Below are 62559 nucleotides of genomic sequence, written 5' to 3'. Positions count from 1 at the left end.
TGACATGACTATTTTATAAATCCTGATTTTTCCTTTAAATGGAATTTGCTAAAAGTAGCATACACCAGCTGTGAAGAAGGCTCCCTACTTTTTTTTTCAATTTGTGTGTAACTTTATTCAAATTTTAAATTGCACTTTAAAAGCACCAGTTTTGTCTAGCTGGGCATGTGCTGCCTTGCTCAGGTCTTGGCCTAGAGGAGGTGAAACGAGACACTCTCTCCAGAATTATAACCAGGACATCCAGGTAGAGCTCCAAGGAGAAACAGCAGGCTGCTACATGAAGAATGGAGGCTTTCTGTGCAGTCTGAAGGAGTTCACAGTAATGCAAGAAACCATAGACCGGGCTGGGGATGTGGCTCAAGCGGTAGCGCGCTCGCCTGGCATGCATGCGGCCCGGGTTCGATCCTCAGCACCACATACCAACAAAGATGTTGTGTCCGCCGAGAACTAAGAAATAAATATTAAAAATTCTCTCTCTCTCTCTCTCTCTCTCTCTCTCTCTCTCTCTCTCTCTCTCTCTCCTCTCTCACTCTCTCTTTAAAAAAAAAAAAAAAAAGAAACCATAGACCAATGCCTTTTTCCTCAACGTGTTGGTCAGCTTTGCATCACTGTGACCAAAAGACCTGATGAGGACAATGTAGAGAAGGAAAAATTTACTTTAGCTCAGTATTTCAGAGGTTCAGTCCATGTAGACTGTAGGGCTGAAGTGTGGGAAGGGAGTAATAGAGGAAAGCTGCTCAGGACATGGCACCAAGAGGGGGAGAGTGAGGATCCCTACTGGAAGAAAAATGAAGACTCCTGGATGATGCCCCAACCCTGCCCTTCTTGCAGTTACCACTGTTGCTATCAAGTGGCTTGGGGGCTGCAGACTACGTCTTGGCTTTAGAATGCACTGACTCTTTGCTGCTGGACTCCACACAGAGCCAAGCTGCATGGGGGGGGGGGAGGGCGGGGGCACACCCAAGGTATGGGTGTGTGCAGATAATAGGCAGTGCTTGCTGGCCTTTCGGAGCGCTTGCCCAGTGTCCACGTTCTCCACTCAGGGTCCCTCAAGCTGATGTGAAGACCATCACTGCCTAACCCCCAGATTATACCTAAGGAACTCACCCAGACACTCCACAGGGAGGGCAGGCCCAGGACTCACCCAGGCACTGCCAGAAGCACTTCTTGCCCACCGCCACTCTAGAGAGTCTGGTCATCTCCCTTGGAGTACACTAGGGCCAGAGGAAATGCTGGCTGTTTCCATGCTCAGTGATTTTGAGCTGTTTCAGAACACGGTGGTCTTGGCTTTCCTTTATGCCCTGTTATGCCCAAAAGCTCAAAAACAGAGCAAAAGAGTGGGCTAATTTGGGTCCATGTCCCTGTGTGTTCGTCCTGGACAATGACATTCTGCTAACCCCATGTATAAGCATTATTCAGTGGTGCCTGTCCACTCCATGGGGGAGGGGGGCCCTCTTGGGACAGCCCTGCCAGGTGAGGAATGGCTCTCCCTGCACAGTACCCTCCTCAGGGCCACATTCAGGAGAAGTAAGCTGCCCACAGGTGCCATGTGGTCCTTCAGGAGCTGGAGCATAAGAACCAGAACCTGAGGCTCTGGGCCTAGGGGCTGAAGTCCTGGCCTAGGAGGGCCCAAGCTCCAGTGGGGAAGGCCAGAAAGGGATGTCCTGGACTTTGGGGCAGCAAGAGGCACCACCTAGTGTCTGTGAATTGTCTGTTTTGAAGGTGTACGTGCAGCGTGATTATTTTGAAGGATAATAACAACAACTAATATTTACTGTTCCTGAACAGACAAGGTAATATTAAACCATGAATTTCTGATGCGTCATTAGTTCCTGTGGCTGTGTGTTACTCAGTGGGTACAGGGCCTGGTACTGCAGAGGCACAAACAACCTGTCATGGAGGAATACTTATCTTAAATGAGGCTTGGGACCCAACTCCCACCTGGTGGGGGTCTCTAAGCCCCACTGAGAGACACTGAGAAACACAAAGGGGTGCTGGAGGAAAGACCAAGAAGCAGGACATTAAAACATGTTGCCATTCAAGTCAAATGGCCAACAGTTCCCTTCTTTTAAGACTCTTAAATTCCAATTACTAAAAAAAAAAAAAAAAAAAATTCCAATTACTCCGCCCCTGAAGACCAGTGGAGAATAACCCCAACTAGAGGGAATTAATTTCCTTAGGAATTTCACTAGTACAAGATTAATGGAGCCCCCCTGCAGAGAACGAGCAAAGCTGTAAGTACCGCAGATTTGCACCTGAAGGATACATATTTTAATTTCAGTTCTCAAGCTTCGATAACATCTTCTGAGCTACTATAAAAGCATAAATGAGCCCCAGCACGTCTGCTGAGAACCTGTTCACACAGAGCTCCCTGGGGGAGCCTCAGCCCACCTGGCCCAGCGGGAGACTGATCCCCCATGCTGCCAGCTTGGGCTTGGGTCATATAGGCGCTGAAGATGCAGTGGCCATGGCCTGGGCACAGGACTGGGAAAGGCCAAAGCAAATGTGCCTCCCCACAAAGCCCCTGACCTGCCTAGATCAGGCTGACCCAGTCTAGAGCGGAATCCCTGGATGGGATTCTCCTAAGTTGGCCACTGTCCCAGGTCACAGCCCTACTACTTACCTGGCATGACCGACACCAGTCCCCTGCCCCAGACAACTACCTGGACCCACAATGGGGGAACCCAGACATGGATGGTTCCCTCACCTTCCCCTTGTCACCAGAGTCCTACAGGGAATTTTACCCCTCAGCTTCTCTGGCCCCAAGGAATGGCTCTCCTGGCACAGCACCCTCCAAAGGATGGGACTTGGGAAGTATGTCTCACTAAACCATTCTGAGATGACTGGACACTGGGTCAAATCAAGCAATCAGCCCCTTCCTTACCCTTGGCCCAAGGGCCACCTGGCAATAGGGTCCCTTCTCCTGTCATTCCGATAACCAAGGACCAACCTAAGGTGTGGAGGTGGGGTGGGCCACCATGCCTTCTCTCTTAACCCTTACAGTGGGGACAAGTCAGCCAATTTCCTGTACTCTCTTCCTTACCAGAAACTGTTTTTATTGGGAGAACCTGATGCATATGCTTGCTATAAAGGTTGTTTATTCTGTCATAGCTAGATTTTTATTGGTTGTATTTTTGCTGCACTTGCTTGAAAAATAATTATTTTCAAAGAAAAGAAGAATTACATATCCAGTAAACTAAATAAGACTCACTGTTTATTAGGGACCTCTGACAGCTCCTCAAACGTGAAAAAAGATTTCCAAGCAGTGAATGGACAATTTATGTGCAAGTTTATTTGTAAAACAGATTTCAAGACATACTTCATCTTGACTCTGCCAATAAAAATACATTCCATTTCTTTTCAGAAGTATGTGCTATCTGATGGTTTCACAGTAATCTGGTTTCCCCCTAAGAAGATCAGACCAGCTGCATCAGCATGTGCCCACTAACCTAATCTAGTTCCAGCTTTGGTTTCAACATCGTGGGACTGCTATACAAGAAAAAAACAAACAACAGCAACAACAACAAAAAAAATTGTGATCATGTCCCATAGAGTCCCATAAGGCACTCTCTAGAAGGAATACATTTGTGAGAAATGTTGTTCATAAATCTTAACCCAGTCACTGAAGTCTCCAAAAATTCTTCAGTAAAAATAATTTTAAACAAGTTTTTAATTGTTTACAATTTATCTAGGGGGAAAAAAACCTCATCTTGGTAGTTGACCACCCATTTTCTCTTCCCTATGTAAATTCTCATCACCTCTCCCCCATCAAGGACCAGCCCGGGAGCTGGTCACTGTTGTAGGTTGTAGAGCAGCTTCCAGGCTGCAGGTGGCATCCGCTGCTGCCTCTCCAGGTTGGAGAAGGAGCTGCCTTTGTTGAGCGGTTTCTTTATTCACCCCAGAGAGACCACTGTTGAGAATTAACACACTGACTTTGGTCTGCTGTCTCTTTGGAGGCTCTGCTGAGCCACCCAGAGCACCTGCTTTTTCCCCTAACCCCCAAACTTTTAACACTTTCCCCACCCCTTTTTGTTCCAACCAGCTGTGTATTTGAGATCCTGTAAATGTCACTAGTCTGGACAGTGCCTGCAAAACCATGCTAGCATGGGGTAGACAGGATGGGGACGGAAGGAAGAACTCAGCACAGGGCTGTGCAGCGACCATTCCCACATGCATCCTGACTTCCCCAGGGCCGCCGCTGCGTGATCACCCAGACACACATTCCACTACAGTTCACAGCACCAAGCATGCAGAGCCTCCACATGTGTTTATATGCAGCTGTGTCCTCTTTTGAGTCAAAATGTTTTACAAATAAAGTGCTGTGTGTGTGCGTGCGTGTTTGTTCTCCAACACCATTGGTAGTCAATTTTCTCCTCTTGTTTTTAATTATTTCCTATCTAAGAAGGTAAGGACACAGATGAACTTGCTTTAGGTCACAAATAAGACCACTTGTAAAATCGGAAATAATCCCTTAGGGATCTAAGAAGTTTAGCCAGATACACTCAGGCTGCGTGGCTCCAACACTCCTTGGCCCTTCCAGACACAGGGTCCCACCCACGTTTCTTTCCCTGGGTACACAGGCCCCTCTTTCCCACTCACCCAAGTCCTCTTTTATACATAGCTTTGGTATGAAGATGCCCCCTCCCAGAGTACCTCTGGAGTGTCCAGCAGACACCAGGCACATTTGCCCCTCCTCCCTGCGGAAGGGATTCTGGGTAGAGGTCAGGAAAACACACCCCTTAGAGACAGCTCCTCTCTGACCAGAGGGTAGGGTAAGTAGCTGGTGCTGACACATGGCAGAGGCCAGCACAGCCTGGAAACCTAATCCACTGAAATGTAGTGAAATCAATGACCACCACAATCCTACCTGCCCAACTTCTTCCAACGTTTGCCCCATTATCTGATATATAAGAGGTTTTCCTCTGGGGGCAGGAAAAGGATCACCGATTATTATATTATTACTTATCATCTGAATTTATTTCTCATCTCTTCCAGAGTTGTCCAACTGGGGCTGTGTGAGTGTTGTCCCACTGTGAACGGACACGTGGAGCCCCGCAGGCGGGAGCCACAGGACTGGGTGCTCTCAGCACCCTCCCCATCCAGCCCTGGAATCCCCTGGCAGTGTGAGCAGCTGATCTAACCAAAGCTGGGGCAGATCAGAGAGGTGGGAAACAAGGAAACGCCCCTGGAAGATGTGAACACCTTTGGACTTGCTTCATACTCGAGGGACTCCCCAACAGAAGGGGCTTCAAACACATCCCTACTTGGTATTTAAATGGCAGGGATGCATTTTCTGTGAAACCATGGCTGGCTCTGTTTCTTCTTCTAAGGCAAAACAAAAAAGAAAGGAAAAGCAAGCCACTGAATGTCACGGGCCACATAGACCCCACGACCCTAGAATCTGTCTAAACGTATAAACCATTTATATGGTTGGTATTAATATTCCCCTGACAAAGTCACTAATTTGGTGAAACAGGGCTTATTTTCATCAGAAGAAATATTCACATATTTTGGTGGCAACATTACCTTTGGACTTTCCAGCTACAATATTGTTTTTTTTGTTTTTGTTTTTCAGTTCACACCAGTTGCAATGACTGAGAAATGAATAAGAGGAGATAATAATGGGGAGTCAGTCATCTTCCTGGGATGAGGCAGATGGGTTGGACCCCAAAACAGGTGTCCCTTTTCTCCATGGAGCTAAAAGACAAAGCCGTGCCCAGCCCTCTCTGGTTGAATCTGCAGAGACAGGACAGTGACAACTCTGCCAGCCAGAGCCCATCAGAAGTCTGGCTGTGAGCAGGTGGCAATCCTGGGGGCTGCTGGTAGGAGGCAAAGGGCTGCCTGCAGCCTCGGGGGTCTTCAGTGGCCTGCCAACCAGCCCAGCCCTCTGGGTGGGAGCCCCATTTTCTTAACCACTATTTTATTCCTATTGTCGCAAACTCTTCAGCCTTCTCTGAGACTGCTGGACACCAAAGTGAGGTTGTCATGAATGTGGTGGAGATCTTTATTTTCTAATTCCCATACACACTATATTATCGCATCATAGTGACACTAGAGGAGACCAGACTCCCTCTTGGGGGGAGATTCACAGATGTATTCCTGGCCACAGATTCTCTCTCCTCTTGAATCAGGTTATTATATCATTCCTTACCCAGAGCTGAGTTCTTATTGGCCATAACTGTATTTACCCTACAGAAACATGTCCTTTTATGACAGGTATAAATATTAAATAACAATGCTCTGGAATGAATACTTGGTCACTCAGAGAGCTGGATGAATTCCAAATGAATCCCAAGTCCTAATCTTTCCTTAAGTAAAATGTTCCATTTTAAAAGATGGCGATAAACATCTTGAGCACTATTTAGCAATCCCTTTGGAAGGGGCTGATCTCTTACTTACTGGAGGATGTGGTATGTGAGTTTGCCTGTCTTTGCTTTTGTTTTATAATTTCAAATAGTCAGGAAATATTGCATTCACTGGCAATCAATTTATTTTGATTGATAAAAAGGGGTTAATAAAAACTCCCTTAGAAATAAAAAGAAGGTGAATAGTAATATATCTTTCATGGTGCCTTCTTTCAGCTGTGCATAAAGAGAGCAAGCTTTTTACTTCTCCCCAATAAGTCTTCTCCTCTTATTTTCTATACCTAGTGAGTCATTTATAATCCTTATTATTTCCAACCCACACACTAATGCAGCATCAGTCATATTTCCACATGCTGGGTTTTTTCCTCCTTACTATGTTATGAAAGCTGAAAGGGAAAAACACCCTCTAATTTATATGAAAATGCATACCAAAAATGGATTACCAAACATAACCAATGTGACTTCAGACACTTGAAAATAAAGAAATTTAGGATGAAATATAAAACATCATGCTAAAGTTTCAATCTATTGTTAAAACAAAGTCTAACAGAAAGTACACTGCTGTGTGGCATTTAGCAAACATTACCAGGCTATTAGAAGAAGAAATAGATTAAAATGAGATACAATTAATGAGTTTCATTCGAATGTGAAGCTATTGATTTTGGAAGGCATATTTGCAGAGTATTAATGTTTTTATTCATCTACAGAACCTATGAAGAAAATGCAAAATGAGAGATTGTAAAATCCTTGCCTACTATATGTAGCAAGTGTTTACAGTTACTTTATAGGTTGGATGTAGGCACATACATTATATGATATCATATAAATCTCTAATTTGCACAAGTCACAAAGTCTTTCAATATTAAATTCCTGTTTTGGGTCATCCTTACAGAGTACACTTAAAAATCTTATTCCACAAAGGTATTTACGGAAGTCGAAAAACAGTAGGTTGTTATTTTATTATTATTTTTTCCTCAATAAAGCATGCGAGATTATTATAAGGCTTGCATGTAGAACAATCTGTACTGAGTCTTGCCATTAAAAAAAAAATACAGCCTAAGCTAAAATGACATTGGAACAAACCCTTGACCTTCACTAACACAAGCATGTGGCTGACCTAAGGAGAATATCCTTCTGATCTAATCCTCTTGGGACAGAAAAACCAGACTCTCCATAGTGAGAGAACAGTGCTAAAGCCCCCACAGAAGATGAGAGACAAGAGGCAGCAAAGCTTAGGACCCCTGGAGACAAGCCAACCAGCCATTCTTTGGCAATACTGACTTGCAAACATAAGAAACAATTATAAAGATGAGAAGTGGTCTGTGCACGGCTTTCGCATTCTCATTATGCTGTTTTTCCATTTAACATCCCATCCATGTTTGCTCCAACAGGGCCTCCTTAACCACTAACAGTCACAGAGTGGGCAGGAGGGCAGAGGTATCCTCTCCTGGAGGCCCTCCCAACACCATAGGCCACTCACTCACCAGCCTTGTGCTGAGCACCCACACTGGGCCCCTGTGCTTGGCACAGGACACAGGGCTAAACATTCAGCCCACTCAGCTCACCAGCAAGGCAGATGAGCAAGCAGCGGGCACCATGAAAGCCAGCAGATTCTGTGGAGCATCCAGTGCCAGGAGCAGTGAGAGGAACAAACCTGGAGCCTCCATGGCTCTTCCACGGAAAAGGCCTGGGGGAGAGATGAACATTGTCTGGATGTTGAGCAACAAGAATGGAGGGTGGGAGGAGAGGGCAGGGATGACTTGAAGTGAACACAGGAGGAGGAGAAGCCTGATGTGCCAAGGGCTCCTGGTTCTTAAAGGTACATGCCTGCTCCAGGAAGGTGAAGGCCAGGGAAGATGGAGGGAGGCCCTGACCTGCAGACCCTTAGGAAGGCAAAAGTCCTTAATTGCAGGTTGCTATGTGCAAGCCACTTCACACCCAAAGGCACACATCCACAAGAGCAGAGGCTGTCCACAGCAGAGATACACCGGAGAAAGCCACTCTCTGACCTGCATTCCCCAGGACAGCACCTGGAACTTCTGCCCTTGGGTAAAGGAGGGAGCTGTAGCTGCTTTTATTTTCACCTAAGCCACCTTGCCGCTTAGTAAGAAGTTATCCCACAGGAACTAGAAGCCATAGAACAGCAGGAAGGTAGGAAAGGAGACCGTGTGGTCTGCATTCAGGCAGGCTATTGGATCACTTTGCAGTCCTAACCAATGGGCAATATCTCTGTGACTCAGTCTTGTTTATCTGAACATGAAGATAGATCTGCAGTGTCATTGGAGGATTCCCTGAGATCAAAGAAGCCAAATTGACCAGCAAAGTCTCTAGTTTAGACAACTATTTAATGAGTGCCTACCATATGCCTGGCCCTGCACAGTGAACAAGCATTCTGGTATGTGGAGGATGCTAAAACTCAATCAGTCAAAAGAATATTAGTGCACAGCAGGGACTGCTGGAGACTGGGAGTAGGCACTTACAAGTGGAACACCAGTGGCTGCTTTAGATTAGGTGGTTGGATGGACAAAGCTCCTGTTGGGCAGGGACACTTCAGTTGAAAAATGAAAAACAGGAAGCAGACCAGGTGTAGCATAGGGGAGCATCCCAGACAAAAATGACAACCAGTATTATATCATAGCTAAAGAAACAGTACACTCAAAAAAAAAAAAAAAAAAAAAAAGAACCTTATACTAGTGCCCAGGAAGGGCTGGGAATTTCTTAGGAGGAAGAGAATAGGAAGGAACTCTACAGCACACCTACTGTAAGCCAGGATCTGCTCTATAGATTCTCCATATGCTGTCCTCTACTTCCCAACAGGATGAGCAGAGGTAGAAGTTCCTAAAGGAAGTCCTTGGGAGTTTGAAAGGGGGAAAAACAGAAGTAATGCCTTTGCAACAGCTGCATGAAAATGGTTACTGGAGGTGCCCACCAACTTCAGGAGTAAGTGTGGCCAGGGAGGAGGGAGGCGGAGACCCACCCTTAGGAAGGCGGAAGCCCTTAATTGTGGGTTGCTGTGCACAGGCCACTTCAAATACAAAGGCATGTGTCCAGAATGAAGAACCAATGCTGTCCACAGCAGAGATGCAGTTGAGGGCTTACCAAAGAGAGTGCTGGCTACTCCAGAGGGACCTCGCAGAGAGCAGAGAGCATCCCACTTTCATAAAGCAAAAAGGGGACAGTGATCTGGCAGTTAAAGCAGCATACTCAGGATTTTTGGAAATAGAGAAAAGGAGGACTGGGGCTCCAGCCACCTCCTTCCTGAGACACTTCCCATGAAGGTGGGTGCAAAAAGAGTTAATGATGCATGGAAAAGTTACTTCTATCTTAATAGTTAATGAATTTTCATTGTGGTAAATATGTATCACACCAAATTTGCCATTTTAATCATTATTAGGTGGGTGGTCAGTAGTGTTGAGTACATTCACAATGGTGGGCCACCACACCACCACCCATTTCTAGGACCACTTCTCTCACCAAACTAAAACTCCCTACTAAACGCCTGTCCCCATTCCCCTGGCCATAGCCCTGGTACTCACCCTTCTACTGTTTGCCCACAGTACCCAATGCAGTCGGACTCAAAGATCTTTTTATGGATAGCTTACTTCACTTAGTCGTCAATGTCCGTCCACATGCCAGCATTTCTTTCCTTTTAAACCCATTAAGTCCCAATTTCACAATTCTGCCAATATTTCAGTGAAACAGACATTAAAATAGGTTGGAAATCATAATCTAGAAACTATACACTATTTTTTCCATTTTATTGGTGCATCGTAGCCCATATGTTATTATACACTAACTTGAGCAATATTATGATTATTAGATGATTACATTCGAATCCTATATATTTGAAAGTTTGTATAGGAGTTCCACATCTGGGACGATGTGACAAAAGGGGGAAAGGCAGAATGGCATTACATCACTGCACGTACTGCACCTTGTGCCCTCACTCATCCACCAGTGGAGCTAGGGTTGCTTCCATCTTTTGGATAAGGTGGCAAATTCTGTGATGGACATGGGCGTTCCTGTGCTTTCAGTGATTTCTGTATATACATATGGCTTATATGGTGATTTTATATTTGAGGAAACAATTTCAGTAGCAGCTGTAGTGCCGCAAACTGCCCGGCCCCGGGCCGGCTGAGTCCCGCTCCTGCTGCCGAGCACTGCCTGCGGCACCCCTGCTGAGCGATCCCCTGCTGAGCTGTTAGTGCACACGGGCTTGCAATCTTGCAACCCGGTTGGGCACAAAAACACAAGCCAGTCAAACTGAGACAAAGTTTTATTTAGAGAGAGGCCGTGTGCGTCCCCTAACAGGTGGGTCCGCCACGTGTGTTCTACCTGAGCCGGGGGGGTTTCCCCTTCCCCCGGAACACCCTCCTACCATCCTTTCCCAACTAATGGGAACTCTCCCATTACAAGAGTGACATGAGTAACCTGAGTCTTGAAATGGGCCCAGCTGAACAGCATGAGTCCAATTACCATATGAATGTGAATTGCTGGCTGGCAGTCAATAAAATCCAAAGGTGCCTGTATCAATATTTTTGCTGTGGCTCCTAACATCTGCCCCCTACTGTTTAAATAAACAACAGGCAAATGTGGCTAGGGACCGTGCCTGTTAGGTATGTCCAATTCACATATGGTTCTTACCCGTCATGGGAAAACTGACCTTATTGCGTCAGTCTCCTGGCTTAGGTTGATACCACTGTAACCGAATCATACCCGTCACTGACTACCGGTCCAGTATATAGCCATACCTGTGTAATAGGCCTATGCACCAGTGGGGGGGTGAGGTTCTTGCCTCACCTCTGTTGGCCCCCAAAATCAGACCATCACTAGCAGAAGGGAGAAAGACGCAGAATTGCCACGACACCAAGCCAATTGACGGCTCCTTTGGAAACACTGGTGACACATCGGCTAAGATATTTAGCACTACCAGTTCGCTGTATCAACAAATAGAACACAATGTATACAGGTGATACATAGTCCAGACAAGTTGTGTAAGCAGTTCAAAGTGGAGGAGTCTATCAATATGTCCATTTCCTCCCAAGGTAAATTAAGTCCTTGATTGAGCAGTTCAAATTGGAGGAGTCTATCAATATGTCCATTTCCTCCCAAAGTAAATTAAGTCCTTGATTGAGCAGTCTTATTGAGTTATTTTGATTGATGTATCAATTTATACAGTTTATAGTGATAGCTATCATAAAAGTTGTAGTTTGGTCTTAGTCTTCACCGGCACTGGGATGGAGATGGGAATTATGGCCATGTTGCTAAAGAGACATTATCCTGAACAGAATTATGAAATATAATGAAAAGGAAAGGTGAAAGTAAACAAACATATCTGTTAACCACCTTTAAAAACAAAATTTAATAACAGCTGTTTACCTAAAGTAAATTAAACCATATAAGTCACGTGACTAAATTTTTTTTTTTGAATACTTGTATCTATATATACATGAGCGCTCCTTATAAATGAAATATGGACATACACACATACAGACATACAACACAAAACAGCATACATAACATAGAACATATAAGACAATAGTAAATAAAGGCCTTGTAGCTATAGCTAGGTGAAATCTCCATTGCAATGTTTAAAAACTTTACAGTTAAAAAAAAATAAATAAATAAAACACAGTCAAAAAGTAAAACTGATCAGAAAAACATTAACCTAGGTTTGTATGAGCTTAAAAAATAAGGTAAAATAAAATAAAATAAAATAAAATAAAATAGAACTTTATGATGTGGGAAAAATGCAAATAATAAAATAGATATTGAAAAAGGCACCGTGGTAAATCACTGTCGCAGATGCAAGAATAGCCAGGCTGGAACTCTGGATATCAGCTGTTATGGATTTGAGTCAAATCATCTTCTTTTTCTGTAGAAATTGTTTTAGTTAATCTCTCTGGAATCCAAATTGGTTGCTGTTCCTCCTGTGGAAAAACACAGACGGAGCCCCGACTCCAGACTATTACTGGGTCTGGACCTTTCCATTGTCCTGTTAGAATATCTTTCCAAAGTACCTTAGGCTTATGTACATTTTTCGGATACATATGTCTTTCCGCAGCACTAAGTCCTGATGAATCCAAATTTAGAAAGTTTAGAGTAAAAAGGGTTATTTTAAGTTTATCTTTGGGGGATATATACCCCTTACTAATTCCCTCCCTTTGCTTTAATAAGTACATTTTTATAGTTTGATGAGCTCTTTCAACTATGCCTTGTCCCTGTGGGTTGTATGGGATTCCTGTTATATGAGTAATGCCAAATGATGAGCAAAATTGTTTAAAAGACTTGGAGATGTAACCAGGACCGTTATCGGTTTTTAACTGTTTAGGAACACCCACAGTGGCAAAATTTTGTAAGCAATGAGCTATAACATCTTTAGTTTTTTCTCCGGGATGAAGGGAGCCCATCAAAAATCCAGAAGAAGTATCAACTGTAACATGTAAATATTTTAATTTTCCAAATTCTGGCAAGTGTGTGACGTCCATCTGCCAAATATGGTTAGGTATCAGTCCTCTAGGATTGACTCCAAGATTAACTTGTGGCAAAAATGTCACACAATTTTGACATTGTTTTATTATATGTCTGGCTTGTTCTTTAGTTATTTTAAAATGTTTTTGTAAAGTATTAGCATTGACATGGAACCTTTTATGAAAATTTATAGCTTCTTCTATTGTGGAGAAAATATGTATGTCATGTGTAGATTTATCTGCTAGTTCATTACCCAAACTAAGGGCTCCAGGCAATCCTGTATGTGCTCTGATATGTCCTATAAAGAATGGATCCTTTCTATCCCAGATTAGACTTTGTATAGCAGAGAACAAAGAGAAAACAGTAGAGGAAGGAGAAATCCTACCAGCATCTTCAAGAGATACGATAGCATTAACTACATACTGACTATCAGAAAATAAATGTAGAATCTTTGAACATCATAAAAGCTTGCAATACTGCATTGAGCTCTACCTTTTGAGCTGATTGTTTGGGTACTAAAAATGTAAAAGTTTGATCAGGAGTAACTACTGCTGCTGTACCATTATTTGACCCATCAGTGAATATATTTGGAGCATTTATGATAGGGGTTTTTCTTGTCATTTTTGGAAAAACTACAGGATGCTTAGACCAAAAGGACAACAAAGGATTAGATGGCAAGTGATTATCAAATGCAACACTAGATTTACACATGATTATTGCCCAAGTATTTAACTCATTAGCTAACTCATCAATTTGATCCATAGTATATGGAGTAATAATTTTATTGGGAGAAATCCCAAACACTCCTTTTGCTGCTTTTATTCCTTTGAGTATTAATTGCCCTACAGCCTCAGGATATCTAGTAAGAATAGTATTAGGAGAATAAGATAAATGTATCCATAATAATGGACCTTCTTGCCAAAATACCCCTGTAGGAATATTTTTTGTCGGTAATACAATAAATAATAAAGGCAAACTTATATCAATTCTATCCAAATGCATATTTTCCATATATGTTTCAATGATTTTTAATGCCTTTCTAGCTTCAGGCGTTAACATGCGGGGTGAATTTGGATCTGATGGACCTTTTAAAATATCAAATAAAGGTCCTAATTCTCCTGTTGGTATGCCTAGATAAGGCCTTATCCAATTTATATCTCCCAATAACTTTTGAAAGTCATTAAGTGATTTGAGTTGATCTACTCGTATTTGAATTTTTGGTGGACGGACCATGGTTGAGGATAATAGAACTCCTAAATAATTAATTGGAAGATTTAATTGTACTTTATCTATTGCTATCTCTAGATTATAATTTTTTAATAAGTTTGTAAGCGTGGCATAACATTCTAGCAATGTGTTTTTATCTTTATGTGCCATTAACACATCATCCATATAGTGAAATATCTGTAGTTCAGGGTTTTGAATTCTAAGTGGCTGGATTGCTTTATCAACATAAATTTGGCACAAAGTTGGGCTGTTAGCCATCCCTTGAGGGAGTACTTTCCATTCATATCTCTGATCAGGACCTTCATGATTCAGTGCAGGGATAGTAAATGCAAAATGTGGACTATCCTCGGGGTGAATTGGAATTGAGAAGAAACAATCTTTAATATCTATAGCTAGAACATGCCACGTTTTTGGTAAAGCAGACAGTTGGGGAATCCCTGATTGAGCAGGTCCCATAATAACCATCTCATTATTAATGGCTCTTAAATCTTGTAATAATCTCCATTTACCAGATTTCTTTTTAATAACAAAAATGGGAGTATTATGGGGAGATACGGAAGGTTGTATATGTCCTTCCGCTAATTGCTGTTTGACCAGATCATGGGCTACTTGTATCTTTTCTTTAGTTAGGGGCCACTGAGGAACCCACACTGGTCTTTCTGATTTCCAAGTAATTTTGATTGTCTCAGTGGCCCTTTTTGAAAACCCAATCCATGTTTATCTATCTCTTGATCTACTTGAATTGGTGCTGTTATATCTTGTTCTTGATCTCTTAATCTCTTTTCTTTTCTAAAGCCTTGTTTTGCCCTAGTAGTGGGCGCGTTAGGATTGACGTTATTTGTTAATGTCAATCCTAATTGATCTAGGACGTCTCGTCCCCATAAATTTATGGGGAGATGGTCCAATACATAGGGCTGTATAGTTCCTTCACATCCTTCAGGATCCCTCCAATCTAATACCATTGCACTTCTATGGGGATTAGTTGCCACTCCTAGGCCTCTAAGCGTTTGGGTCGCTTGCTGTAATGGCCAATGCTTAGGCCATTCCTGGCGAGATATGATGCTGAGGTCAGCGCCTGTGTCCAGCAGTCCATTAAAATCATGCCCTTGAATATTTAATTTTAGCATAGGGCGAGAATCTAAATTTAAAGATAGCATAGCCCAATCTACACCTGTGGAGCCTAATCCCTTGGAACCTCTTTCTACATTACAACTGGAAAATTTATCATGTAGGCTTGGTATTATTAATAACTGTGCTATTCTATCTCCTGATGAAATTACTGATATACCTCTTGGAGAACTAGCTATGATTTTTATTTCACCCTCATAATCGGGATCAATTACCCCAGGACTTATCATAAGTCCTTTAAGTGTAGAAGAACTGCGTCCTAATAATAAGCCTACTGTTCCCTGGGGAAGAGGTCCTTTTACTCCTGTGGGAATGATTTGAACTCCCATCTCTGGAGTTAATACTGCTCTGGCAGAGGCACAGATGTCCAACCCTGCGCTCCCTCTAGTCTGTCTGATGAGGGATCTGATGGATAATGCGTCCTGGGCACCACCTTGATGGTACTGCTGGGTTCCTCCATTGCCCCGTATATTTGTGGTTTTGGGCCCCGGGGCATTGGGCCCTCCAATTCGTTTTTTGACAACGGGGCCTGATGCCTTTCTCCACGATATCGTGGGTAGACACTTGGTCTTTGTCCATTTTTTGATAATGGAATACCCTCTATGGTGGTTTGAGAATGGCATTCATTAGCCCAATGTCTCCCTCTATGGCATCGTGGGCAAATACCCGGGATTCTACTCTTTTGATACCTAGCTTTGTTAAACCCTCCTCCTATGGGGCAATTTCTTTTAAAATGCCCTTCTTGATTGCAATTATAGCATGTTTTTGGCTTGGTACTTAAAGCCTGTTTTACTTCAGCTGCCATGACTTGTCCTTGTTCATTAATGTCTCTACATAATTTAATATATGTGTTTAAATCTTCCTGTTTCCACGGTCTAATGACCTCTTTGCAGCAACGATTTGCTTGATCGTAAGCCAGCTGTTTTATAAATGGCATTGCCTGTTCTGTATTTTCAAATGTCTCAGAGGCTGCTTCAATAAGTCTAGCTACAAAGTCAGCGTAGGGCTCATTAACTCCTTGTATTATCTTAGATAGTTGACCTTGAAAATCCCCTTGTCCCTTTAAAGTTTTCCATGCCTTAATTGCATTTATAGCGACTTGAGCGTATACGCCAGGATCATATCTGAGCTGTTGCATCTGTTCTTGAAACTCCTCTTTTCCCAGTAACATTTTCAGGCCTCGTTCAGGGTAACCTGCTTCTGCATTTTGCCTAGCTGTCTCCTTGCAAAATTCCTCATTGGCAATTTTCCATAATAAATACTGTCCTCTATTTAGCACAGAATTACACACGTTAGCCCAATCTGCTGGTGTTAAGTTCCAGCCGGTAATAGATTCGACCATACTGACTGTGAAGGGAGTGGCCGGGCCGTAGGCTGCTACAGCTTCCTTTAATTGTTTTATTATTTTGAAATCTAAGGCACGGTAAACTCGTTCTTTTTCTTCTCCCTGCTCAATTACAGGGCATGCTAGTTTTTGGGGTCCCGCCTCAGGATTCCGTTCATCATCTATGGAGGCAGGTAAAGCTGTTGGTTGAATTATGCCCTCTGGTGGTGGAACGGAGTTAGTAGCAGCCTCCCTATCTGACGACCGTTTTTTCCCTGAGCTTGCCTTGTTCAAATTTTCTTCTATCTGACTAGCTTGAGAGACCTTTTGTTTTGCTTGACCTAATATGTTTTCTGCCATGGCCTGGACCTCTAACAATTTACTTAACAGTTTTTCGGTTTGTTTTTTACTAGATTCTAATCTACTATAAAGGTAACGTAACCCAATAAGATAGGATAGAAGAAAGCCAAAACAGAATGAAACAGAAACGGAGAGGAGGAAAATGATTATGTCAATTTTCTCTCTCTCAGGGCCGAATAACTTCAAACCTTGAGTCAGCCATTTATCCCAACTCGTCTGGAAAAATTGTAAGGCTAGAGAGCCTGAAATAAGAGCAGAATAAATCAAAACAGAAATACCCATTCTGTCGCCTTTCCTTAGGGGCGAGTGATATTACTCACCTTTAAGTTTTGGGCATTCCCAGTACAGGGCCACCAAAATGCCGCAAACTGCCCGGCCCCGGGCCGGCTGAGTCCCGCTCCTGCTGCCGAGCACTGCCTGCGGCACCCCTGCTGAGCGATCCCCTGCTGAGCTGTCAGTGCACACGGGCTTGCAATCTTGCAACCCGGTTGGGCACAAAAACACAAGCCAGTCAAACTGAGACAAAGTTTTATTTAGAGAGAGGCCGTGTGCGTCCCCTAACAGGTGGGTCCACCACGTGTGTGTTCTACCTGAGCCGGGGGGGTTTCCCCTTCCCCCGGAACACCCTCCTACCATCCTTTCCCAACCAATGGGAACTCTCCCATTACAAGAGTGACATGAGTAACCTGAGTCTTGAAATGGGCCCAGCTGAACAGCATGAGTCCAATTACCATATGAATGTGAATTGCTGGCTGGCAGTCAATAAAATCCAAAGGTGCCTGTATCAATATTTTTGCTGTGGCTCCTAACACTGTAGCACTTCATATTCCTTTCAACACACAAGCATTCCTATTCATATCTGATCCAATACTTTGTTATTTTCATTTTCTTTTGATAGCCATCCTAATGGACATGAAGTGGTATGTCAAGATGGTTTTGATATGCATTTCCCTAATAACTGATGATGTTGATCATCTTTTCAGTGCTTACTGGCCATTTATATATCTTCTTTGGGGAAAAGCTATTCTAATTATTTTTTGTTACTGGTAATTTGTAGGTATTCTTTAAGTTCTGCACATTAACCCATCATGAGATACATAATTTACAAATATTTTCTTCATTTCATGGGTAACCTTTTCACCAAATATCATTTGATATACAAACATTTTTAAATCATTTATTTTTTTAGTTGTCAATGAATCTTTTGTTTTATTTATTTATATGAGGTGCTGAGGATTGAACCCAGGGCCTCACACATGCCAGGTAAGCGTTCTACCAATAATACCAATAAGCCATGACTCCAGCCCTTAAATTTTTTTTTTAATCAAACGTTTTAAATTCTGATGTAGTCCTATTTATCTATTTTTTCTTTTGTTCACTGTTGTTCTGGCATCATATGCAAGAATCCAATGTCATGAAGCTTTTCCTACATTTTCTTCAAATAGATTATATATTCACTTTAACATTTAAATAATGAGCATTTTAAACCATCATTTTATAAATGCTATGCACTATTTTTTATATTTTCAAAAATTTAAATGTTGAGAATTTAAATTAATATATAACAAACAACAAAGAGAGGTTTAACATACATACCCTTTGCAGTGAGCTCCCAAATGATTGATGTTGGTAAATTGTGTGCTAAGCTAAACTGCATTTCTTATTTTTTAGTGCTGGGGATCAAATTGGGTCCCTGTACAGTAAGGCAAGTGCTCCCTCATTGGACTACATCCCCAGACTAAGATGCATCCTTCTAAACATACCCACTGCTTTATTGGCTCATAGACTTGAGTTTCTTCCTCTCATTGCCTGGGAAATGGCTCTGAGGATGATTCAAACACCTGCTAGAGAAGAAAGGGTATTCCAATGGAGTGGCTCATTCGAATATTCCATGCTACCACAGAAACCTAAGTTGTTTACTGTAAAATCTGACCTAAGAGATTGGAGGAGAAAAAGCCAAATCCTATTAATCCAACAAGATTTCATTTGCACCCCTATAAGGAATCTTGAAATGAACCAATCTGCTATTTATGGTGCCTGATTTCCTCCACTTTTGTTGACCTGTAAAACTCACCCACTCTATCTATCTCATTGGCACCCCTTTCTATTTTGCAGACTAGATGCTGCCTAGTTCATGACTTCCTAGTAAGAACTAAAACTTTTTGAAATTTTGTTCTTTCACACATCTGTAAAGTAGCCATAAGGACAAAGGCTGGTAATACTGAAACTGGATAACAAAGCAAGTCATCCCACCTAAAGAGCAAGACAAAACATGTTTTGAAAGTAGAAGGAAGTAGTATAAGTCCACAACAATGCATTAAATCAACTCTGAAATGAAAATGTTCTGAAAATCATGAGGTTTTTTTTCCCCTCCCGTGTTTGGAGCAAGCCTGTGTGAACTGATGAGACTATAATCTTTATATATCACAGTCAGGATAAATATTTTGAACAGTCACACATTTTTGCTGTAGAAATGCTTGGTTGTAGGGCCCTAGCCCAGATCCCGTTGAAAGTTTTTATAAAATGCAGCATATATACCTCCCCCTTTAAAAAATTCAAACATTTCTGAATTCTAAAAACACATCTGGCCCCCAGGGTTTTTGATACTGGATTGTGAGCCAGCGGTGGCAGTACTGTTTAATAGAGCACTTGTGTCAGACATGCTTCTTGGTACTTTGTATGTAAAACGTCTCCCCTAGTCTTCACCGCTTCCTATCAGTCATCATCATCATCTCTTACAAGGGAGGGAACTGAGTTAAGTTAGCTCCTTAATTCGCTCAAGATCATGTAGCAAATAGCCTGAGTACGGCTTCATGCATTTCACCAAAACAGGGCTTTGTGACAAATGATGCCTTCCACTGAGCAGAACGGGAAGCTCACTGTGACCCAGACATGCCAATCTGGAGACGGGCAGTCAGGTGATTCGCAAGGCCCTGGGTGCTTTCCTACTTTCCACTGGGGTGGCCCCAGTGGCTCCCGTGGTGTGGCCAGGCTGCAGCAGCTCCGGAAGTTACACTGGGCAACAGCAGAGAAGGCAGATCCACACACCCACCTCCTCCTTTCACAGGAAGGACAGTCCTTCCCAACTCTGCTCGACTGACCTCCTACTTCTCATGGGCCAAAACCAGGTCACAGGTCCCCCGCCAGTGGCTGGCGAAGGAATGCCCCGCTATAATTCATCGACAGGGCCCTGGCTCTGGGCCCTACGGTGCGGAACCGCCGCGAGCTCGGCGGCGGAGCGGGAGGAAGCGGCGGGCCGGAGTCGGGGCAGCTGGTTACAGCAGGGGTCTGGAGCCTCAGGCGGGAGGACCTGGGCGCCGGAGCAGAGCGGCACCGCCTCTGGGCCTCGGCTTCCGAGTGCACAGCCCCAGGGTCCCGGCGCCTGCGCCCTCCGGTCTGTAGAAGTGTGGGGCGCTCCCAAACTTATCCACAAGGTGCCACCAAAAGCCGCAACCGCGCCCAGCGTAGCACCCGGCCACGACCTCGGTGGCTCCCAGGGTGCAGGCCAGAGTCCAACTCTGGGAGCCGAGGCGCGTCAACCGGACCACAACTCCCAGAAACCGCCCGAAATCTCCCAAGCGGATTGGCCCGCTGCCCCATCCATCAGTCGACCAACAGCAGGAAGAACTGCCGACGGTGCCCAACGACCAATCACAGGAGAGAGGAGGCGGGCGGCCCACCTGCCGATCCCGAGGCTGTGGCTCAAGTATGGCGGATACTAAACCCAGGGGCCTTCGGGGCCCCACCGCTGATTCTGTGACCCGGGAAGGTCAAGCCACCCCTCCCCTACGAAACAGCTGCGTTAGGGCAGACAGGCAAAGCCCCTCGAGCACCTGTCTCCGAAAAGACTGCGGCCTCCGCGACTCCGGCCTGCGGCCCCGGCCGGGTAGGGATTTCGCGCTCCTCGCGGGCCACGCCCCTCCGGCCTCCTCATAGGCTCCCCCGAACACTTGCGAAGGGACCTGGGCGTGGCGAGCCTGGGGCCCGGCCTCCGGGTGGGCCCGAGAGGCCGGCTGACTCGGGCCTGAGGCCGCATGGACAGCCTGGCGCTGGGTCAGTGGCGACGGCGGAAGCCGGAGGAGCTGCCGGTTCCGGGGGACGCGGTGAGCCCCGGGGCCTGGGTGTTAGGAATGGAAAGGCGCCTGCCCTTGGGCTGGCCCCCACCGCCCTCGGCTGCGGGCCTAGCACCCCCTGTCAGGCCGACTGGCCCTGCGGCCTGCGCCTCACCGGGGCGTGTCTGGGGGCGTGGCCACGCGCGGAACCGCGGCCTCGCTTCGCCTCCCCCCCCCCCCCCGCGCCTGCGCGGACTCGTGGAGCCTGGCCTCCGCAGACCCGCCAGCTCTCCGGGACCCGACGTCCGCTCCCTAAAATATGCACTGGGGACCCCTCCCCCGACCCCGGGTGTTCGGTGTCTAGACCAGATGGCCTCCCGCTTCCCGCACTCTGGACAGGTCCACGTGCCAGTGCTGCGCGGCTTCAGCCGGGAGAGCGCGGGCTTGTGTGTGAGAGTGCCGGACTGCAGGGAGCGGCCGGCCGCAGCCCCAGGAGGGCCGGAGAGCCCGGCTCTGTAGCCGGTGGTGAAGGATCCCGGAGGGATGGAGCCTCGTGCAGAGCTGCGTCTTCCCCTCCACTGGCAAAGGGGGCAGTTATTTTTTGACCTCACTTATTTTGTGGTCCCTTGCTAAGAGCAGCAAGAGCAGCCAAGATACCCAACATTTGCTCTTTTCCTTAGTTATTTCTTTGAGAGCTACAGACTTGATAAGTGCCAGGTCTGTTTTTTCAGATAATGCAGGCAACATTTTTTTTCAGACGTTTTTGTAGATTATCGAAATTGAGTATGGGGTTTGGGGTGTAGTTCCCTAGCCCCCGGCTCACTTCCCAGGCCCCCTTCACCTGAGTGACTAGGGGCGCAGGAGTGCTAAAGGGAGTGCTTAATATGTACAAGCCCTTGGGTTCAGTGACTAGCTTTCTACTTGCAGCATCTGTTCCCTCACTAGCCACTCACTACCTGATGTGGAACCAGTGCCACTTATGTTTCTGTCAGCAGCACCCCACCTCCAGGTGCCAGTTATTGTATTTCCAGGATACATCAGGCTGCGAGCCTCTATTGTGGGTGAAGACAACATGGAGTTCGGTTCTTCTGCACATAATAGTGTGGAGATGAGCCAGTCCACGGTGGTGAAAACCTGGTTCCCTGAATTTAGGTGTAAGGCAGATGGTACCCGATCCAAGGACATCCAGGTACCTCGAGTCCTTCTCTAACACCATCCCCTGCATGTCACTGTCACTGTCAGCTGGCTCATCACTGCAGTATTCACACTCCAGACAGTAGGGAAGCAAGTGGTGGAGTCTCAGGATGATAGGACACTTCAAGAGCTTACTGCCACTGCCCTGTGGGAAATGGAGGGTGGGGTCAGAGCAAGGGCTCTCTGCCTGGTGCATTAGACAGCCGGGTGGGGAGAGCAGCCTGCTGTAGTCTTGCTGACAGTGATGGGAGGGCAGTGGGAAGGGTGGAGTCCCCTCTCAGGGTGGCCTTGAGCACCTGGGAGGGCAGTGGTTCCTGTTCTGAGAGAAAGCTGGTGTGGTACTGGGAGAAAATGGAGTTCCTGTTAGGGCAGGCTGGGTTCTCTGTGACTCTGGGACATTTAGTGGTGATATGGCAAATACTGCTAGTCATTGAGCAGTCACCATGTGGATCATCTGGATTTCACAACAACATTTTATGGTTCCCATACTATAAATGAGAAAACCGAGGTGCGGAGAGGTTCATTAGCTGTCCTCCAGGCCCACAGCAAGCCAGAGTTGGAACTAGGATCTGTCTGTAGAGCTTCTCCTCCTAACCGCTGGGCTACACAGCTTTCTGTGTGGGGATCTTGGAGCTGAAACATGAGGGTTTCACAGTGTTGTCCTAAATTGGCCATCATAAAATGATGAGAAGTGTGATGCTGAGGGCTGTCAGGGACAGGGAGCCAGAGGTCATTATTGATCAGAAAGAACGGAGGAGACTTAATGGAAGAAACCTTGAATGATCTATCAGATTGGAATTGCTGAAATTGAGTGCCAAGGTTGCAACCGCAGTGCTTCCTGACTGTTACCAAAGAATAACGATTTGGGTATCTTAGAGCCATGGTGTGTACTGCTTCTTAATTTGATAAAGTTCTTGTTTATATTGTACTGTGTCCTAGTCTTTGATCTAATAATCCAGATTGAGTTCAATAAAGTATCCAAGTGCTTATATCAAGTTTTCTGTTCTCTCCAAGTTTTCTTCTCTCTCTCTCTCTCTCTCTCTCTCTCTCTCTCTCACACACACACACACACACACACACACACACACAATTCTCCAGCATTTGATTTCTGAGGAACTCCAACTATTTTCCTCCTGTTGGCAGCCCAGTGGCTCTATACTGAGTACATATAGCCATGAGCAGAGTCCAGAAAATTGCCTGGCACAGCCAGTCAGGTGCAACCTGGTCCTGGTTGCAGTTTCCTAGCTGGGCAGTCAGCTAGTGTGGTGACTGGCAGCTGCATGTTGGCGGCATTGGATCATTTCCACCTGCAGACATCTTTTGAGCCCCTGTTGTGGCCTGGGTCCTGGGTGGGCACAGGAGGTGTGACACTTGGCAAGAAATGTGGAGACCTTTGGAACTCCTGGCGAGATTTCTTACGTAGTACCTGCGCCTGCTCACATCAGTTCCCTTGCTCAGCACACACTTTTTAGAGTGATGGTGCCCTTCACACCTGAAGCTCCGTGTCACTCGGCCTTCTACCTCTGTTAGGGCTGTTCTCCAAAAGACCTCTGCTGGTGTGCCCTTGTGGTCCTGTGAGCTCCCTGTGCTTTTTCTATTTTTCTCCCTTCGTTTGGCTTAAGGGACTCTTTTTATGATTGCATGTTATTTCCTTCACTGTCTTATCAGCTGTAGCTTTGCTCTTTGCTTTATGATGTAGAGTGTTCCTCTGCAGCATCGTCAGGTGATGGTGTACCACCTCACACTTGAGCACCTCTCTCTTCCTTCCTCTCAACATTGTGCCTTATAGACCTATATATTACTTTGACATATGCTATAAACTTCATTTTGTATTGATACTATTTCTGTTTTTAACAGTCAATCATATTTTGAAAAAGATTCAATAACAAGAAAAAAACACATATTTATACACATAGTTTCCATTTCCACTACAATTCTTTCTTTTATGTTGGTCTCTATTTCCTTCTGACATTCATTTCTTCCCCTGCCTAAAGGAATTCCTTCATTTTTTTTTCTCCCTTTTTGGTGCTGAGGATTGGGCCCAGGGCTTTGTGCATACCAGGCCTGTGCTCTACCTCCTAGCTACACCTGCAGCCCCCTTCAACATTTCTTATAGGACAGGTCGACTTGTGGTAATTTTTTTTTCAACTTTTATCTGTCTGAGAAAGTCTTTATTTCACCTTCATATTCGAAAGATATTTCCACTGTGCACAGAATTCTAAATAGAAAGGTTTTTTTTTCTTTCAGTATTATAAAAAGATGTTGCTTCCTGTTTTGTAGGATTGCTTCCAAGGTGAAATCTCCAGTCACTCTCTCTTTGTTTCTCCATGTACATGTTTCTTTAATCTCTGGCTACTTCAAAACCTTTCTTTATCAGTAGCTTTGAGCAATTTGTTTATCATGTGCTTTGTTACCATGATAAATCCTTATTATTTTGTGCTTAGTGCTATTGTGATTCTTGAAATTGTGAGTTTATAGTTTTCATCAGATTTTTTGACATTTTCCTTCTTTTTTCTTTTATCTGGTGGTGCTTGGGATTGAACCCAGGACCTTGTGCATGCGAGGCAAGCACTCTACCAACTGAGCTACATTCCTGGCCCAAATCTGCAACATTTTTATCTATTGTATTTTCAGATATTTTTCTTGTTTCCCTTACTTCCTCTCTTTCTGAAACTTCAGTTATTCATCTGTTCCTGAAGTTGTCTTGTGATGCCTACTTAAAGCCTTCTCTGTGTTCAGAGTCTATACTCTGTATTGCTGTTTCAGGTTCACTAACCTTTTCTTCTGCAGTGTCTAGTCTGCCATTAATTATATCCAGTCCATGTTCCATCTCAGATCTGGATCCCTGTCTCTGTTTAACATTCTGAACATATGCAGTTATAATGACCTTTTAATGTTCTTCTCTGCCTATTCTAGCACTTGTGTGATTTCTGGGCCAGCTATAATGGATTATTCTCATTACAAATCACATTTTCCACTTCTTTGCTGACTTAGTAATTTTTGTTTGGATGTCAGACATTGTCAGTTTTATATTTTGGGTACTGGATATTTTTGGATTCCTATGAATATGATTGAGCTTTCTTTTTGGAACACAAATAAGCTACTTGGAAGTACTTGAGCCCTTTGAGTCTTGTGTTTAAGATCACAAGGATTTTTGGTTTTTACTGGTAGAGTCAGGCAATATTCCCAGCCATGTTTGAGCATCAAAAATTGTCATTTCTAATCCTTCCAGGTAGTTCTTTCCATGGTCTTAGGTAATTTCATCCCTTATCCATGTTGATCAATATTCAGCTGAATGCATCTTTCTCTCTCCAAGCCACTGTCTTCTGCAGTAGTCTGCTCTGTGAGATCCAGCCACCTTGGCCTCCCTAACCTCTCATCAGTGTGTCCTAATCTCAGGGAGTTCACCAGGCTCCACCTGGGTTCCACCTCCTGTGTCACAGCCTGGAAGTGGTCAAGGCAACGTAGACAGGCAGTCATAGGGCTAACCTCATTTGCGTCCCATATCTCAGGGGTCAGCACCCTGTTTCTGGTTGGTTAGTGTCCTGAAGTCTGTTACTTAATTTACTTTGTCCATGTTTGGTTATTTCATGAAGGAGAGTAAATTCTGTTGCTCCAATTTGACCCAAAGAAGTTGAATAATACAGGTTGATTAAAGGTTTAAAAAAGGAAAAGCACATGCACTAATAAAGTTTGAACTTTGAAGGACTTAAGATGTTCAGGAAAATTAATTCTAAATGTTTTCTACCCTGTTTTGATTTAGAATGTTTTAAAGGTTGTCTTTAAAAGACAAAAGCTCTTGTAAGTTGTACATGCAGCAACAGCTACATGAAAACAACTAGCAGTGTGACTATTTTCTATGCAATTTAGCTCATCTGCTGTTAATGAGTCTGTTTATCTGGGAACATCATCACCCCTCTAGACTCTTCTGTAGGTGGGCAGCAGTCTGGGCTCAGTTCATCAGCGGACATGCTTTTCCAGTGACACCCACACAGTTCATGTCTCCGGGCCAGGATGAGCAAGCTTGAGGCTGTGAAAAGGACAGGTCATTCCTTGTCTCCACCTGGAATGTTTTTGATGCAACTATGCAAACTTTGTTATGAGTAAACTGTAAAGTGCTATATGATATTTTCATGAATCCTTGGTATTATGAATTGGTGAAAAAACAGAGGCAGAAGATATTTTAGGTCCACTCTGCTCTGTGGATTACTTCTGGACATACCTTTGCTACTCTTGGGAAATTATCCAGTAAAGCTTGTAGTCCTTTGTCAGCAAAACCACTTAGACATATCGATGACTTTAACTCCATTCAGTGACCCTAAGTAGTCCAACCTAGAAAGCAAGAATGTTGGGAGTTAACTTTGCTAGCTTCACCCAGATTTTTTTTTTTTTAGCTCATCTGCTGAGCTCCCTGGTGAAACATTGGGAATCCCTCTTGATGAAGCAGACCCCCAGCAAAGCCCCATTGTCTTCCAGGGGTCACTCTTAACACTGAAGTAATTGTGACCCACTCCTCAGGAAACAAGTTAGTTTTTGCACACAGTTTTTATTCTAGAAAGGAAATCGGTAATAATTCATTTCTAGTTACAGCCCTAATGCAGATGTTCACTCTGTCAGCCACACGTAGCCTCAGTCACTTCTGGTTTCTGGCAGATTTCTTTGTAAGTGAACTGAGTCAGTGTGCTGCGAGGCCAGCAGGAAGGAGGTCTCCTCGTTGGAGCACTCTTTAGAGTCTGTTGTGTCTGCAGCTGCTCTGGGAGTGACTTGCCTGCTTCTGCAACTATCAGAGCCAAGCAAGGTGCGCAGCAGGTATTCAGGAAGCATGGCTCGTGATGACTTAGGCGGATGCGGATGTTTTTAACTGAGAAGAAACGAAGGGAGGGTTATGTGAATGTGCGGATTGTTGGCATGTTCAAGACATTTATTTAAGGAAAACTATTCAGTTGGGGAAAGCCCCACCAGTGGCCACATGATTACCCTTCCCTGAGACTGCCACTCAGGTCGTGTAGGTGCTCTCTTGTAGTCATCAAAACAGTGTTGTTTCTTTAAGTGCTGCCATCACCACCGTCACCACGGGGTTTGAGACTTCCTCATCACCCCAGAGATGGTCACTCCACTGCTGTGTTCCTTATCTGGATTTGCCTCTTCTGCAAATTTCATGGAAGTGGAATATCACAATATATCATCTTTTTTTTTTAATATGTGGTCTTTTATATCTGGTTTCTTTTACTGATCATGTTTTTGAATTTCACCCATGATGAAGTTTATCTCAGTAGCATGCTCTTTTCACAGCTAACTAATTAACCTGTGTGGCCAGATATGGCAATACCTAAGTGTGAGGTGAGGGCCACCCCCACACAGCCTTAGCTTCCTCAGAAGGGCCGAGCACCTGGTGGCAGCTGAGGAAAGGGCTCTGTCTTTATTTTCTTTAGTCAGAGTGACAGTTTTTCTTTGCTCGTGTGCAGTATCTCCTCAGCATAGCTAGCCCTCCTCGCATTAGCTAACTGGTCTCCTACTCTGACCCATGACTCGCTCATCTCACAGCTTGCCTACTCTTTGCCAAGCTAGACTTGGTTAAGAGAGTAGGCGGAATGATCTCGCAAACTGATTTAAGGAGTCTTTAAAAAATGGCCATGGCTAAATGAGACAGCATCAAGGTGTTCAGGACCCTTTGGTCACAACCCAGTTTGCCCTAGCAATGTGGGAGCTGAGTGTGAGAATCCTAATTCTGGTCCTCTCTCTGCTTGACATTGTGCCAGATTTCAATGTGCCGTAGAAAGTACACCTTCCAAGAATGCAAGGTCATTTTCCAAATGAAAATGTCATTGGAAGGAATCTTTACTTGATGGAAACCACGCATTCTTTCTAAATGGTGGTCTGTGGGGCCTTATCAATCTTGGTCCATCCAGTGTTCCTGTTCTATATGCAGACCAATGGTCATCCATATCAGCAACTCCAGCAAAAGTAAACTTCTTTATTACGGTAGAATTAAAATAAAACTAAACTCAAAAAAATGAAACTCAGCAAACTATTTCCTGTAACTAGGACTCAACCAGTCTCAGACATTTATAATACAAATGATCTTCAGGAAAAGGCCATTAGTCAAAAAAATTCTCAAAGTACTTTCAAGATGAAGGATTCGATTATTTTTATTTTGTTTATTTTTGTATAAAATATATTTTCTCATGGACTTCCTATCATTTGCATTACTGAAATCTAATGACTTACATTGATATTCTAATATATAATATATATACTTAACTCACATACTAAGTATATGTGCTTAGTCAGGGGTGTTTGATATGAAGAATGTGTCATTTTCTTGCTCTGCTAATTGAAGCGTGTCCCCAGTGCATTTCTGTGACAGTTCCCAGGGTTGCACACACTTTAGTCTCTCCATTCCTTGGAGGCATGGAGCAGAGAGGTGGACTTCTAGAGGTGGTCAGCATGGCTGAGCCCCCAGTAGTGGGGCTGCCGCTTGGTCTCTTTCCCAAGCTGCTTGTCCTTTGGTGCATTCTTGGGAGCATCAGGGAAAAGTCCACAGTCTGGCTTGTACAAGGGCTTGCTCGCATTCAGCATGGAATCCCGTCCTCCCAGACACCTCCTCATTAAGCTCACGTAGGTCCATCACCTTCAATAAAGGGAAAGTCCACGTCAACAGGGTGGTCCTGCTTCCTCAGGGCAGGGCATCTGTCACTTTAAGACTTGTGCCAACTTGGTTTCATCATTGAAGCCACAAAATACGTAATTTATGTTTAATTTACACATCTTATGAAGAAGCTGCTCCTGAACTGTGCTCCTGTTTCCGCTGCGAGGCTGCCGTTGCGTGATCTGCTTCAGTGCCTGTTAGGTAATGGGGTCGTTGTGTACACTCAGGGTTTTCGTTTTGTTTATACAGTGCAGTGTCTTTCAGCTTGGTGGTGAATCTTCATCTGCTTTATGCAGGCTGACAGATCCCCTCTGGAAGGGAGGAGAAGGGAACCGAGGGATTCTCACAGGCCGTCCCAGAGTTACATGCCCCCATGTTACAGAGTTTTCTTTGGTCTGGGCCAGTCCCTGATATTTGACCGGTAGTTCATTGCCAAGTAAGTGTCTAGGTGGATATCATATGTGTTGGAAGCTATTCCAGAATAAGGGCGGAGGGGAGAGAAAAAGGAAGGAGGGTCCCTTGAAAATACAGAGGTCATTCAGCATGGAAGCAGAGGAAGGGGGTTGAGGGGAGGGAAGGGAATGGGGAAAGGGAGGGAGAGTGGAGTGAGTGCCATCAGACTTTCCTGTATACACGTGTGAGTGTACCACAGTGAGCTCCACCTTTATGTATGTCCTTATGCACCAATTGAAAACAAGTACACACAAACAGAAGAAAGATCTACAGGTAGGCGGGAGGGAAGGGGTGGGTGGGGCAGGAGAGGAAGCAGAGGGGTTGTACTGAGGACAAAATTGGAGCAGATCATCTTCCATGCTCCTTTAGTTATGTCAAAATGAATTCTGTATATCCATAATAAATTAATATGGTAAAATGTCATATGTGGTCAGTTCTCAATAATCCGTAGTGAATAGCAGAAAATATGAATAATTTAATCCACTCTACTGGCTGAGGGCTGCCAAGCCATAATCTCCCACTCCCCAGAGGAGCACCCCTGCTGACCTGGACCTCAGCATGGCTTCTCCTTTCTCCCACCCCAGGGTGTGAGTTCCCTGAAGAACACTGGTTTGTCACCTTGGATGATGACAGGTCTCCCGACTTTAGGTACCACATGTCATTTAACCACACAGTGTTTAGGACACAGTTACAGAAGTGTCTTCGATTTCATCAGAAAGTGTAGGCCCCAGTTTCCATTTGTTTGTTTCTGCTTCTCCTTTTAGTAAGTGTGAGGTTGTTGAGGGAAGTCACCATTCTGATGCTGCCGATGGAGACGTTAAAATGCATGTATTAAATGGTGTGGAGGATATCAGTATTTCTATTCTTCCCCTTTAGCCCACATTTTTGAGAGTTGGCAGCACACTAGTTGTAGCATGACATGCTTCTTTTGCAGTGTGAAGGTGGCGCACGTTCTGGATAACTGGAGATCAAAGGCCTGGTCTTGATCCTCTAACTTAGGTGAAGGCAGTAGAGGGCTGCTTGATTTGCAAAAGTCCCCAGGACGTTGGTGGGTGTACTTTGATACACTAGAACATGACATGGAACTCCGGTTCAGTGAGAGTGTGTGGGAAACCTGTAGTTTCATCAACGGGGGAGAAGACCACAGTGAGCACAGACCTGGGAGGGGGAGAGTTGGTGCTGTGGAGGAAGCGGACCCGGGATGTGGTGCGGCTGTGAGGGCAGCTAAGCCATACAGGGTTCTCTGGAAACACAGGTGCCAAATTGTGGCTAGGGGATTTGGGTCTGCTCTACAGTAGTTGTGTGGCATTGGGGCATTCATTGTAGGTGGTTCATTTTAAGTGGGAGGTGGACAGTTTAGAAATCCTGAGAAGAGCGCACAGGATGGCAAGGGTCTGAAGCACCTCTGAAATGGATGGTGAGGGGGACCAGCCACAGAAAGTGCCTGAGCTCTGTCTTCAAACACGAGAGGATGTTATGTCCAACAGGAACAGCTGTTTACTTTATGTTGCTCAAGAGGGAAAAATAAGAATCATGAGTGGAGTTGTGAGAAAGGAATTTGGTTTAAATCAGTATTTCTCGAGTGTGATATATAAACCACTGGGAGTATGGGGGTTTTATTTGTTTATTACAAAACTTTTTGCCAGGTGTGGTAGTGGCCGCCTGTATTTCCAGTGACTCAAGAGGCAGGAGGATCGCAAATTCAAACCCAGCATCAGCAACTTAGGCTCTAAACAACTTAGTGAGACCCTGTCTCAAAATAAAAGATAAAGAGGGCTGAGGATGTTAAGCACCCCTGGGTTCAATCCCCAGTACCAAAATAACAATAAAAACTTTTTATATTGAAATAGTTTTAGACTGTCAGAAAGGTTGCAAAGAACAGTGTACAGAGTTCAAATGCACCTTCACCTAATCAGCAAGCTAGAGTAAGATCGCAAGCCTTAGAACCAACCCTGGTACAGAATTATAACTGAGCTCTTCCAGGTTCCAGCGATGCCCTTCTTCAGCTGCAGGCTCAACTCCAAGATCTGATGTTGCTTTTAGCTGTTTCCTTGTCTCTTACAACTTGTGACCTGCATCAGTCTTTTAGGACCTTCACACATTTAATGAGTGTGGATCAGGTACTTGTTTGCCTCGTGTTTCCTCATGAGTTGACAAAGGTCACGTGTCTGGGGCATTAGCACTGTAGCACTGGTGCTGTGCTTTCCTTGTTTGTTAGTGTGCGCTGCTGGGGGTGGAACCGAGGCCTTGCACGAGCTAGGCAAACACTCTCCCACCCACTTACCCCAGCCCAAGGTGTGCCTCCCTGGTGCAGCATGCTTGTGGCATATGATGTCAGTGTGTCTCTACTGGTACGTCAGCCTTGTCACTTGGTAAAGGTGTTTTATCCACTTAACATTATTATTTTCTCTTTATGATTTATATAAATCTTGGGAAGATCACTTACAGACTGCAAATATCCCTTTCGTTTCTTAAATTTCTGCCTACCAATTTTAGCATCTATTGATACATCTGATCTGAAATGATTTTCATTGTATTTTACTTAATCAAAATTTTGTAATGTCCTCTTTTTTTTACATTTATTTATTAAAATTTGCCTGTAAAGAACTCTTGTCGTTTCTCCCCCATTTACTGATTGTTGTTTTTATTGTGGGTGTCATGGGCCTTTCTTCTGTGGCTTACGTAGAATCCAATGTTGGTGTTTACTGTATTACTACAATTATTTTGGATTTGGCCATTAGGAATTGCTCTGGGTTGGCACCCATGTCCTTTTGACACCCTTGTCCTTTACAAGGACTTCCTATGGTTCCACAAAGTACTTCAGGCTCATTGTATTTTCTCCATTCTGTCCCTGGGTCAGCTGTTCCCATGGAGCCTGGATGCCTTTCATGGGAGGATGGCGTTTAGCAGTCAGCACCTAGGTGCTGCTGGGCTGCGGTGTTCTCTGCAGCTGTGTGTGTGCACATACACGTGTAAGCACACTCATCTGTACATGTATTATTTCTGAATCTGCATCAGTATGTCTGACAGACACCTCCAGTTCCAATCCAACAGACCAGATTCACTGTAGCATTCTCCCTTTCTGTGTTTGTAGTTTATTTCTTCAACAGTGAGAAACTTGCTCTGGTCTTTTATAGTACACTTGCTTATTTATTCAGTGCAAGTATAATGTAGTTTCAAAATTGCTGACCTCGTGAGAAACAGACTTACCAACCAGGACACATTTTTTGTATAATAGTTCATTTTGGTTTTGGCCTTTGCGTTTCTAGCCACAACAGTACTTTGTAAAACTACTTAGGGTGATTCTTTTCTTCATGGTGGTGTAGTTTTCATTTCTGAGTAGTTAGGTTCATTTATTATTGTTTGCAATCCATCTGGGGTCCCCTTCTCCTGACGTCCTGATTGAGTTGAATTTTTACTTACTTGGCTCTGAAACATTACTCAGTTGTTAGGATACACACCCTGACTTCCTCTTGATGCCTCTTCCCACCTCCCCTCTCCCATCCACCCCCTGTAGGAAAGCCATCTCTAATTTCTCATGTATCCTTCTTATATCTCTTTCTTTTTTAAATTTTTTTTTAGTTGTAGATGGACACAATATATTTATTTATTCTTGTGTGGTGCTGAGGATCGAACCCAATGCCTCATGCATGAGAGGCAAGTGCTCCACCATTGAGCCACAACCCCAGCCCCTATATCTCTTCCTTATATGAAGGATAGCATATTATAGATTCTCTTTTGCACTTCTAGAAATCATGCAGACTGGTCCATAGAAATTTCCCCCTTTTTATAGCAGTGAAGAGCCGTGTTGCTGTGTGTTCAGACTTTGTCCCCTCTCCTGCACAGGGCACGCACCTCTCCTACTACATTGCAACTCAGCAGTGCTGCCCCTTTCCAATAGGATACACACCCTGACTTCCTCTATTTTTTTTTTCAGAGTTCAAATGTACAGAGTTCAAATGCACCTCCACATAATAAGCAAGCTAGAGTATGATTGCAAGCCTTAGAATCAACCCTGTACAGTAGTATAACTGAGCTCTTCCAGTTTCCTCTATTTTTAAATAATAATGTTGCTGAAGGTGGATTGAGGGTAGGTACTTGGAGGTGAGTGCCTGGGGTAGAGCGTGCCAAGATTTGTTGGGTGTTGCCAGATTTCCCCACCATGTTTGCATTCCCACCAGCTGGACAGAACCTTGCCAAGAGGGAACTGGTCATGTTTAAAATTGTCAGTCTAATGGATGACAGATGATGTCTTTTTTTAATATATATTTTTATTTGTCCTCATTAGTTATACATGACAGTAGAATGCATTTTGACACATCATACATAAATGGCATATAACTTCTCATTTGTCTGGCATTACATGATATAGAATTACACAGGTCATGTAATCATATATGCACAAAGGGTAATAATGTCTGATTCATTCTACTATCATTCCTATCCATGCCTCTCCCATCCCTTCACTCCCCTCTGTCTAGTCCAAAATACCTCTATTCTCCCCTCCACCCTTATTTTGAATTAGTATCCACGTATCAGAGAAAACATTCAGCCTTTGGTTCTTTGGGATTGGCTTATTTCTCTTAGCATAATATTCTCCAGTTCCATCCATTTACCAGCAAATGCCATAATTTCATTCTTCTTTAAGGCTAAGCAATATTCCAATGTGTGTATATACCACAGTTTCTTTATCCATTCATCTGTTGAAGGGCACCTTGGTTGGTTCCATAGTTTAGCTGTTGTGAATTGAGCTGCTATAAACACTGATGTGGCTGCATTGCTGTAGTATGCCGATTTTTAGTCCTTTGGTATAAATCTAGGAGTGAGATGACTGAGTCAAATGGTGATTCCTTCCAAGTTCTCTTATGGATTAATGACCTTAGGCACTAAAACAGAGACCCTGTGCCTAACAGAAGAAAAAGTAGGCCCAAATCTCCCCCATGTCGGCTTAGGATCTGACTTCCTTAACAAGATTCCTAAAGCACAAGAAGTAAAATCAAGAATCAATAAATGGACTTTGGGCAAAGGGGAAGTAGGGAAGGGGAGTACATTACCCTAAGTACATGAATGTGCCCTCGGTACATAGTCACATATGGGTGTGACTCCACATCATGTACAACCAGAGAAATGAAAAGTTATGCTTCATCTGTGTACAATGAATTGAGATGCATTCTGCTGTCATAGATACCTAATTAGAGCAAATTAAGAAAAAAAATCAATAAATGGAATGGAATCAAACTAAAAGCTTCTTCACAGCAAAGGAAACAACCAATAACATGAAGAGAGAACCTACAGAATGGGAAAAAAATATCTACTACACACACCTCAGATAGAACATTAATCTCCAGGATATATAAAGAACTCAAAAAACTTAAAGCCAAAAAAAAAAAGAACAAATAACCCAATCAACAAATGGGCAAAGGAACTGAACAGAAACTTCACAGAAGAAATAGAGTCAATTAACAAATATATGAAAAAATGTTCAACATCTATAGCAATTAGAGAAATGCAAATCAAATACTGAGATTCCATCTCACTCTAGTCAGAATGGCAATCATCAAGAATACAAGCAACGATAAATGTTGGTGAGGAGATGGGGGGAAAGGTACGCTCATATGTTGCTGATGGGACTGCAAATTGATGCAATCACTGTGGAAAGTAGTATGGAGATTCCTCAAAACTTGGAATGGCACCACCAGATGGTGTCTTAGTTGTATATGGTTGTAATACCTTTGTTTTTCATTAATTTTTTTTAATGTGGTGCTGAGGATTGAACCCAGTGTCTACCACATGCTAGGCAAGCACTTTACCACTGAGCCACAACCCCAGCCCCTGTCCCAATGTCTTGATCTGCATGTCTCTAAATATGGGTGAGTTTGAACACATTTTCGTATGTGTGAGAGCCACTTTAATAACTTTTTTGTAAACTGTACCTTTTCCTCATTATTATTTAGGGCTTTTTGCTCTCAACTTTCACCCGATTTTTATATGTTAGTTTGTTAGTTGTGTGTGTGTGTGTGTGTGTGTGTGTGTGTGTTATAAGTTCCAATTATTTTCTTATTTTTCAGGTACCTTTTAACTTTGTTTAGGGTTTTTTTGTTTTGCCCTGTAGAAGTTTTTATTTTTATGTAGTCAAATTTATCAATCTTTGTTTTGTTGCCTCTGGGTTTTAAGTCATAAATAGAAAATATTTTCCTGCACAGATTTAGAGAGGGGTTCCTGCGTGTTTTCTTCTAGTGCCTACAGAGTTCTGTATGCTCAGTTCTTCTACTCTGAGGTCTCTGGTCCATCTGGTTTATTTTTCATGTACGGTGTGAGACACAGGTCTAATTTTTTTCTTTTTCCAAATGGCTGCCTAGATTTCATGGCGCCATTCATTTGTTAAAAAGCCCACATTCAGCCCCATGGTTTGAAATGCCCAAGTTCCCCCTCACCGGGTTCCCTTCTGGACTCCTCATGCTGTCCGCCGGACTGTGTGTTCATGTGTGAGCCGACCCTGTGTACTGTCGTCTTCCTGGTACTCTTCCTGCTCAGTAGCGGTTTTTCCAGGTTCCTCTGGCTATACTTGCAGGCTGGCTCTTCCATGGGACCTTAGTATCAATTTGTATAATTATGAAATAGTTTATTGATGTTTTACTGGTATTATATTAAATTTACAAATTAACTTATGGAGAACTGTCATTTTGGTAATGCCAAGTCATCCTATCCAAGAATAGGATTTTTATTTTTTTATATTGTTTTTAGTTGTAGATGGACATAATACCTTTATTTTTATGTATTTATTTTAATGTGGTACCGAGGATCGAACCCAGTGCCTCACACATGCTAGGCAAGTTCTCTACCACTGAGCTACATCCCCAGCCCAAGGAATGTCTTTTCATTTGCCCACATAAATATTTTTTTGTGTATTTCAAGAATGCCTTAAGTTCACCTATATACATTTCATGCAATACTTGTTAAATAATTTAATTTTTAAATATTTAGTCCATTGCAATCATTTTAAACTGGATTTTCTCTCATGGCTTATTTATTTATTTATTTTTGTATTTGAAAGCTACTGATTTTTAATTAATTTTTCTTTTTGATACTAGGGATAGAACCCAGGGGATTTACCACTGAACTACATCTCCAGTCCTTTTTAGTTCTTGATTACAGGATCTCACCAAGTTGCTGAAGCTGACCTCAAACTTGATATCCTCTTCCCTCAGCCTCCCAAGTCACTGGGATTACAGGCATGCATTTCCATGCTTGGCAAAAGCTATTGATTTTAGTATACTAATTTCATACTGGCGAGTTCTCATGTGGTTTGAGTTAGTTTTATCATTGATTTCCTGGGATATCCAGATGTCTATTATGATGTCATTTGTGAACAGCAATAGTTTTAGTACTTATTCCTTCTGCCTCTGATTTCTCTCTTTCTCATCTCAGGTCAGACTCTAGTACAGTGTGAAAAGACATGGGGATAGGGACCTCTTTCCCTTCCCCTCAACCTTAGTAGGAATACTGGTTTAGGATTAAGGTATGTGTATTTTATCATGGTTAAGAGAAAAGCCCTGGAGCCAGGTGTGATGGTGCCCACCTGTAATCCCAGTGGTTCAGGAGGCTGAGGCAGGAGGATCGCAAGTTCAAAGCCAGCCTCAGCAACTTAGCGCCCTCATTAGAAGCTTAGCAAGACCCTATCTCAAAATTAAAAAAAAAAAAAAAGAAAACTCCTAAGGGCTGGGGATCTGTCTTCCTTGCCTCAGTCCCAGCCAGGGGCAGGGTGTTTCCCTTCCTTCTCAGAGCCCTGGAGGCATTTGTACCGAGAGCTGCCTGGCCCAGATTCCTCTGTGGTTGCTTACTAATGTTTGTTTCTTCCGTGGAAGTGAACCTGGAAGTGATCCGCTTCAGCTTCTGACTCTAATGGGGTCCCTTTGGATCATGTGGATTTCCTGCAGAAGTCATGTGCTTCATCTGCATTTTCAAGTGTTTTTGCATAGAGGTCTACAAAGTTCTCTCTGATGCTTTTAAACCTCTTCTGTTTCTTTGGATATTTTTTGGCATCTCTTGTTTTAAGTATTTGTGCTCTCCCCCTTCTTCTTGATCAGATTAGCTAGTGGGTTGTCTATTTCATTTACTTCCCACACCAGGATTTAGATTTTATTCATTGGGTATATTGTTTTTTTATTCTCTACCTCGTTAATTTAACTCTTCTCTTCATTATTTCCTTCCTTGTGTTTGCCTTTGGTCTACTTTCTTGTTCTTCTTTTATTTTTTTGTGATTTGGGAATGCTTAACTCATTTTTTTCATTTTTCCTGATAAAAATGTTAGTGCAGTGATTTTTTTTCTCTGATTATTGCTTTAAATGTGTCTTATAGATTCTGCCATATAGTGTTTTCTTGTAACTGCTTTAATTCTGTACTTTTTAGTTTACATTTCCTCTTTCACATGACTTAATTGTAGGACTTTAAATCTTCCTGCTGTTTTGTTGAAATCAGTCCATTCACTGTGACCAGAGGTGCTGTGTGCAGTGCTGCTGCCCTCAGAAGGCTGTGCTGTCCCTACTGTGAGCAGAGGTGCTGTGTGCAGTGCTGCTGCCCTCAGAAGGCTGTGCTGTCCCTACTGTGACCAGAGGTGCTGTGTGCAGTGCTGCTGCCCTCAGAAGGCTGTGCTGTCCCTACTGTGACCAGAGGTGCTGTGTGCAGTGCTGCTGCCCTCAGAAAGCTCTGCTGTCCCTACTGTGAGCAGAGGTGCTGTGTGCAGTGCTGCTGCCCTCAGAAGGCTGTGCTGTCCCTACTGTGACCAGAGGTGCTGTGTGCAGTACTGCTGCCCTCAGAAGGCTGTGCTGTCCCTACTGTGAGCAGAGGTGCTGTGTGCAGTGCTGCTGCCCTCAGAAGGCTGTGCTGTCCTCTATTGCTGAGGGCTGCTGTGATGCTGCCTGACCCTCAGGAGAACGTGTGCCCTCATCAGGATGTGGCATTCCACCTAGATCCTCACCATCAGCCTTGGTGGAGTGTGACCTTGGAACATTGTGTCTCCCACTTAGTTGTTGTTGGTGATGGTGGTTTGGGTTAGTTTGTTTTCTTGTCTCTCTATGGCACCAGGGATGGGACCCAGGGCTGCCTGCATGCTCTGCCTGTGTGCCACTCTCCCAGTCCTGACTGCTCTTTGCACACTGATGGTCTGGTGAGGATGGCCTCTCGTGCTGAGCCTCCTTGGGTGTGTTTCTGTCTGCTTCATCTCCTGTACTCTTTGCTTCCTAAGGTGGTGGTTGGTTACTCGGTTTGTAGACATCCATGAGTGTCAGACTGTCACATGAATAGTGGCTTCTAGTATTAAAAAGGGTCCGCTCCTGCTCCTCCTGCGTGCCTTGCTGGAGACCTTGTCCATCTTTTCATCTTCAGCCTGTCAGCACCACTGTATCTGAGTGTGCTCCTTGGAGGCAGCATGTGTTGGGTCCACTCTGTGAGCCCAAGGAGAAGCCCTTTCATGTCACAGGTAAGTCAAGCCTATTTCACACACACACACACACACACACACACACACACACACACGCACACACGCACTTCAGTATCGATATGTGTGGATACACACACCTATGTACACACATATGTAGACGCACACACACATATTTTTAAAAATTTTTTGATTCAGTACTGAGGATTGAACAAGGGCTTAGGCATGCCAGGCAAGCACCCGAGTACTGACTACATTCCAGCCCCAAGGCTGTTCATATTTATTGATATGACTGGCATGTGTACTTGCAACCCTATATTTTATAATCATATATACTTTGCTACATTTTCTGTTTCTTTCTCTATGAGATGCATATTCTTTACTCTTTCATTGAAATTTAAAAATTTTGGGTGAATTTTCTAGTGATCATTTGTATTTAAGCCTGTCTGGAGTAGCCTCTCTATTTTTCATCCTTGTGGGTAGACCTTCTGGGGTCAGCTTAGGTCCGTGCTTCTGCCTCTGCCAGCTGACCCCAAGGCCTGAGCAGGGTGTGGGCCAACGGCGCGAGGGAACACGCACACTGGGGTTTGGTGGTGTTTCTCTTGGCGCCAGAGTCCTGTCAGGTTTCAGCACTCCTTATCATCCAGCCTGGCCAAGGGTGGGCCTGGGTGCCGAACTCACTTCCCCCCTGTCTTTTTCATGTCCTTTTTGTAAGGACTGTGGGGAGGTCAGCAAGCTGGGCAGCTGCCCATGTCCTCCCCACCTCCTGGGAGGCAGGTCTGCCTATGCCAAGGATTTATGTAGGTGGTTCAGAGTTCAGCATTTTTCATTTCAATCCTTAAGTATTTCCTTAAGAGCATATTAGGAAATGGTAAAACTAGCACTTTAAACCCATGATATATGGTTTCTCTGTCGAATAAATCCATTAAGTGCAACAAGTAATTATTCATGTTATGGAATATATTTGTGTAAAATAAATAATGCCATAGATATTAAACAACATTGGTGAAAACCAAATTTGGTAAAGACGGTGGTTTGCGAGCAATTAGATATTGGGGTGACACCAGCAGACTGCCCCTGAGAAGTGTCCAGCAGCAGACCTCCAGGGTGACCACCGCTGCTCCCTAGGGGGACATTGGCACTGGACCATGAGGGGACTGGGTAACTGTTTACAGAGGTCCTCCTCCCTCTGGAATGCTATGTCCATCAAACCTCGTGACCCTGGAAATACATCAAGTCTGGGACACTGGGTGGAATACTGTTTTCATTAGCATTGGAAGATTACTCTTGTAATTACTTTCTTCAGTTTATGTGGAAGCAAAAACCAAAGACCATCTTTCCCCGAGGTTACCCATTATGGACTGTGTGTGCAGATTTTGAAATCAATAAAATTAATTTGTTCTTCAGTGCCAGTAAGACAGAGAGTTATTCACATGTGAATTATTCATATTGTGTTAAGAAGTACATAACTTGATACTGAACAAAATGTGTTGAAGCATATAACTAGTTTCTTGAACAAAATTTATAGGTTTTGCACATTTTCAATATAACCAGTCACAATAGTTTATTACAAGAGTTTCGGCCAAAATTGTTTAAAATGACTATGTTAAATCTATGAGGCTAAGTAACCATCAGACAATGCTAGAAATAATAAGGTTAAATGTAATTGATAGTTGTTATTCCTGAGCAGATAAAGTTTAAAGTCATCTCCTCAAATGTCCTATAAAGTTTTCCGGCTCCACAGGGGTCTTTATTTGGAGCTGAAGTTTTCTGAAAGCAAATTCAATTAGTGCTGTGTGCTTTATGAGGCCATCTCAAGTGAAGTTCTGTTTGTTTCAGAAACGGGCATGCCGGAGGTCAGAAGCCAGCGGGCAGGAGCCTGGCTGCCACCAGGAGAGCACATGCACCCTGGCGTCCTGGAGCACAGAGGACCAGGGGCCTCAATCAAGAGGTTGCCCCTCTGCACTGTGGCCAGAAGGTGCCCAGGGCAGACCACGCTCAGTGGTATGTTCCCATGACCCAACCAGTTTTGAACCCATTTAAATATTTTAATAAAAATTTTAAATAATCATTGTTCTGATCCATTTGTGGATTTGTTAAATAGATTTCTCAAAATGGTGGAAGAAGCTCAGCCCAGCCTTGCCCAAGATGTATCGCGGGAGAATCTGTAAGTTCACTAACCTCCTGTGACATAAGAGATAGACTACTCAAATATTAGATCCATAAAACAAAGTAAAACCTGCAGCTGCAGGTCTGAGGAATGAGGGAGGTAAATAAAGGTAATGGTGGATTTGAGCTTTTCTTAGCATTCTATTGGGGAACAAACTAATTTGTTTCCAGCTTCAGCTCAGAGGTAGAAATTACAAATTCATTTAAAATTCTTCCTAAATAGCAGTTTGTAGGAAGGGAAGAGCTACTCTAATTGGCTGAAATAGAGAGTCCTATAATGACATCTTCAAGAACATGCCTGACCATATTATTTACTGCCCAAATTAGGAATCAACGTTATTCTTTTTCTTTTCTTTTTAAGTTTTCCTTGGGTGTTTCTATAAATTTTACATAAATCATATATTTCAGAAGGAAACACAGTGTTCACACCATAAATTTAAAGTAAAGGGAGGTCAAAAATTGCCAGATTCAATTCTCAGTCTCCTCTATGGGGCAGAATATCATAAAGTATATATTAGCATAATAATACCTTTGTTATTAATTTTGAACTTACTCTAAGAACAAGTTAATATGTTTTTGATAACCTCTATAATTCTTGGGTTTTTTTATTTTAAGTCTGAAATCTTAATATTGTAATAAAATAGAATCATATTTAAATTCCACACAGAAATCAGGAATTTGTGTGTGTGTGTGTGTGTGTGTGTGTGTGTGTGTGTATTTCTGAGATTGCCCCCTAAAGATCTTCAGAGAAGTGCATTACTCTGTTTTTGGTATGTGAGAGAGTAAGACTGTGAGTTATGGAGATTTAGTTGACATGTTGCAGGCTGTTTTACAGAGGCAGACACATTGATGCTGTTTAAATGAAGACCTAACACCATGACAGCTGTCATTCATGTGAACCTCTGATTATGCTAAGTCATTAGACAAATACCAAAACAAAGTTTGATGTAGAACTCCTTCCTTCAAAAGGTACTTTTGTTTCTTTTTGTGCTTTTTGGGAAAATTTTCATGTTATGTTGCATAATTCTGAATTGTAGTGAAATTGAACATCTAGCAATTTGAATTTAGCATTTAGGTTGATTCATATGGCTGCCAAGTATACCCTGGAATACAAATAAATACAAAGCAGGACCCCATTATAGCTCAATTACCTGTGTGCTAGTGACTGACTGGTACCCTTCCTTGTTGCCCCATTTCCATGGACTGTATCTTTCAAATCCCCCCATCTGTTAGAGACGAACACTTGGAATGCAGTGTGGATTCCTAATGCTCTCAGAGGTTGTATTCTGGCATGAATGGCTCAAAGAAAAAAATTTAGCTCAAGCAACTGATTGGATCATTTTGGCTAATATCCTGTTAGAACAACAGTACCTGTTTGATTAGGGTTTTTCCTTCCTTTGTAATTCCCCGAGCTTGCCTCTCTGTTAGTTTCATAGGAAATGAGTCTATGAGCAGAAAAACTACATTGATATGTAAATATCATTTTTGGTTAATGCTGAATATTCTTTTCATCTAAATTTCAGAAACTGACTTTAAAAAATCAGTTTCCTTTTATTTGTAGTTATTCTCAATAAAATTTCACCCAGGCTCAGGCGTTTTAATATTTACACCCACTATTTCTAAAAGTCTTATGTAAATAAAGATTGAAATGTGGGTTTGAAAAGTCACACCTCTTGATATTTGAACAGACTATAGCTGCATATATCTTCTTTTTCTAATAATACGGCTAGTTTCTCTCCTAAGCTTTTAAAATAATAAGACACTATTTTTATATTCTAAAACATCAAAGGTTCAGTGTTAAATAAAAAGCAAATAGTATTTTTAGAAATGCAAGATCCCAGGGAGCAGTACTTAACAATAAGTCACCAATGGGCAGCAATTCCAAATTTCAGAAGACTTCATCAACCTCAGGTTCCCAGCATAGTCACTTGCCCACTTGCTGTGGGCTTGTCCCCCTCCTGGCCTTAGTTCCCAAGGTGACTCAGAGCAGCTACTGTGGATCAAAGAGCAGCCAAGGTTTCGCCAGTGGTAGTCGGAGGAATTCCTATCAGGACACTGGCCTGTGAGTCTCAGCTTATTTGGGGAGGCTTCCCTGCAAGCTCCTTGGCACCCTGATCCTCTGGCGTCTTCCTGACCTTACTGGGACATCAGTGATCTGATCGGTTCTGCTCAGATTCTCCATGTCACTGTCTTGCCTTGGTGCCTGAGTTCCTGTGGCCCTTCTGTTCTTTATTTCTTATCATTGAGCTATTTCTCACATGAAAGGACTTTTTCTGGAGACCTTACAAACTCATTTTCTAACTTTGCATTTCCCTCTCTTCTGTTTCCTGTCTAGCTCACTGTTACACTGTTTTATTTCAGGTTTTGCTGTCTTGCACTAATTGCTATCAAGGTTCAACTCAGGGTATGCAATATTTAGGAGCATCTCCTCTCAGCCCGGCAGCACCCTGCTCATGTTCTGATGATCAGAGTGATGGCGGTGCCCTGCCCGGTGCCTGGCTGCCTGCTCTCACAGGCTACGCTGCCTTGGCTGCACATGCAGAGGGTGTAAGTGAGGCCCTGACCTTCCTTCACAAATGGCTCCAGAGCAGGTGGTTGCCAGGCACCAGGCCTCCTCTCTGGGATCAGCCTGGCTCTGGAAATTAGGCAGTTCTCTGCAAATTCAGACCAGTTAAACAAACCCAACCAAACTGCCAAAGCCTTCCAGAATAATCAGCCGAGCCACGAGGAGGAGAGGGGGCCTTACGAGGAAGAAGGCCAGGAGAAAGAGATTGGACAAGTGGAGAGGGGAGGTAATGCCCGCTCAGCACCGTGTTTCCAGGGGCCTCTGGTCTCTAGTGCTCCACAGCGCCTCAGGGCTGGCCTCCTTTGGGGTGCACCCTCAGACTTTATTGGTCAGCTGCTATTTTTTGTCAGCTGTGTTCTCCATTTTATTGTCCTTCCCCCTTTTCCCTGCCCAATTCTGTATTGTGGGGACCATCTAGCCTCTGAATTCTGGGTTGATTCAGACCTGTGAGGCCCTGGCAGGACACTGGTGCCTGGGGAAGGACAGGGAAGCCTGGCAGTTCTCCCTCTCCCTCTCCCTAGTCCCCTCAGCCCTCCCTCCAGGACCCTGGCTCCTGTAGGGAGGACTGCAGTGGTCCCCTCTTACTGGTGCCTGGTCACAGATCCCTGTGGTCCCACTGCCTCCTCCCTTCTCCTCCCCTCCACCAGGACGTGGGGCCCTCCTCTTGTGGCGAAGCATTGGTTGGCTCACCTCCCCGTGTGGCTTCTCATCAGCTCCAGCACTTGTGGGATCTAGTTCTGGGCTAAGTTCCCTCTGTTGGAAATATCTAGGTGGGCTCCTCTTTTCAGACCGAACCGTACCTGCCTGGGCGAGTCACTAATGAACTGGCTGATTCTCCTGGGGTAAAGAAGATCTGTGGGCCTGTGGGCCTTGTTATCCCTCCTCGGGGCTCAGGTCCTTGGTGCAGCAGCTCAGCATTGGGCAGGTGCAGGTGGAGCCTAGCCCAGTTACGTGCCGTGTAGACAAGGCTGTAGCAGGCCACCCTGTGCTCTGCCTGGGTTCCTTCACTGTCTTGTATCTGGGTTAGGGGTATAATACTGGCGTGAATTATCATATAAAAGCCAGCACCTCGAAACCTGATGCTTCCAGGCATCGTGGACCTCCCTGCCTCTGCCCAGCCTATTTATGAATGTTAGCGAGCTTTTTCCTTTTTCCTTCTCATTTAAGTGCAAATACTAAGGGCTCTGTACTTTTAACTTTCAGTATCTGACACTGAAATCCATTGCTGACAACTGTGTGTGTGTGTGTGTGTGTATGTGTGTGTGTGTGTATGTGTGTGTGTGTGTGTACCTGCTTGTGGGGGGGTGAGGCATGCACATGCGTGTGTGTGGTGTGTTGTGGAGTGCCTGTGTGCAGAAAGGAGGGCACTATAGAAGGACTCCTAGAGGGAAAGGAAGGGAGGTGTTTGGACAAATCCATTATTGGTTCAGTTTTCTGCCGTAGGGTCAGCAGGAGGTGCCAAAGGATGATCATTCTAATTCTGAATGGCCACTTTCTTTCTTTGTACCTCCAACTGTGTGACCTTCAGATATTTGGGTTTATTTCATTTAAATATCTGTAAATTACTGGTGATGGCTTCCTACATCTATACCATCTACAATCACCACTGCTGAGAGCCATAGCTGAGTCAGATGGCATTTTTGCCAGAACAGAGTGATTGAGAGGTGACTCCAGCAAGCCACTGAGATGATAATGGTTATGTTAAGCTGTGTATTCAGTTGCATATTAGACCCCTGCTGTCCGCCTCAGCCTGCCACTTTGGAGTTCTCAGGGGATTCCCGGAGAGCTCCCATTGGTTGGGGAAGTGCCGGAGGAGGGATTTTCCTAAGGAAGGATTTCTGGTTGGTGTGTGGTGTGGCCTGGGGGAAGGCCGCGTGTGTGGCTTCCAGGGAGTGCGGAGAATAAAGGAGTTCCTGTTTTGAACCTACAATGCTGTGTGGCGGCTGGGTTATTTTGTGCCCAGCCAGACTGCAGCACAGCACCCTCAAACAGGAACTCTCCAGCCTCTGGATGCTGCCCTTCCTCACGTGCTACTCAGAAACGCTGCCTATGCCTCCTGCAGCAGGCTGAGCATCAGGTCTGGGATCAGGCCAGGGATGAGCTGTAGCATTCTGACATAGATGAGGAGGATCAGTGCACAGTGGTTTGCTCTTTGGGTCTATTTCAGTGATAACTCATTCTTGGCAGTCCTTTATTCGTATGTCCCTAGAGCAGAAAACAGTCATGGAGGGATCAGCAGGACTTTCACTTGATCGTTGCACAAGAACCAAATTGTGCCATGTGCCACGAGTTCATCAGTCTAACCCGCCAGTTAGATAAGAAGGATGTGGTCCTTGGGGCTAAGTGGTGGCCTGGCAAGCCCATGGTCCACAGGACAGCCAGGGCTGGGCTCTCTTGGCTGCTGGTTGCACAAGCCAGCATGCCAGCGTCACTTGTCCATACTGGCAATCCTGCAGCCCACCTCATATCACTGAGAGTAGTAGCAGCCACATCATGAATTTTAGCAGACTTCCTTCCCAGGCAAATGAGAGGCCTTTGGTGAAGACCCAGGCTGATTTGTTTAAACTAAGAGAGAAAGCTGGCCACGGAGGAGTTCGGCTGTGTCACTCTGTCAAAAATGAGGCCAAGCTATGCAAGTATGAAGAGACCACCGATAAATCTTTAGATCTTGCTTCTGACAGGATCTGGCATTAAATATTTTCTCTGGACTTTGGGTATCCTAAAACTACTTAAAAATTAGCTGTATTATTATAGCACTCCTTCATATTCAAAACACTAGAAAAACCAGGGATTATAGGAACATACCTCAACTTCATAAAAGCTATCTATGCTAAGCCCCAGACCAACATCATTCTAAATGGAGAGAAATTGAAAGCATTCCCTCTAAAAACTGGAACAAAGGATGCCTTCTTTTACCACTTCTATTTAACATAGTTCTTGAAACACTGGCCAGAGCAATTAGACAGAGGAAAGAAATTAAAGGGATATAGAGAGGTAAAGAAGAATTCAATTAGCACTATTTACTGATGATGTGATTCTATACCTAGAAGACTCAAAAATTTCACAAGAAAAATTCTAGAACTAGTAAGTAAATTCAGCAGAGTAGCAGGATATAAAATCAACACCCATAAATCAAAGGCATTTCTGTATATCAATGACAAATCCTCCGAGAGGGAAGTGAGGAAAACTACCCCATTTACAATAGCCACAAATAAAATAAAATACTTGGGAAACAACTTGGTGAAAGATCTCTACAACGAAAACTACAGAACGCTAAAGAAAGAAATTAAAGAAGACCTTAGAAAATGGAAAGATCTACCTTGTTCTTGGATAGGCAGAATTAATATTTTCAAAATGACCATACTACCAAAAGAAACTATACAGATTTAATGCAATTTCAATCAAAATCCTAATGACATTCCTCATAGAAATAGAAAAAGCAGTCATAAAATTCATCTAGAAAAATAAGACACCCAGAATAGCTAAAGCAATCCTTAGCAAGAAGAGTGAAGCAGGAGGCATCACTATACCAGACCTTAAACTATACTACAGAGCCATAGTAACAAAAACAGCATGGTGTTGGCACCAAAATAGATGCATAGACCAATGGTACAGGACAGAGGACACAGAGACTAACCCACATAATCACAGTTATCTTATATTAGACAAAGATGCTAAAAACGTACACTGGATAAAAGATAGCCTCTTTAACAAGTGATGCTGGGAAAACTGGAAATCCATATGCAACAAGATTAAATTAAACCCCTATCTCTCACCATGCACAAAACTCAACTCAAAGTGGATCAAGGACCTAGGAATTAAACCAGAGATACTGTATCTATTAGAAGAAAAAGTAGGCCCTAACCTCCATCATGTGGGATTAGACTCCAACTTCCTTAATAAGACTCCTATAGTGCAAGAATTAATATCAAGAATCAATAAATGGAATGGATTCAAGCTAAAAAGCTTCTTAGCAAAAGAAACAATCCATGAATTAAATACAGAGCCTACAATTTGGCAACAAATTTTTACCATATGCACATCAGATAGAGCACTAATCTCTAGGATATATAAAGAACTCAAAATCTTAACACCAAAAAAAAAAAAAAAACCCAAATAACCCAATCAACAAATGGGTCAAGGAACTGAGCAGATACTTCTCAGAAGAAGATATACAATCAATCAACAAATATTAAAAAAAAAAAAGTTCAACATCTCTAGCAATTAGAGAAATGCAAATAAAAACTACTCGAAGATTTCATCTCACTCCAGTCAGAATGGCAGCTACAACACAACAACACAACAGCTTAGCAAACCATAAGTAGAAGAGTTTATCCTGGTAAAGGTTGAGGAACAAGGTACTTATTGCAATATTGCCATTGTTGGGAGAGAAAAAGAGAAGATGCTTGTTGTCATTACTTCTGCTCTATATACCAAGGTTCCTAGCTAACACAATAAGACAAGAAAAAAGAAATAAGGGGGAAAAATCTAAATTGTTATTTCCAGATGATATGATTATCTACATAAAATATCCAAGAAAATGTACAGATGAATTATTAGAACTAATATATTCAGCAGGGTTGTTGAATAGAAGATGCACATACAAAAACGTATTCTCTGGTGATTATCAAGTAGAAAAATCTCATTCATATTATTTCTTCAAGTGGACATGAGTTACTACCTAATGTCCATTTATGGACTCCCTTAAGTATTTCTACAATTTTACTAGTGGTATGTTTTCTGGTTTTGTTTGCCTAAGAATGTCTTAATTCTGTTTCATTTTTAAAGGATAGTTTTGTTGGGTATAGAATTCTTGGCTGACAGGTTTTCAGTGCTTCAGAACTATGTCATCTTATTGCCTCTGGCTTCCATGATTTCTGGTGAGAAATTGGCTGTTAATGTTATTGAGGATCACTTGTATGTGATATGTTGTTTCTCCCTTTCTGCTTTCAAGATTCTTTGATTTTTGATAATTTTATTATGATATGTCTAATTATGAATGCCTTTTGGTTTATTCTAGTTACAATTCATTTTTTAAAACACACATCAGTTTTTATTTTATTTATTTTTATTTTATTTTTTAATATTTATTTTTAAAGTGTAGATGGACACAATGCCTTTATTTTCATGTGGTGCTGAGGATCGAACCCAGGTCCCGCCTGTGCTAGGCGAGCGCTCTACTGCTGAGCCATAATCTCAGCCCAAGTTAGTTACAATTCATTGATATGAATATATAAATAAACATTTCAATGAAGTTGGTAAATTTGGAGCCATTATTCAAATATCATTTTGCACCGTCCCCTCTCTTCCCTCCGAGGCCCCTGTTTGTGTACATGTTGGCACACTTTACGGCACTCCATCACTCTGAGGCTCTCTTCATTTTTTTTTCACTTTTTTAATTTTTTTAGTGTTTTAATAAAGTTTATTTATTTTTAATAAAACTTATTTTTAAATAAAATAAGGTAGACCCAATACCTTAATCTTATTTATTTTTATGTGGTGCTGAGGAGTGAACCCAGAGGGCCTCACACATGCCAGGCAAGCGCTCTACCACTGAGCCACAACCCCAGCCCCCTCTTTTTTCTTTGTTTCTCAAACTAGATAATTTTATTTGACTTCAAGTTCACTGGCTCTTTCTTCTGCCTGCTTAAGTTCTCTTTGGTAAGTTTTTTATCCCAGTTATTATATATCTCAACTCTAGAATTTCTGGTGTGTCCGTGTGTGTGTGTGTGTGTGTGTGTGTGTGAGAGAGAGAGAGAGAGAGAGAGAGAGAGAGAGAGAGAGACTTCTGTCTCTTTATTGATACTTCTTCTCTATTTTGTGAGACATTGTTGTTCTGCTTTCCTTTAATTCTTAATTGTGGTTTCCTTTAGTCCTTTGAACATACTTAGAGTAGCCAATTTAAAATCTGTCCTGTCTGTTCAACGACTGAGATTTCTATTTTGTTTTCCTCTCCAGATCCATTTTCCATTGTTCTCTGCCTTCTACTCAGAGCCAGGCTGTTTGGTCCATATCAGTGGGATAGCTGGGCTCTCTGACTTGTCTGTGAGTTCAGCCACTGGGGACTCTAGGGGAAGGCAGCAGCAGACTGGAGAGGGAGGGCAGGGTACTTGATGTGTGCCACAGCCAATGTCACTGTTTCTGTCAAGGGGCCAGCAATCCATAACACATTCTCCTTCCAGATCTGGTGACTGCTTGCTCCTTTTCTCCCTGTGATCTAGGCCTACATGGTCTCTTGTGGCTAATCCCTTTGCAGTGATTCTGCTCTCACATACATCTACTTCCTTATACAGAAGGATGCATGCGTGCTGTCTTAGAGCAGCGACTCCCTCCAAGAAGGAAGGGAGGAAGATGGGACAGGTGCATAATGCATGCTGACTTAGCATGGACAGATAGGGGTATGATAAAGATATTTCATTATACAAAGGCTCATGCCAGCAAAATAAGGATGGTTATCTTAGAAGTCCAAGATTTCTTTGTAGCCTTTGAAGTCGTCCAAGCCTTTGAGGAAAGACCTGTTTTGTGGCAGTAAAGACGAATCTGCTATTAAAGAAAGAAATGATTCCTCAGGCAATGGCAGGAATCATGGACAGTTTTAACTCACAAATAAATGCTGCTGTTTTATCACATTGATAGTTATTCAGGGATAGGTGGAAACCCCAAAGCCAGTATTCTGCGTATTAATGAAAAATGGCCTTAGCAAACAGGCAAAATGGTATGTGGCAAAGCCTCTCTTCCCAGTGTGCACAGGTCACAGTGTGACTGAACTTGCCATGGATGGGGTCTCGGGATGGGTGCCTCATGGGACAGTGCCATCTGGGGTAAGGTGAGCTCCTCTTGGCCCTGCTTGCTCTGCAGGCCCCTTGGGGATGGGGAGCCCACGAAGGCAAGTCTCTAGAACACAAAGTGGGAACTTTGAAAGGGGTGTTAATTGTGGAGAGCACCCAGTGAGATTGCCACAGAGCAGGAAGGAGACCTTGAGGCTGCACAAGTTTGCCCTGAGGAAGCAGAGAGGGTGGGCTGTGCAGGGAACATGGCTGCTAGCAGCCAGACCTGAGCCCTTTCATCCCCACATCAGAAGCAGATGAAAACTCCTTCCCAAAGCGCCTTTCTCTCCTGCTCGGTGGTAAAACATTGGAATTGCATTTTACCAAAAGCGATGTTTCCTGTTGCTGCTGTCAGATCCCTGCGGAAGGCCAGCCAGCCAGGGCAAGGTGCTGTGCTCTGGTGTGAGTGTCCACTCCAGGCAGAGTGAGCCTGCAGTTCCCTGGACCCTGTGCTCAGACAAGCATCATCAGATGTGCCTCTGGTGGCTGGTGTGTGTCGCCTGGGAGCCCCAGCACCCCAGGACTGCAGACCACATGGCACCAGCCACATCCATCAGGGACATCAGGCTGCCTGGAGGTGTCCCTGTGGGCCCCAGGCTGGAGAGACAGGAGCACACTGCATGTGTGAAGCAGAGGGAAGAGGCCACAGAGACGGGGGAGATTAGACGAACGATTGCTAAAGGTTCTGTAGGTATCAGGCCTCACGTGGATGCGGCTGTCTTGGTCCCCAAGTCTCATCCGTTCTGCCTCCAGCGTGTCTTCCAAATGTCCTCCTCCTTGGACAGGAAGAGGCAGGGGCGGGGGCCAGAGTGACAGGTCTCAATGAATACCTTTTAAAATGGTTTTTTGAGCCCTGGTAGTGATGAGGATGAAATTAAGTGAAAAGCATCATCCCTCGTCCCCGGCCCTGACCCCGCTCTTCTGTAGGAAAGCACTGGGCTCCTGCCACTCCCCTCTTGTGCACTGCGTGTGACTTCCCAGCCTCCTCTCCCCATCCTCAGAGCCCTGAGGGCCTTGTGGCTGAGGAGCCTCTGGTGGAGAAGTCCAGGAAGTGTTGTGTTCTCTGCCCACTCAGGGCGATGCCACAGGTCTGTGAATGACTGGAGAACTGCAGGGAAGAAGCTTGTCTCCGAAGGTCCTTGGTGACGTGAGAGTGGCGTGGGAGTTGGCCTGGCATTGGTGCAGCACCCGTGCTCCTCGGGATGCGTGCGCCACGGCCTCAGCACATCATGACGGGTCCTGTCCCCATCATGTGCTAGCACTGCTGGCCCTTGTCACTGTAAGGGCTTCTCCAGTTCTGGAATGTTCTGACCTCATGCTGTTCTTGCTGCCTGGGAGGCCCTCTGGCCGTGTAAGATCCTCTTGCTCTGTCATGGCCCATCCGAGACACCTCTCCTGTGTGAAGCCCTCCTCACCCCAGTCAGGTGGACTCCTGAGCGTCCTTCCCTGGCTCTTTGTTCTGGTTGCCCAAATGAGCCCTCAGTGTGCAGTGGTATGCTGCCACCTGTGAGTCTCCCAGGCAAGGCCTGAGTCTCCTGTCGGGCCCCTGGGGCTCAGGGCAACACCTGCCTTTTGGGAAATGGGTGCCATTGTGGACTGGCCTGATTTGCCCCTCACCACCTGACCTGTCCCAGCCTCCTGGGCCTCAGCCAGCCCAGGGAGCTCATTACCATTCTGGGGCAGTCCTTGCAGGCGGGATGCCCAGCCTGCCTCTGCCTATGGGCCAGGAGCCACACTGCTATGTGCTGACGTATCAGCCAAGTGTAACAGAGATTGCTGGCTGCTGGCGAGTCCTCTCCCTGTGCAGCCGGTCAGCCTCTGGCCAGCTCATCCCAGCCATCTGGTTTCCCAGTTATTCCTGTGGGAGAAGGTACAGAGGTGGGAGGCCTGCTGCAGAGGGGGAGAGCGGGGCCTGACAGGGTGGCTGTGCATTTGGGCCCCTTCCAGATGTCCCTGGTAAGGAGCATGCTCTGCTTCTCTGGTCTTGAATCCTGATCCATCATTTAAGGCAACATCATTTTTTAAAATTTATTTTATGATTAGATAAATGATTTTTCATTTTCACTCTGTAGGAGAACTGGGGTGTGATATTTATTGAGAACATTGCATGTGCCAGTCATTATTGGAAGTGCTCTAAATATCTTAATTGCGATGTATATCTATTAATACATCTATAAATATATAGTCACCACAGAAGTTAAGGCATTGTTTACCAGGGTTAGTGCATTGTGTCAGTGAACATAGAGCCAAAGTGTGTGGATCTGGCCAAGGTCGCTTAATTTGCACAATGTGCTCTTTTATCTTTGCAGGGGCATTTTAACCACACTGAGAACCGTTAGAAGATGCAAACTGGAAAAGGGAAGATTCCAATTTTGGCTCTGAATCCTCTGTGTGACAGCAAATGTAAATCCCTTGCAGATGGGTTTGGGCGCCCACCTGTTCAAACAGCAGCCTGGCGCTCTCTGCTGGGGGATTGTTTGCCCTCTCGTTCAGGTAATCCCTGCGTCCTCTGCACAAGAGCCTACAGAGCCTGCGTGACTTCTAGAAGGCCCCTAAGTCGTTATGACTCACTATAGCTGCCTTTCAAACGTGTCTTGCTGGAGAGGGAAATCAGTTGCATTATTTAAAAGTTAAAAAAAGTTCTGTATCAACCCCCCTGTGAGGTTTGGGAGCCCTGTGGCTCAGGGAATCATATCCAGATGTTGCCTTTGCTTTTATACTTTGGGATTGTTTTGTAGATGTATCCAGGGCTACTCACATACTCTTTTTAATTAAAAGACTTATTTTTTATATTTAAAATGCTCTATAATCTTGAAGTGGATTTTATTAAATGCTAGTATCCAATCTGTTCTATGTAATTCTACAATTGAAGTTAACAGGGACAGGACCCACTCCATATTAAAATGGAAATTGCTTATTTTCTCTTGGGTTTTCGATGTATCATCGAACTGTGGAGACTAGTGTTATTTTCTCCGGGTTTAAAAGCTTCCCAAGATGGCCTGTTCGCATGATAGACAAGTTCCTAAAGAAATCACTGGATTAGAGAATTGATCTCAAGTTCTTATAAACCTTCTAAAGCGGGAGGAGAGCCCGAGTCCCTGGTACACTCCATGTTTCTATCACTTTATTCCACAGGCCATGCTCCCTGCCAGGGACGTCCTCAGCACTGACATTTGGAAGAGCCCAGTCCATAAATGACGTGCTGTGCAGTCCTGGGGGGAGTTCAGTGGTGCCAAGAGGACCAGGGGAAGATACAGCAGTGGGGGACACCAGGGCAGTGCCACTTGCAGTTGGATTATCCAGAATCACAGGACACAGTGCCATTAACCCTGAGTAGGGTGCCAGGGCCGAGAGCAGCTTGGAGAACACCAGCCCATGCCCACACAACCATAGCTCCTTGCCAGAGCAGGAAAAGGTGTTAGGATCTGTGCTTTAAGCAAAATGCTTTCAAAGAGTTGTAGTTTGTTGTCTTTTCAAAATGAGATACATACCTTGGTGTTTATGGGGCAGGGGGAAACACATTATTTTTGTGTGTAAACTCTTCCTTTTCCCGCAATCTTACAGAGATGCCCCTGTATCCATGGCTGTGTATTTTGGCAAATGCAGCCTCACAGAAATCACCTTGGCTGTTGATATGAATGGATGAAACAGCCCCTGGGCATCATCCTGCCCCATGGAAGATACCCCCATGCCAGAATCTGCAGACCAGGGTCACACATAGGGCTTGTGTGATTTCTCCAATCTGTGTGGTGCGGGTGGAAGCCGCAGGATTTGTCCTGGGCGTTGAAGATGAGAGCACAGTCAAAGGGCTGGCTGCTCCCTGCTGCACAGCCCTCCAGATGCAAAGCAGCCTTCCCTCTGACAGGGCCCAAGGTCCTGCAAGGTGCAGCAGCATGGAATGACCAGAGCGGGCAAGGAGGCCAGCCAGAAGTGGGGGCCTGCCAGTTTACTAGAGCGCCTGCATGTCTCAGGTGATAGAGAGCCCTGCACAGAGGAGCTGTGACAGCCAGTGAAGGCTGTGACGTCTGTATTTTGTCTGCATTTTCAGTGCAGGTCAGGTCACAGATAGAATGCTCTGAAACCCCAGTCTTGCCACCCCTCTTCCCTTCACTGGAGCCCCCTCGGAACCCTCCGACTCTGGCCTGTCTCGCAGCAGGATCCCCGTTGGCCATGCTGTCCTCAAGCTGGCAGCTTGACAGTCTGGCAGCACGACCCCCAGCCCACCTCTACCTGCTTGGTTGTCACAGAGGCCCCTGGCCTCTGACCCACCTTACCAGTTCCAGAGTCACCCTAGCCACAGGCTCAGCATCTGCTCCCTAATCGGCTTCTCTCTTTAAGGCCCCACAGCCAAAAAGGTGTGAGGCCTGGGTGGATGCCTGTTCAAGTGCCTTCTCACCCTCATACAAATAACCCCTGCCCTTGTGGACAAACAGAGAAAATACAGAAAGGAAAGCAGCATACTGTTCCCTGACGGCCACCACGGGCCTCCTGGCACAGGCCCTCCCAATATGGACTTCTGTTTTGGTTCTTAAGTGCTGCTATGTCCCGAACCCTTCCCACACCACCATATGCAAAAGTCATCTTAAAAGGTGGCAGAAGGTTTCACCTTTGAGTAGGAAAGTCCCACCTTTGAGTAGGCTGTCACCTGGCCGTCTCTCCCTGGCAGCGCATGGCTGCCCAGTTGCCATAGGCTGGGTGCTGGGTGACGAGGCTGCACCCTGCGGGCAGGGCAGGTCCTCACCCTGGACCCTTCTCCTGGCCACACTGACTTGGCAACACCCCAGGTACCAAAGCAGGTTGGCTCACAGGCAGAACTTGCATGGGTTTTGCTAAATTAGGCTTTGACGCTGCCCATGACAAGCATGAAATCTGATTATCCCTTTAAAGCACTTCCTCTCTGTTTTCTTGTTAAAAGACAAGAAAAGAAAAAGACCTTTTCTCACACCCTGAGGAAACAGATAGGCATTTTTGTTTGTATTCCATTAGATCAATTTTCAATTTGTTCTTTCTAATCTGTCACTATTGTTTTGTTTGTGGAGGGGCTGAAAATACCAAAGTATACTTTTAATAATTCCACAAAATATGTTTATAGCTGCTTCTAAACCAACAAATTATAAAACAAAAATCATTTCAGAAAATTTGAATGCCTGCCAAGTTAATAAAGACAGACCTATTAACATCATTTGAAATATCTCGCCTCCTTTTAAAAGTTTATTTCCATATTTGTTTATAAACATTAAACATTGTACCCGAAATCCATACTTATTAAAGAAAAAGTTTAAGTTATAGATAAGTGAAAAGGAAAAATAAGTCTCCTGTAACCTCATTAAGAAAAATAACTAACATTGCTGTTTTAGTCAGCTTTCATGTCACAGTGACCAAAAGTCAGAGAAGAGCAATGTAGGGGAGGAGAGGGCTCATGTCTTGAGGTGCAGACCAGATCCACTAACCCCGTCCGTGGTTCTGGGCCCAAAGTGGGGCAGAATATCACAGCGGAAGGCCTGACAGCTGGGAGGTGGAGATAGCTCTCAGGGACAGAGTGTGAACTCCAAAGGCACGCCCCAGTGACCTCCTTCTCCCCCACCCCGCCTGCCGCAGTCACCCCCAGTTAATCCACATCAGTGGCTCTGTCTGCTGACTGGGTCACAGCTCATCATCATTTCATCTCTGAAAATTCCTGAACTGTCTCACATGAGCTTTTGTGGGACACCTCCCATCTGAACCATAACAGTTAACATCTTAAGGTGCATCCTCACACATTTTTCATCTAACATATATTCCCACAAATAGACTTTACTGTTAGGGTCATGAGCATAGTTTATGTCAATAAATATTATTTAAAATGGTTACATAGTATTCCGTTGAATGGAAATGGTTTATTTACCCAGTCCTCTTTAGGTTGTATGATGTATCTGTTGACCTATTAGTACAAAAACTGCTTTATAAACCTTCTTACCCACATTGTGTAAGTTTTATAATCATATTCATAAAAGCCTTTCAGAAGTAGAATTGCTAGAAGGTATATTCCGGTTTCTGCCCTCTGGAAAGGGGATACCAAGAACCCATGTCTCTTCCCCTGTCCCTTCTCTAGCACTGGGCAGAGTTTTTTGTTGTTGTTATTTTTTGTTATTTTTTTTTTAACTGGGAATCTTTCTAATATTTCTAAGTAGTTTGAACTCATCCACCTCCAGCAGCGGCCAGTCAGCTCATGACTAGTCCTGCTCAGCCACTCTGCACCTTCATCTCCCCTCTACACTGAGAGCAAATACCAGATGTGATACTATCTCATCCATGATCACTTTAATGTGTGTCCCACAAGACATTTAGGAAGCATAACCACAGTATGATCGTCATTCTTCACATACATTTGCAATAATTCCTTTTGTCGTGAAATGTCTAGTCCTTAGGCAGATTTCACACGCTTTGTCAAAAAATTGTTTTGCGTGGCTTTTTACAGCTTTTGCATCTGGACCCAGGCACGGTGCACACATTGTGGCCAGTGGATATGCTCCCAAGTCTCCTGGTGGGGGGTTTCCCTGCATCTTTTCCCCTAACAGTTGATTTTTCAAAACTAGCTGGTAACTTTAGTTTAAGATTTTGTTAATGGTATCTCTCTCATGTTCTGTGTGCTGCTCTGACCTCTGTATTTCCTGCACATTGGTACCTGATCCAGAAGCTTGAAAAGATTCATTGCGGGGGGGGCACTTCTTTTTTGACTCTTTCCAGGATGACCTTTGCTGCTGACTTGCTGTTTTAATTTGCATGCCATGCATGACATTTGTGATATTCAGATGGGCCATGTGTGTCTTCTGTGAACTTCTCATCTTTGCTCAGTTTTCCACTGGGGATGTGTTTTCGCTATTTACTTTGAAAAGTTTTTTATATATTAAGGCTATCAAGACTGATTTTTTTCCTCATATGTTGCAATATGAGGAAAAAAATCTCCCAGTTTGTCATTTTTCACTTTCTGTGTGCATTGATATTCCTGTCCTTTGCCACAGATAATTTTTTACTCTTCTATGTAGGCTTTTTGCTGGTTTCTAGCCTTATAATCATTTTAAGAAAGGCCTTCCTTTCCCCAAGGTCATATACATTGTATGAATGTGAATTAAATGTTTACATTTTGCATGATTCCGAATAACACAACAGTCTCCCGGGGGAAAGGTCAATGGATCTAACTTCATCCCCAGATATTTACCAGTTAGCCTACCTACTCCACTGACTATGAGATCTGTGTTTCCATATGTGGGACAGTTTCTACACTTTTCTGTTCTTTGAACTTCTCATTCAGTGGCTGTAATGTGCACACACACAATTGCACATATATGTGTGTGGCCTTTTTATCAAAGCACAGCACGCATGCACAAAGTGGAAGGTGAATTCCAGGTCTAGTGAGCGTGCATGGCTGGTGAGGCTACTTCCATCTCCCTCATTAGTTTCTTTGACATAATGTTCCGCTCTTCTCATGTGTCGGTTCTTCCAGGTCAACTTTAGGCCTGTTTTGTCAAATTTCGAAAACAAAAGCCACAGTAAAGATTGGGTTGGTGCTGCCTTTATTGATTGATTGCAGGACACAGGTAGCTTTACAATAACAGCACTACCCAGACAGGGCGCATTTGGCTACAATGATCATTTTTTTCTTTATTTCCTTACCACGTGTCCTATACTTCAAGCTTGATCTCAGGTAACATGTTTCCATGACACCTTCTGTTTGTAAGAGAAGATCAACACCAGGCCATTTCCCAAAACTGCTGTTTAAAACTTAGGAGCACCTTGGCCCCCGTGAGAAGATTAGGCAGCCCATCTTAACTGAGCAGCACCCAGAGTGACTGTGCTGCGTGCTCTACACAGTTCATCATGTCTCACTCTCAGAAAACCCTGGAGAGAATTTCCTTCTCTGTACTAATAAGGACAGAGAGGCTGAGCCACTTGTCACAGTCAGACCACTGGGTCCATGCCTGACCTCTGGGCCTCCCGTTTCTGCCTCCTCCGGACCCTACTCCCCTGCAGCCCATAGAGCATGGGGTGCTGCAAGCTCCCAGAACAGGCCACAGAGCACAAAAGGCTGAGTGGGGCGAGGCAGAGGGTAGCCTGGGATGGTGGGTCAGTGGTAACATTGCAGTTCTGCAGGACGAGGACATCGGGAGGCCCGCTGTCCTGTCTGTAGGTAACATTAACATGTTGTACACTTCAGAGTGTGTGAGGGGGGCTGGGGCTGTAGCTCAGTGGCAGAGAGCTCGCCTAGCACGTGTGAGGCCTTGGGTTTGATCCTCAGCACCACATAGAAATAAACAAAATAAAGGTATTGTGATCAACTGCAACTAAAAAATAAATATTAAAAAAAATGTGTGAGGAGGATCCATGGTTAGGGTTTGGGGTTTTTGTTTTGCTTTGTTTTCCATGATACTGGGGATTGAAAGCAGGGGTGCTCTACCACTGAGCTGCACCCTCAGCCTTTTTATTTTTTATTTTGAGACAGGGTCTCACTAAGTTGCCCAGGCTGACCTCAAACTTGCCATCTTCCTGCCTCAGCCTCCTGAGTAGCTGAGATGACAGCCTTATGCCACTGCCCCTGGCTCATGGCTAGTGTCCTTAGCACAAAATTAAAATAAAGTACCCCCAGTGGCGCTTGGAAGGAAAGGCCTCACGGCCCTTAGTTCTTTCCAGGGTTCAGTTCTGCCACTGCAGGGAAGACCCCTTCCTTGGTGGCTGCTGGGAAGGTCTTCTGGCCCCCCAGGCCACCAGTTCTTCCTGGAAGGCATCGAGCAGTGCTGTGCTGTAGTGGGAGAGTCCTTGCAGAACTGCTTGTCTCTGCGGATGGTCCCACTGGCTCTGGAGTGACTGACAGATGCACTTGAGATCCTCTGTCCAAAAGCCGAGGCTTAGAGAAGGCCTTGCTGGCTGCGGGCTCCTTCCAAGCTGTGTAGAGTCCCTCAGTGAGCCATTTGTCCTCTCAGTTCCCTGCTCAGCAGCAACTTCTGCACAAGTGACCATGTCCTGAGAGGCCCTTCTGTGTGGGCCTCATTCTGTAAAGCAGCGCCATAGCCATGGACAGAGGTGAGGGCCAGGAGTCTGACCGGGGCCCTGGCCTTATGGTAACAGGTCCTGTCAGGTGAAATGTCCTGAAGCTCAGGTGTTCCTTGCTTCCTTGTGTGCCGCATGTCGGTCTTGGAGTCAGGTAAGCGTGTAAGACTATCCCAGATGTGGCATGTGTATTTGATTTCAAAGGTGAGTTATGCAAATGATGTCCACCAATATTTAACAATAATGAGCAACACCTAGAAAACACTCTTAGAACATGAATTTTCCCTTAAAGTTAATACAAGACTTTTGACATGCTCTACTAATAATTTTATGTATCCACAAAGCTGTTGAAGCTCACCAGAAAGCATGGAAGATGCGTTGGCCACTGGTCTAATCTGTTGGCATCCTGGTCTAAGCTCTTACTTCCTCCTGTATTTTTATTAAAATAGCTCCTAACTTTGGAACAACAACTTGGATGTGTGAGTAGACAGGCATAGTGAAACTCGGATGGTGAGGGGTGTGAAGATCCCGCCAAGTGGAGTCCAGGAGCTGCTGCTGTGGGCTGCACATGCTGGGCAGCCAGTGGGGCATCAGGCCCCACAGCACATCCCACTGTCCTGGGTGCATCATCCGGGGCAGTCAATATGACGGGCACTTCTGAGTGTCAACTCCCATGTGACCTTCTCTGGAGGTTGCCCATGGCACTTGAAGTCACACAGTGGGACCTGTGCCAACCGCAGACCCCCTGCCTCTAGAGCTTAGCCTCTGTAGAGCAGTGTGGCCTTGGGGCCTCTAGAGCAGCCATTAGTTTGGGGGATGAGGAAAATACGGACGATGAAACTGAACTCAGAGCTCCATAGGTTTGCAGACCTGGGCACTGGATTTCAATGGGAGGCAAGGACAGGGCCTCACCAGGCGGTGACCCCAGCAGGAGAGTCCCACGCCGACTTGCAGGTCGGTTAGAACTTACTTTTACAGAGCTCCAGTGCCTGGGGAGCCGCGGCCTGCTCAGCAGGCACACGGTGCACTTGACAGGGCCGGCTGGCGCGGGGGTGAGAGGTGCTGGCCGTCCAGAGGAGGGGCGCCTGGGTCTCCTTTCTGCCTCTTGGCCCTGGGCCTGAGCCTCCCTGAAGGTGCTCCCCAGGCAGGTCCCATCACTGCTTCCTGTTTCCAAGTCCTGCCCCAGCTCAGTTTCCCTCCCACGGGTGAAGGTTCTCTCCTGTAGAAGCCCTGGGAACAGGGACGCCGCGGAGGTGAGATCTAGAGCCCCCGTGCCACCAGTGGGGCGGCTGCCTGGGGAACGTTGCTCTGCCTTCCTCTGACTCCTGAGCAGTATCACATGCACAATTTCACATCCCGTATTTTTTGAGTTCACCCTTTCAGCACGTCCTGTGACTTTTAAAACTTTACTCTAAGTGCTCAAATCTCCAAAGCCCAGCACTTGACCCTGCCAGTGGAATGCTCTTCTACTCGGACTGGAGGTGGCTCTCACTACATGTTAAGTGAAAGAGTTGTAACTGTGGCAGCAAAATAAAAAAGTGACTGCGATGCCCATTGCCTCACGTTGGCCCTAGCATGAGCCTGAAAGCTGCCCAGGTTCTCTGCCTGGGATGCCCCGCTGAGCACCCCGTGCCCGAGGTCCTGCCCTGAACTAAAGGGGTACTTGAGCACCTTCCAGGAGCTGGTGGGACAAGGGCCCTCCGGGTAGAGGAGAGCTGAGCCTCCTAGGAGCTGCACAGGCTGCTGGCACCAGCCTGTCCTGCCCTGGAGGTGCAGGGCTCTACCTGGGAAGCCGTGTTTGGTGTTCTGGTCCTCAAATGGATGAACTAGCCACGACCGTGGAAAGAGAGCTCTTGTGCCAGACCCACCACCTGCTCTCTCTCTACTCCATGGCAAGCCTTGCCCCGGCCCTGCTCGCTGAGAGAGGCCTGCTCCCCCGACCTCCTGGATGACTTCCTGGGGCTGAGATCAAACATGTGAGGGGCACTGAGTGAGCCCCAGCACCTGCACCTGACGTTGCCAAGTGAAGCCCAGGCAGTGGTTGGCTGCAGCACAAGCCAGGATGGTATCCACCCCTGCCCCCAACCTTCAAGACACATCTGGGACAGGAGTCTCCGGCTAGCACATTCCAGGGCCTCCAAATCAGGAATGAAGTATACTGAGAAAACGTCTTCCCAGCTGTCCCTTTCTCCTGTGAGCTTTAAAAGGGCTTCTGGGACTTGTGTAAACATGGGGCTAGTGGGTGGCCCTTGGAGCAAGAGAGAGACAGGTCCTGGCAGTCTTCGCTTCCTTGGACCCCTGTGAGTCTGTAATTGTATCTGGAGTTGAGGACTGGTGCAGCCGTCCCAAAGCCCCAGCCAGGGCACATGGAGGGACCTATGTCTCTGCTAAGGAGCACTGGGGACTTAATGCGTCTGGCCAAGGTAATGGTGCAGGTGGAGGTGGGGATGCCGAGCCAGGGAAGGAGGTACCTGCTTCCCAGCAACCTGCGCCCATCTGGCTAGTGAGTGGGGTGCCCAGACACAGACTCTACCCTGGGCCCTGGCAGGAGGGGCCAGGAGGGCATAGCCCAGCCAGCCTTAACTGCTCCTGTCTTAAAGCTCCAGGAGTGGGGGCCAGCCAACTTCAAATGACCACTGATGACCACAGAGGTAGAGGCACGAGGCACTAAACTGTACTGAGGGGAAGACAAGTGAGCCAAAACCCAGGCCACAGGCTGGGCATTCTGTTTGTCTTTGGGCTTCTAAGACATAAACAGCAACAGCCCAGTGTGCGAATGAGTGGCCTGCAGAAGGGAGCACAGCTGCTCGTGGAGAGAACCCGGCTCTTCCTGGTGCTTCGTCAGAACTTCCACCAGATCTGGACGCTGGTGAGAGCTGGGGATGTTCTCTTGTAAGTCTGAAGTGTTCCCCAGTCTCATGTGCTGCAGGCTTAGTCCCAGATTGAGCAGTGTCCCAAGGTAGAGCTTTAGGGGGTGACTGCATGGTGACCTCATCAGTGGACTCCTCAGCTGATGTTTTAATAATTCAATGACACTATGGGAGATGGTGGAAATTTTATGAGGTGGGATCCAATTGGAGGAAGTAGGGGTGTGCCCTGGGAGGGTATATCTCTCTCTCTCTTTTTTTTTAATAATACATTTTTTCTTTCTTTAATTATTATTAAAGCTTCGGGATAACAATACACTTTTTTTCTGGTTGTATACAAAGTATATTCACACCGATTCATGTCTTCATACATGTACTTTGGATGATAATGTCCATCACATTCCACCATCATTTCTAACCCTATGCCCCCTCCCTCTGAAAGTGTAT

At 44.7% G+C, this 62559-nt stretch overlaps 1 protein-coding gene across 4 annotated transcripts; it reads left to right on the top strand.

Moving 5' to 3' along the window:
- The first annotated feature begins 20564 nt into the window (after positions 1 to 20564).
- Positions 20565 to 56015, top strand: C5H10orf143 (chromosome 5 C10orf143 homolog). Of its 4 annotated transcripts, none has more exons than XR_003302838.2 (6): positions 20565 to 20978; positions 40499 to 40663; positions 40764 to 40826; positions 49353 to 49439; positions 52531 to 52714; positions 53786 to 56015. XR_003302838.2 is itself a non-coding variant. In XM_026411087.2 (5 exons), the coding sequence occupies exons 1-5, from the start codon at positions 20910 to 20912 to the stop codon at positions 52558 to 52560; spliced, it is 414 nt and encodes a 137-aa protein (XP_026266872.1). In that variant the 5' UTR covers positions 20565 to 20909; the 3' UTR covers positions 52561 to 56015. The 4 variants fall into 4 exon arrangements, 2 of the variants coding, with proteins under 2 accessions (XP_026266872.1, XP_026266873.1); XR_003302837.2 differs by having other exon boundaries at positions 53357 to 56015; XM_026411087.2 differs by having other exon boundaries at positions 52531 to 56015.
- Positions 56016 to 62559: the final 6544 nt, after the last annotated feature.

The sequence above is a fragment of the Urocitellus parryii genome, chromosome 5, assembly GCF_045843805.1.
Source record: "Urocitellus parryii isolate mUroPar1 chromosome 5, mUroPar1.hap1, whole genome shotgun sequence".
Lineage (NCBI taxonomy): Eukaryota > Metazoa > Chordata > Mammalia > Rodentia > Sciuridae > Urocitellus > Urocitellus parryii.
This window is presented reverse-complemented; position numbering and strand designations above follow the sequence as displayed.

Bases quoted from the DNA above. Each gene is read 5' to 3' on its own strand.
- C5H10orf143 (XM_026411087.2), top strand. From the start codon at position 20,910: ATGGACAGCCTGGCGCTGGGTCAGTGGCGACGGCGGAAGCCGGAGGAG. The intron at 40,664-40,763 runs GTATGTTCCCAT...TTTGTTAAATAG, and splicing joins AGGGCAGACCACGCTCAGTG to ATTTCTCAAAATGGTGGAAG. The intron at 49,440-52,530 runs GTGAGTTCAGCC...TTATCTTTGCAG, and splicing joins CTGGGCTCTCTGACTTGTCT to GGGCATTTTAACCACACTGA.